Below are 72,089 nucleotides of genomic sequence, written 5' to 3'. Positions count from 1 at the left end.
GCAGTCATAACTTCTCTCGGTGAGTATCAGATAGTCATTTGCTATACCTGTCTGGGTCATCTTGCCAACACTTTATTTCCGGTGCTTTCATCAACCTGGTGGATTAGCCAGGGTGGGAGGAACACATCATTCATTCACTAAATGCATATTATGTGCCAAAAAATATGCTAGGAGCAAACATCCAACTAAAATAAAAACCAACATAGTCTTGGTCCCTATGTAGCTTTCACCTACTAGGAGTTTCACATTTACAAATGAACACATTAATCAATATGCAATTGCAAATCTAGGTAAATCCTATGAAGGAGGAGAAGATAGAATGTTATTTGTTTTTAAAAGTATTATAGTAGGATGGTTGAAAAAATGGCCCTAATTATTACACTCACTGTTACCACACAACTTGCAACACGACTTTGGAGCTCCTCCCAAAAAGAGGTGAAGTCCATTTTTTCATCTCTTGAATCTGAGCTGCTTTAGTCATTAAATTGTTGTAGAAGTGGCACTGTGTAAGTTCTGATGGCTAGGTTTCACTCCTGTAAATACCTGCTATTATCATGTGAACAAGGTCAAACTGTTGTGCTGGAGGACAAGTAACCATGTGAGCTGAGATGGTTTGTTTTAGGTGGAGGAGAGATATCATGGAGCAGAGATAAGCTGTCCCAAATAAAGCCATTCCAACCCAGAACCCTGAGCAGCAGATCACAAATGCATAAATGTGCCCAGCCAACAATGGGAGAATAACCCAATTGAGCTCTAATTGCCAATCTGCTGCATCATTAGCTTAAAAATGTGTTTGTTGCTTTTAAGCCATTAGGCTTTAAGGTGGTTTGTTATACACTTAAAGGAATTGATAAAAAGTAATCAATGTAGGGGAAAGTCTGTGCTTCAAAATTAAGCATTCTCCTGAATTAACTGATTCTGATTCTGAACTTTTTATGCTTTGAGCTATTTTATAACTCTGTATGCTGTACAGAACTGATGATGGTACAAATGATTCTTGTTTGTGGACTTGCAAATAAATTGTACAAGTGGGGGAACAACCATCTTCCGTTTAGAAATGCTAGTTTTGAGCCACTGTAACTTCATTTCCATATTCTTGATCTATAAATGAGCCTGTTGTTTTGATTTGCACCGTCTCTGTCCCTTTTTTCAGCTTTATTGAAATATAATTTACATAATATAAAGTTCACCCATTTTTAAGTATACACCTCAATTTTTTTACATGCTTACAGGATTATGAAATTATCAAGAAAATATAGTTTTAAAACATTTTATCACCTTAAAAAGAAGAGTTGTACCCATTAGTAGTCATTTACCAACTACCCACCCTCCCAGGCCTCGGCCAACATGAATCTATTTTCTGTCTCCACAAATGCACCTATTCTAGACAATTCACATGAAAGGAATTATTTATGTTCCTTTTTGATGATTTCCTGCATTTAGCATAATATTTTTGAGATTCCATCCATGTTGTAGCATGTATCAATACTTCATTACTTTTAATGGCTAAATAATATTCCACTGTATAGGTAGTACCACATTTTGTTTACCCATTTATCAATTAATGGACATGTGGGTTATTTCCATTTCTTGGCTATTATAAATAATGTTGCTATGAACATGATACACAAAATTTGCTGAGGACATATGTTCTCATTTCTCTTAGTTATATACTTAGGAGTGGAATTGCTAGACCAAATGGTAAATATGCATTTGTCATTTAAAGGAACTGCCAAACTCTTTTCCAATGTATCTGCACCATTTTATATTCCCACAGAAATGTGTGGTAGTTCCAATTTTCTATATCCATGTCAACATTTGCTGTTGTCTGTCTATTTTATTGTAGCCATTGGGTATGAGATAGTATCTTGCTGTGGTTGGTTTTAATTTGCATTTTATTAGTGACTAATGATATTAAATATCCTTTTTTTGTGTTTATTGGCCATTTGTATATCTTCTTAGGAGAACTGTATTAAAACCTTTGCCCATTTTATAGTTGAATTATTTATTGTTTTATTATTTAATTTAAAAGTTTTTTTTTATATATTCTGGATATAAGTTCCAAATCAGATACATGGTTTGCAATGATTTTCTGACAGAAAATAAACTGTCATTTCACTCTTTTACTTGTATAGTTTGAAGCACAAAAGTCTTTAATTTTAATGAAATCCAATTTATCTATGGTTTTTCTTTTGTCAATTATGTCTTTGGTGTCATATGTAAAAAGCAATTGCCTAACCTAAACTCACAAAGATGTGTCATTCTAATAGTTCCATAGTTTTAGCCCTTACATTTAAGTGTGTGATCCACTTGGATATTTTTGTGTATGATGTAAGATAGTCGTCAAATTTCTTCTTTTGTATGTAGATATCCAGCTGTTCCTGCACTATTTGTTGAGAAGACTATTCTTTCATCATTGAACTGTTTTCCCATTTTGTCAAAAATTAATTGACTATAAATGTTAGAGTTTATTTCTAGATTCTCAGTTATATTCATTGATCCATGTGTCTCTCCTCACGCTAGTACCACAATGCCTTGATCATTATAGATATGTAATAAGATTTGAAATTAGACAGTGTCTTTTAACTTTTTTCTTTTTCAAATTTTTTTGACTCATTGAATTTCCATATGAATTTTAAGATCAGCTTGTCAATTTTAACAAAAACGCCAGCTAAAATTTTGATAGAAATTGTGGAGAGTGATGTCATAAAAATGGAGGTGTGAGGTGAGCCTCTTGAAATCTCCCCGGGAATTTACAGCAAATTGAAAAACTATAACTTCACAAAGGACTTACTGCACAGCAGACAGGCAAGACTAAGAGGCACACTACAGAAATAACCTAAAGGTGGGCAAATTGCGTTAGCGGGGGAGGAGGGAAGGGAGACGTGCAAAGATGGAGTCACGAGGGCGCAGGATGCAGACCTAGCTCAGTGCTCCAAACTCCCTGTATCCCGGAACTACTGAAGCTGCGGGAGAGGGAAGAACTCAGACTGCTAGGGCTCCGCTTATGGCCCACAGGGTTGTGGGGACAGCATATAACACAACTGAACCCAACACTCATGGCAGAGACCTCCAAGCAAAGACTGAGGGAAGAAGGTTGAAAACTGTGGTTTAAACCCTCACTGCTGAACAGAGAACTGAAGACTTAGGCACTGAGCCTAGCCGCCCCCTCCTTGCCTGCCCAGAGCTCATCCCACGCCCACCTGCCCAGTGCTAGAAGCAGAACAGTAGCAGTGTCAGAATATTTGCAGTTCTGAGAACTGTGGTCCTCAGACACAGATTCACAGCCCAACTAGTTCCAGCAAAGGGAAGGGAGCTGTGGAAGCAGGACTGGCTATGGTGGTGGTCACCGCCATTGCTCTGGACCACCTCTCACAACCCACCCCACCCCTGTCTCCACCTGTCTGGGTGAATCCCTGAAGGAGTAAACAGAACTGCTGAAACACATGGGCTCTGAATCTGGTGCAGGAAGAGCTTTGGAAATTCAAAAGCTCTCCGCACCCCTACATGGACACAGTGCCCTATGACCCAGGAGAACAGTTCTCAGAGAAACCTGCCTTCCAGGGTATTCCCCGATTGTGTAAGAAGCTGGAATAGTGCAGAGAAAACATAACACTACTGTGTAAGACAGAAAAAAGGCCTCAGTCAGAGAGAAAATAAAACATTCTACCACCATATACTGGAAAACAAAAGAAAGACCTCTTCCTATCAACCTGTTGCAGAACCCATTCCTGTAGATGTCTAGGAAGAGAAATAATAAATCATTAATTGCCACAATTAACCAAGGCAACAAGACAGCTCAGAAAGAAAGTGAAAAGTCTCCAGAAAATGAACTTAGAGATATGGAAATATGTGACTTAAATGACAGAGAATTCAAGATTGCAGTTATTAAAAAAAACTCAATGAGATGCAAGAAAAAACAGACAGGCAATTTAATGAAATCAGAAACACAAAAAAAGAAAGAACAACATGAAATTTTACCAAAGTGATTAAAATTTTAAAAAAGAACCAGATAGAATTTCTGGAGATTAAGAACTCAATAGAAGAAATAAAGAATGAAATAGCCAGCTTAAGTAGTAGAGTTGACCAGATGGAGGAAAAAAATCAGTGACATCAAAGATAGAAACCTGGAAATGACATGGATGGAAAAAGAAACAGACTTGATACTTAAAAAAAAAAAAAAAAGAAAAAGAAAGAAAGAACTCTACAAGAACTTTCTGACTCTATCAGAAAGAGCAATATAAGAATAATGGGCATACCAGAAGGAGAAGAAACAGAGAAGAGAACAGAGAATATATGCAAAGAAATGGTTGATGAGAACTTCACAAACTTGTGGAAATAACTGGATCCTCAAATCCAAGAAGCAAATAGAACACCTAATTACCTCAACCCCAACAAGCCTTCTCCAAGACACATTGTATTGAAGCTGTCAAAAATCAATGACTAAGAAAGAATCCTCAAGGCAGCCAGGGAAAAGAAGATGGTAACCTACAAAGGAAAGCCCATTATATTATCATCAGATTTTTCAGCAGAAACTCTACAAGAAAGGAGGGAGTGGAACCAAATATTCAAACTACTGAAAGAGAAAAATTATGAGCCAAGAATAATATACCCAGCAAAGATATCCTTTAGATATGAAGGAGTAATAAAGACCTTTCCAGACATACAGAAGCTGAGGAAATTTTCTAATACACGACCTGCACTACAAGAAATACTAAAGGAGGTTATTTGACCACCATCAACAGGGACAATTTGTGGCAACCAAAACATAAAAACAGGGAGAGTAAAAGCCTGAACGAGAATATGGGAATGGAGAAAGTAAGCGTGCTGAAGAAAATGGAATACTCTAAATATCAAACTTTCTTTTACATAAACTTAATGATAAACAATCAAAAAAAAAAAAAATCCAGAACTGAAATATGTACTCTAATAAAAGAAGAAACAGAGGGAAAAGTTATGGAACACCACCACACAGAAATAATAGACAACAACAAAAAGACAAAGAAACAATGGAGACACAGTCTTACCAGAAAACTAAAGATAGAATGACAGGAAATCCTCACATATCAATAATCACCCTAAATGTAAATAGACTGAACTCACCGATAAAAAGGCACAGAGTAGCAGATTGGATCAAAAAACTAAATCCAACCATATGCTGTCTCCAAGAGACACATCTCAGCTATAAGGACAAACATAGACTCAAAGTGAAAGGGTGGAAATTGACACTCCAAGCAAATGGTACCCACAGAAAACAGGTGTAGTCATACTGATATCAGATGAAACAGACTTCAGGGAGAAAAAGGTAACAAGAGACAAAGATGGACATTTCATAATGGTAAAGGGGAGTACACAACAAGAAGACCTAACAGTCACCAATATTTATGCCCCCAATCAGGGAGCACCAAAATACACCAAGCAACTACTAACAGAACTAAAGGGAGAAACTGAACAAAACACAATTATACTAGGGGACCTAAATACATCATTGACAGCTATGGATAGATCATCCAAACAGAAAATAAATAATATAATAGCAGCCCTAAATGACACATTAGATGAAATGGACATGATTGACATTTACAGAGCACTTGATCCTAAAACATCAGACTATACATTCTTTTCTAGTGTACATGGAACATTCTCAAGGATAGGCCATATATTGGGACATAAAATCAGCCTCAGCAAATTTAAGAAGATTGGAATCATACCAAGCATATTCTCTGATCACAAGGCTTTGAAATTGGATATCAACTGCAAAAAGAAAGCAGGAAAAAACACAAATACATGGAGATTAAACAACATACTTTTAAAGAACGACTGGGTCAAAGAAGAAATTAGAGAAGAGATCAAAAGATACATAGAAACAAATGACAATGAAAATATATACCACCAAAATTTTGGGGATGCAGCAAAAGCAGTTTTAAAAGGCAAATTTATATCATTACAGGCCTATCTCAAGAAACAAGAAAAATACCAAATAAGTAACCTCATGTTAACCCTTAAAGAACTAAAAAAAGAAAAACAAGTGAAACAAAAGGTCAGCAGAAGAAAGGAAATAACAAAAATCAGAGCAGAACTAAATGAAATAGAGAGCAAAAAGACAATAGAAAAAAATAATGTGACAAAGAGCTGGTTGTTTGTAAAGATTAACAAAATTGACAAACCCTTGGCTAGACTCACTAAGATAAAAAGAGAGAAGACACTAATTAACAAAATCAGAAATGAAAAAGGGGAAGTTATCACGGACACCACAGAAATACAAAGGATCATCCAAGAATACTATGAAGGACTATATGCCACCAAATTCAATAACCTAGAAGAAATGGACAAGTTCTTAGAAACATATAGCCTTCCAAGGCTGAACCATGAAGAACTGGAAAATCTAAACAGACCGATCACCAGTAAGGAAATTGAATCAGTCATCCAAAACCTTCCCAAAAGCAAAAGTCCGGGACCAGATGGCTTCACTAGTGAATTCTACCAAACCTTCAAAGAGCATCTAATACCAATTCTGCTCAAACTCTTCCAAAAAATTGAAGAAGAGACAGTACTCCCTAACTCATTTTATGAAGCCAACATTACCCTGATACCAAAACCTGGTAAGGACAACACAAAAAAACAAAACTACAGACCAATATCTCTGATGAATACAGATGCAAAAATCCTAAACAAAATTCTAACAAATCGAATACAACAAAACATTAAAAAGATTATTCATCATGACCAAGTGAGGTTCATCCCCGAGGCACAAGGATGGTTCAACATCCCCAAATCCATCTATGTGGTACATCACATAAACAAAATAAAGGACAAAAATCATATGATTATATCAATTGATGCAGAAAAAGCATTTGACAAGATACAACATCCATTTATGATTAAAACACTTAATAAAATAGGTATAGAAGGAAAATACCTTAACATAATAAAGGCCATATGTGACAAACCCTCAGCTAATCTCATAATTAATGGTGAAAAACTGAAGCCCTTTGTTCAGGAATACGACAGGACTGTCCCCTATCACCTCTGCTTTTCGACATAGTGTTGGAAGTCCTTGACAGAGCAATCAGGCAAGAGAAAGAAATAAAAGGCATCCAAATTGGGAATGAAGAAGTTAAATTATCATTCTTTGCAGATGACATGATGCTATATATAGAAAACCCTAAAGACCAACAAAAAGCTATTAGAAACAATCAACTAATACAGTAAAGTTGCTGGCTACAAAATCAACGTACAAAAGTCCATTGCATTCCTATATACTAACAATGAAATCTCAGAAAAAGAAATACAAAAAAACAATTCCTTTTGCAATTGCAGCAAAAATAATAAAATACCTAGGAATAAACTTAACCAAGGATGTGAAGGACCTATATGCTGAAAACTATAAGACATTTTTAAAAGAAATTGAAGAAGACACAAAGAAATGGAAAGACATTCCGTGCTCATGGATTGGAAGAATCAACATAGTTAAAATAGCCATATTACCCAAAGCAATATACAGATTTAATGCAATCCCCATCAAAATTCCAACGTCATTTTTTAAAGAAATAGAACTAAAAATTATCAGATTTGTTTGGAACCAGAAAAGACCCCGAATAGCCAAAGCAATCTTAAGAAAAAAGAACAATACTGGAAGTATCACACGTCCTGACTTTAGCTTGTACTACAGGGCTACAATAATCAAAACAGCATGGTATTGGCAGAAAAACAGACACATAGACCAATGCAATAGAATTGAGAACCCAGAAATAAAACCACATAAATATGGACAGATAATTTTTGACAAAGAAGCTAAAAACATACAATGGAGCAAAGACAGCCTCTTCAATAAATGGTGCTGGGAGAATTGGAAAGCCACGTGCAAAAGAATGAAACTGGACTGCTATCTGTCACCATGTACCAAAATTATTTCAAAATGTATCAAAGACTTAAGCATAAGACCTGACACAATAAACTGCATAGAAGAAAACATAGGTACTAAACTTATAAACCTTAGGATCAAAGAGCATTTTATGAATTTGACTCCAAAGGCAAGGAAAGTAAAAGCTAAAATAAATTAATGGGACTATATGAAACTTAAAAGCTTCTGCACAGCAAAAGAAACCAACGAAAAAATAAAGAGGCAACCAACTGAATGGGAGAAGATTTTTTGCAAACAGTGCCTCCGATAAGGGGCTAATATCCAAAATATACAAGGAACTCATACATCTCAATAACAAAAAAACAAACAACCCAATTGAAAAATGGGCAGAAGAACTGAAGAGACATTTCTCCAAAGAGGACATACAAATGACAAATAGACATATGAAAAAATGGTCAAATCACTAATCATCAGGGAAATGCAAATAAAAACCACAATGAGATATCACCTCACCCTTGTTAGAATGGCTATCATCAACAAGACAAATAGTAACAAGTGTTGGAGAGGCTGTGGAGAAAAAGGAACCCTCACACACTGTTGGTGGGAATGCAGATTGGTGCAGCTGCTATGGAAGGCAGTGTGGAGGTTCCTCAAAAAATGAAAAATAGAATTACCATATGACCAAGTAATCCCTCTCCTGGGTATCTACCCAAAAAATCTGAAAACATTTATCCATAAATACAAGTGTCCTCCAATGTTCATTGCAGCTTTGTTTACGGTGGCCAAGACATGGAAACAACCAAAATGTCCTTTGATAGATGAATGGATAAAGAAGTTGTAGTATATATACACAATGGAATACTGTTTGGCTGTAAGAAAAGATGGTATAGGAACATTTGTGACAACATGGATGGATCTTGAGAGTATAATGCTAAGTGAAATAAGTCAGACAGAAAAAGCAGAGAACCATATGTTTTCACTGATATGTCGTATATAAAGCAAAAACAATAAAAGAACAAGACAAACAAATGAGAAACAAAAACTCATAGACACAGACAATAGTTTAGTGGTTATCAGAGGGTAATGGGGGAGGAGGGTGGTAGATGAGGGTAAAGGGGATCAACTATATGGTGATGGAAAGAGAACTGACTCTGGGTGTGAACACACAATGTGATTTATTGATGATGTAATACAGAATTGTACACCTGAAATCTATGTAACTTTATTAACAATTGTCATCCCAATAAACTTTAATTTAAAAAAAGTGTGATGAATCTGTAGATCAATATGATGATTGAACCAACTTCTGAGATCTGCCTGTTTTCATCATTAAAAGTGAATTGAGTATTTAACATGTTCATTTTTAATGTTTATGAAAGTTATGATATTATATATTTCTGAACATTATTTTTAACAGATCCTGAATTTTGAAGTATCACAGCTCTCAGCCTTAGCCTGTCAGCATTCCTTACTCTATGCTATTTTTCCTACACAATGTCATTCACACCCACAACTTCAATTAACCTCAATGTATATATCAGTGCCTCCCAGATTTTTTTTTTTCTCTATGTAGCACCTCATTGTCTAAGCTCCAGGCATAGACACCTAATCCTACCTGGCTACTCAACATCTCCACTTATAAATCTCAGAAGCATATCTAACTCAATAGGATTGAGCTTGAATTCATTCCTTCAGCTCCCTGTCCTAGGTTCCATTCTGTCATTGATTTCTATGTTATTAAAGGAGAACGTCTTCCATTAGGTTGCTCAAGCCAGATACCTAGGAATCACCAGTTACCTCCCTTTCCCTCTGCTTACTCTCCCATCAAAGTCACCTTAGAAATATTCCCCCAAACAGTCCAGCACTCTTCATAGGTATTGACACCACTTCCCAATACAAGCTACCATTATGTCTTCCTTAAGCTATTGTAATAGTCTTCTAACTGGTTTTCTTATACTCACTGTGGCCACCTTTGCTGTATTCTCTTCATCGTAGGCAGATTTCAAAAATCAAGTCTGATCATGTCAGCATGCTCAAAATCCTGTAATGACTTCTTGTATCTCTTGCATCTTGTATCCCTTGGAACAAGATCCAAGTCCTTCCTACAGCACAATGTCATGTATGGCTTGGCTCTTGCTTACCTTTCTATCTCTCTTATACCATTATCCCCTTCTACCAACTACCTTAAATTGTATTCATTTTATTTGATATATAATTATCCCTTTTGCATTTTCTGGTCCCTCTACCTGAACCATATACTACCAAAATTTCCATCTACTTAAATCCTATGTATTTTTTTGATATTTGGTAATTTCTACAGAAAAATATTTTCTGATTCCCTAGCCAGGCAAATTTTTGATATACTTTTTTAATAGAAAAGTGTCTCTTTTTATAGGGCATCTATCACTCTTTATAATTTTTCAGTGATTATTTGATTACTACCCATCTCCCTACTAGACAAAAAATTTTCATTAAATCATAGACCTGGTCTGTGTTGGTTAATCTTATGTAATGGCCAGGCACCTTTCTCTTGCAAATAAGACATGAAACCAACTTATGGAAAGAAAGAAAGAAAGAAAGAAAGAAAGAAAGAAAGAAAGAAAGAAAGAAAGAAAGAAAGAAAGAAAGAAAGAAAGAAGGAAGGAAGGAAGGAAGGAAGGAAGGAAGGAAGGAAGGAAGGAAGGAAGGAAGGAAGGAAGGAAGGAAGGAAGGAAGGAAGGAAGGAAGGAGAAGAAAGAAAGAAAGAAAAGAAAAGGAAGAAGGAAAGAAAGAGAAGAAAGAAAAGGAAGGACTAACTGAAAAGTTTAAGGGTTCAATTCCCAGTTTCAGGATAGTCAGGATTCAGGTACACAAATGGTATTTTCTCATCTTTTGGCTCAGCTTTCTTCACGTGCACTTCATTTTCAGAAAATCTCATGGCTAGCAACAATCCAGGCTTAAGTTCAACCACTTTAGCTATCCCAACAGAAAGTATTCTCTTTCCAAAAGTCCAGAGAAAGTTCTCATCTGGCTCTCGTGATGTGGACTGGATCACACCCACTCCACTGTGGTGGCCAGGGGTGCTTCCAGGTTCACAAAGTGGGATTGGGGTTGGATTAGGCTCGCTCACTCAGAACATATGAGCAAGAGTTTAGGAAACAGCACCCTCCAAGGAAGAAAATTAAGAAGAAAGGAAATAAATGCTAGATAGCAAAGCCATCAGTAACTCTTTATTACCTAGCACATAATGTCTGGCATATAACTTTTGTCCAATAAGTACTAGCCAAATGAAAAAAGTAAATCAGGTACAGTTGATGTCAGGAAAGCAGACGATAAGAAGAAAGAGGATGGTAGAGTACTCTGTTGAATGGATGAACTTGTCCTTGACTCCCATTTCTATCCTTTACTACCTGGGTAACCGTAGCCAAGTTACTTAAACACCTTGATCTTCACTTTTTCATCTGTTGAATTGTGATAAGAATCCTTAAAACCAGAGATTTTGTTAAGACAAACGTAATAATAAACATAAAGTGTCTATTTGGGAACTGGCAGAGAACAAGCCCACAAAACATTTTATTCCTTCTTCTCTTTCTGCTTCCAAACTTCAACACTACATCTATGTCAATTCTTACCTCCCCATTTTTTGAAGTGGGGGCTACAGTGGTCTGGATCGATCTGAAATATTATTTTTCTAATTTTTTCCTAATGAAATTTGAATATCTGCCAATTAGGCCAGGAAAAAAGAGAGAAAGAGGAGAGGACTGAATTTTTAAGAAAAAAATGGGAGAAATGACACATGAGTCAAATGAGGTTGACAGGTATGCCCTCCCTTCTGCACTACCCAGCAGAACCTTGAGCCGGTAATATCCTTTCTATTCAATTTACACCTGGTTCTCAGGGAGCTGTAGCTCAGTTAGCACAACGAATGTAGCAGTATTGTTCTGTGCTATTTCCTCCTGCCCCAGCCTGAAACCGCATTTCAATCAATTAATAATGTCAGCGTGGGAGTTAATCCTGGTTTAGCTGTGCTGCATGTTACCACATCTCCATGGGTCAGGGAAAGGAGTTTGACTGTCTAAGGGTGTACACCTGAAAACTAAACAAAGCTTTCTCTTTTCTCCCAGGCAGTGAGTGATAGCAAAATCCAATCCAATCAATCTCATAAAATGCCTACCTTCTTTCCAGGGAAGAAGTTAACTATGCAGTTAGAATTCCCGCCAGATTGAGAAGGTCTCTGAAAATTGATGTATCCTCAGTTCTATCTAACTTGTCTTACAGACCACAGAATCTAGCCTAACATCCACAGCCTATAACAGACTTACGCCTAAAACTTAAACAGCTTTTTTTGGGACTTTTGAGGCTGTGTGAAGCATAGAAGGTATATTTCTACACCATGTTATTAAACACGTCACCACGAAAATAGCAGTGTGATAAAAAGCTCAGAAGAGACCCATCAACCATGTTTGGAGACAGGCCAAGTGAAGTTCATCTGATTCCCAAGTGACATGGAATTACCATCTCTATGAGATGCATCAAAATGCATCAGCGTAGTCATTGTAGTAAAATGTGCTTGTCAATTAGTTTCAGCTTTGACTCCTATGATAGTCAATCACCTTCATCAAAAATGCATAATCCAGGGTGATCAGTTGGCATTAATAAGGGCAACTACCACAAGCTAATTTCTTATCCCTGTCTTGATCATGGCTTTTCTAGTTAGCATACTGAATGTGAGAAATGTTGGTGAAAATAGTGCTCTGTTGACAAGCATGATGAATAGCAAAAATGGGCAAAATTAAAGGCTACAAATATTTTAGAGACATTTATGTACAATAAATAAGGAATTAGAATCCAGTTAGTGTGAACACATTTTAACCAGTTCCTAAGTGATGTTATGTCTAATACTGATTTTAGAGGATAATTGGTTGCCTAAGGCCAACTCCAAAAGGAACAGAATCTCTAGAATGTGTGTCTATTTTAAGTGAACTATCATGCAAGGAATGGTCAAGATACCTACAGAGAGTTCTAATGTCTTCAAATTTTCAGACAGGTTATATGAAGTTTTTTGCTAAGTTAATGTCCAAATATGCCCTAGAATTTGGTTTGAAACTTGATTTCATTATAACCTGGCAGTGTGATTGTGGGAATGTAATTTACCTCACTCTTTTTAGTGGCTGCCATGATGTACCCAAAAGAACCTAAAGTAGGGCATAATTAATTTAGTTTGGTTAATAACATGGTTTTTAAAGAAATGCACATCATTTTTATTCTTTGTCAGTCTTTATCAAATTGCATCAGCCACTCCTGAGTCTTAGAATATTAATATAGTGGCATAGATGGCCTAGACATGATAACTATTAGCATAATTATAATCTGATAAGCAATTGACATATGAACAAAGCTGTATAGCTCACAAAGCACTTTGTTTACATGCAAATTATCACACACAAGAAAGAGAGCTAAAGCCAATTAATAATGGACATATCTATTCTCTCCATAACACACAAGTGTTCACGTATTTAAAAGGCAGGACATGGTTATCAGAGGGCAAAGGTACAAAGCTGAGTAAGGCCAAATATGCAGTGTTTTTCCAAACCTCTGTTGGTGCCACATTTGCTAACATCTCATTGGCCAAGACAAGTCATATAGTTGAGTTAAGAGTCAGAATGAGAGACATCTACGAAGTTCTATCTGCTGACTGGGGGATGCCAGGGTAACCTCGTGGCCATAAAAAGGTATGTCCCCAAGATGGGAACATCTTGCACCTTGAGTTACTAGGGGAAGAGAGACACCCTGGTGTGCCCTCAAAACTGCCTCAGATTGTGAAGTGAGCATGAGGTAACCTCTCACTGTGGTCTCTGAGATTTCATTTTTAAGTTACTGTGGTTGTTTGTTGTTTGTTTGTTTGTAACTTCAGCATAGCCAGGGCTACTTTAACATAAACAGAAATCATAGCATTTCTCTCTTAGGTTACTTCACAGCATATTTTCTGGTCTCTAATTATGTGCTTATTTAGAGTTATGTTTTTTTTTTCAATAAATATACATTTTGTACTAGAAAAATCTTGAGATTCACAATCAGAAAAATGTGTACTTGAGTCTTAGATCTTTTACTTAATAAGATCTATGTGATGTAAGTTATTTAGCCTTTCTAAGAAATTTCTTCTTCTGGAAAGTTGAGGCAATAACACCTACCTTGTGTGGTTACTATGAGGCCACGAATAGCATATGTGATAGTAACTATGAGTAAATGTTATTAGTATCAATTTGGAGCCTGCAAAATCAAATGAAAAATAAACACTGAGTTGTAATTCTGGAAACACATCCCTTATATTTTCCCAATTCAAGCTTACTGGACATGAACAAGAATTTTGTATTGAGGATTCTAGGTTCTTGGGGTTCACAGATAGATGAAAAATGATTGCATTAAAGTGCTCACTCTTTACAGATAAAGTCTAAAGTTCTCCTTCATGGAGTTTACAGGTTCTTTCATATGGAGGCTACCTTTCTACATTATCCCCAGCCACTCCATCACCAACTTCCTCTGTATTCCTGCCGTATTGAACCTCCCAGGGTTCACAGGCCTGTGTCGCTGCACAGTTTCCTCTAGACTGGAATCTTCCCAATTCCTTGCTAGGCCACCTGCACCTCCCAATGTCAGGGAGGCAAGCTGCTCCTCAACACCAATGTCTGGCTTCCAATCTTGCATTTTTGGGAAAGCCTCTGCTGCCTCTCCTCCCACCCTCCAGGCATGGTTAGTCATTCTCTTCCTGGGCTGGAACAAGGCCTTATACATTCTTCTTGTAATACTTCATTTATTTTGTTTACATGTCTGTCTCCCCAACATAATGCTAAGCCCCTGGGAACAAGTCTGTGTTATTCATCTCCACCCCTACCACCTAGCCCAGTGCCTGGAACATTAACAAAGGCATTTGGATCCCTAGAGAAATTCCTCTGAGTTTTGTATCCTGTATTCATAGAATCAGTAGGTTAGATTTACTGGGGAAAAAATGAAAATAAAAAAAATAAAAAACCTCTCTTCTTTGAGGGTTTTTGATGAATATTAGAAATTATAGGATAACTATAATATAATGAAAATATATATCCCTCCCCCCCACCATTGCTCCTCCCTCTGGATTTGTGGTGAGCCCTAAATGACAAACTTTACGTGCATCTAAACCAGCTCAGAGAGCTTGATAAAAATACAGAGCTGAGATGCCCAACTTAGACCTAAGTTATTACAATATTTGGGGCAGAAGCTCAGGTATCTGTATTTCCAGAAACTTCCCCAAGTGATTCTGATGCATATCAATTTTGAAAAACGTTGCATTTAGGTCAATCTGACCTATAAATTGCTGGTTCCAATTGCTTCAAATGTTTCCTGTTGTCAAAAGGAATAGAAACAAAAGTGCCCATTCAGAGAGCTGGGCGCCCTCTCCCCACCTGGCCACAGGTGCCTGGGCTCTCCCTGGAGAGTTACTGTCGCCTTTCTTATCGCTCGGCGGCCTTTGATCAGGAGCTTCTTCATTCTGGCTCATTCTTTACTTCAAAGCTGGGAAATCTGATCAGCTCCTCTCTCTTCCTTTCACCCAGAGACCAGCCGGCCCCACAGGTGGGCTGGTCACTTGGGAAGTCTGTGCAGACAGCCTTCAGCATTCTGCTTAGAGGCCAGAGGCCAATCTTTTGTGAGGCACTCCTCTCTGATTCTCCCCCTACACAATTGGTGCCAAAGAGAAACCAGGAGAGGAAATATGACCTAGTTCTAAGCCTGCGCTGTGGGTGTGGAATAACCACATTTAGGGCGCAGTTTTAGGAACAGTTTTGCAGCACCCATCTCCTAATCCCTGAGGCAAGTATTCCTGAGTGAAACAGCAAACGTTCTTTATAGAATCACTTGGAGCTTCCAGAATAAACTTCCTTTCATCAGAGCCGCTAAAATTAGCTCCCAAATGAAACTTTACGTAAGGGAAGATAATGACTTGGCTTTGTGAATACAGAAATGTAAGTTCAGTTTCCTTGGTAAATTACTTAATATCAGTAGACTGGCATGTGCTAGTGTAAGACACTGTTTTAAACCCAAATTATTAATCCATTACCCCAAAAATCTCACCTCCACAAAGTAGACAAAGGATGAACCAAACCTTACTTTTAAATGAATACAAATCAATTGGAAGTTCACTAAGAAAACGCACAACAGCTCGATTGAGATAAAATTCACATACCACAAAATTTATTCATTTAAAGCATACACCTCAGTGATTTTCAGTATAGTCACAGAGTTATGCAATGATCACCACAATCTAAGTTTAGAAGATTCTTGTCACCCAAAAAGAAATTTTATACTCCTTAGCAGTCACTCCTCATCTTCCTCCCCTGCACAGTCATAGGCAACTCTAATATATTTCCTGTCTCTATAGATTTGCCTATTTTGGTCATTTTGTATAAGTGGAATCATACAATATGTGTGTGTTTTTTTGTGTGTGTGTGAATAGCTTCTTTTACTTAGGATATGTTTTCAAGGTTCATCCATGTTGTGGCATAAATCAGTACTTTATTTCTTTTCATAGCTGAATAATATTTCATTGTATGGATATACCACATTTATTTATCTAGGCATTCATTGATGGACATTTGCACTGTTTCTATTTTTGGCTATTATGAATACTACTATGAACATTGATATACAAGTTTTTGTGTGTACAGTATGTTTTAATTTCATTCCTAGGAATGGAGTTTCTGGGTCATATAGTAACTCTGCATTTAATGTTTTAAGGAACAGATAAATTGTATTCCAAAGTGGATGCACCATTTTATATTTTCACCAGTAACACATGAGGGTTCCAATTCTCTATATCTACACTAAAACTTGTAATTATCTATCTTTTTAATTGTAGCCATTCTATTGAGTGTACACTGGTATTTTGTAGTGGTTTTCATTTGTATTTCACTAACAACTATTGACGTTCAACATCCTTTTATAGTCTTATTGTTCACTTATATATCTTTGAAAAAGTAGGTTCAAATCCTTTGTCTATTTTTAAGTTGGATTATTTGTCTTTCATTGAGTGGTAAGAGTTCTTTACATATTTTGTATCCAAGTCTCTTATCAAATATATCATTTGCAAATATTTTCTCCACGACTGTGGATTGTTCTCTCACTTTCTTGATGGTGTCATTTGAAGCAAACTTTTTAATTTTGATGAAGTCCAATTTATCTATTTTTTCTTTTGTGCTTTTGGTATTGTATTTAATAAACCATTGCCTAATTCAAGGCCCCAAAGATTTACTTCTATGTTTTCTTCTAAGAGTTTTAAAATGTTAAACTCTTAAATTTAAATTTTGTTTTCCATTTTAATTTATTTTTTTAGTATGGGGTCCAAATTAATTCTTTTGCTTGTTGTCTCGGCTGGATTTTGGTTGAAAAAACTGTTTTTGTTCATTTAATTTTCTTGACCCCCTTTTCAAAAATCAACTGACCAGAAGTTTTAGAGTTCATTTTTTGATTCTTAATTCCATTTATTTAACTATATGGCTATATTTATGCTACGACTATTTGGTCGTTATTACTGCAGCTGGATAATAAGATTTGAAATTGTGAAGTGTGAGTCTTTCAACCTTGTTCTTCTTCTTTCATGATTGTTTATGTTATTCAGGATACTTTACATTTCCATGAATTTTATGTTCAGCTTGTCAAAACCTTTTTCTTTAAAAAAGACAGCTAAGATTCTGATGAAGTTTGCATTGAATCCATAGATCAATTTGTGGAGCATTGCCATCTCAACAATATTAAGTATTCCAATCTTTAAACATGGAATATTTTTCCATTTATTTAGATATTCTTTCATTTCTTTTGACAATGTTTTGTAATTTTCATTGTACACATTTTGCACATCTTTTGTTAAATTAATTACTATTTTTATGCTATTTTAAATGGAATTGTTTTATTTCTGTAATTTAATTTTTGAATTTTTTATTTGCATTGCATGTTATAATTTATTTTTATATTAACATTATATCATGCAGCCTTGCTGAACTCATTTATTAGTCATATTTTTTTGGTGGATCACTTAGGATTTTCCATATACATTATCATGTTGTGAGGAAATAGAGATAATTTTACTTCCTTTCCAATCTAGATGTCTTTTATTTCTTTTTCTTGCCTAATTGCCGTAGCTACCTATCCAGTAAATTCCCTCCCTGGAATCACCATGTCAGACTTTAAATTATTCTTATTGTCTGGAAACTCTGTTGCCCTAACTCAATTTATTATAGATATAAATATAGATATAGATGATATAGCTATATTGTCTTAGATTTTGTCACTTATGAAAACCAATCTCCATTGCACCATGCCTCTTTTTTCACAGCCCTTCATACTCTTTCTCTAAGACTATGGTCTAGACTTAGCATATAGATACCTGCTTCTGTGTCCCCAGGCAGTGCCCCTATCTGATCTTGGGGCTCTCTTTCCTCACTATATTAACTCAACAAATGAGTTCAAGTTTCACTATAACATTTTATATTCAAACTGGATCTAGATTATTGGGTTCAATTATGAGTGCTACATTTTACAAGAGACATTCAGTGGTGTAAAGGTGAATCAGGCTGTCCTAGAACCAGAAACTATATAATTTGAGAAGTTGTTTTTACGGGCAAACATTATCCCTTTCAAGGGATTCATATAGTAAGGTGCTCTAGGTTTCCCACACCAATCCCTTTGCCAGGTGCAAACATTCATCTCCCTACTGCTGTATGTTGGTTGTGAATGGAGACTACTGCTTCCTCTCCAGAAAATTGCCATCTACTGAGAGGAGCCAGCCAATTCTCCCAGAAAGTTGTATCATTGTCACTGAGGACAGCCTACAGCAAATGACTGCCAGCTGCTTTGCCTCAAGATGAGACAAGTTTGGCTGCTCTCCATGCTACAGACCTCCTCCTGGAATCAGGCTGAAGCTAGACGGCAGCTGAGGCCACATTTCTTGCTCAGCTCCTTCCTCTGTCCCATCCTATTTCCTTCACTCTCTTTCTCCTGGGAGCCTTCCCTCAAGAAGTAACTTGTACCTGAATCTCTGTCTCAGATTCTGCTTCTAGAGAACCCAACCTTAGAAAACTTAAGACTCCTAATCCAAGGAAATCAGATGCAGTTATTTTTGATATTGTTTTTTAGAAAGCGATGCTAAAGTCTTTAGGCACCTTTATGTCAATAATCCACACATGTGAAATATCTACTAATTAGCTGCGAAAATTCCCTCTTTATTTAGAAAATTCCCTCTTGTTGGCTTTTAAATTTTCCCTAATAGAAGAAAAGAAAACCTATCCCTCAGTGCCCCAACTTAGGTAGTAAAGTTTTGACTGCATGTCTCCATGAGCCCACAAAGTAACAGAATTTCAATCAGATGTCACCATGAGCCTATAATTTTTTGCTGAGGAAAGTAATAAAGGGGATTAGAAGACCTCACCCACTTTCATTTTGTGCCCAGGAGCTCACAGTCGATGAGGCTTCTTCTGGACAATGTCTGTGTTGGGAAGCTCCATTGCTGTGTGAGCCGCATGAATTTGAATCCAGATGTGTTCAGGTAATTGTAAAATTCTTTCTTCAGACAGAATGTAGGGTCAGTGAGGGTAATACCTGAACACTGCCCAGTGTTGCATTTTATGTGGATGACTTCCATGCAGGGACTCAGCTCCCGTTCCCCGCACAAGAACACAGGATATGGTGAGGCCAAAAAGGAACACCAACAGAGCCGTGGATAGGGGGTTCATACGACTATATAGTCTCAATGGCAGCTAGTTGAGACACAAAAGCAAACATCTGCCAGTACTCCAGTGAGGGGTCTTCCTGCACCCCAGTTGTCATGCAGGGTCTCTGGTCCCTCCCCCACATAAGACTGCAGGACATGGTGAGGCCAAAAAGGAACACCAAGGGAGCCCATAGATAGGGGAGTCATACCACTATATTCTAGCTGGCGCCTGGGTTGGAGACACAGAAAGCAGGAGCCACATGATCCGCAATCTGCCATCTGCTTCTCTGCCAATCCACCAACCAGCATAGCCACAGCAGTTATATTAATGGCTAATGGCTAACAGCTGATGTCCACCCAGCCACAGCAGACGGCCATCTGATTACAGCTGATGGCCATCTAATAACCGAGCTGGCACCCTTCCACGTGAGGCCCAGAGCCTGGAAACTGCTCTCTGGGACTCTGTCCCCACAATGGCTCTGCCTTTTAAGTTTGTAAATTTCATCTTACTGATATAAGAAAGAATTAAAGTATGGTCTTGACCAGGAAGGAGAACCATTCCTAATTCTGTGAGTCTTTAGATAGCTGCGATACTGGAGAATAAACAATCAAGGACAGTTAGAGAACTATCTACAAATATCTGAAGGTTAGCCAGGTTATCCATATTAAAGAGGTATAATATTTTAGTGGTATTTTTAGGATGATAGAATTAAAAATAATGGTTGGAAGAAACAGAGTTATTCACTGATTACCATAGGAGAACTGCACAAAAGAATAGTATTTAAATCAACATGAGAATCAGAATTGGAGGAGTAAGCTAAGCTAGCAGGTGGCAGAGTGTGGATTGCGGATCCTGTGGCTCCTGCTTCCTGTGGCTCCAACCCAGCCACCCGTGAGACTATAGTGGTATGACTCCCCTATCTATGGCTCTGTGGGTGTTCCTTTGTGGCCTCACCATGTCCTGCATTCTTATGTGTGGAGCAGGACCAGAGACCCTGCCTGACACCCTGCATGTCACCAACCAACCCCTTGCTAACTGCAATCCGCGCTTGTCAGCCACCATCTTCTTGCTAGCTCCCAATTTTCTGCTAGCGTAGCCATGGCAGTTATATTAGTGGCCAACAGCTCACTGGTTACAGCTGACAGCTAGCCACAGCTGATGGCCATGCAATCACAGTTGATGGCCATTTACTACCTGAGCCAGCACCGTTCCCCATGAGGCCGAGAGCCTGGAAACTGCACTCCTGGCTCTGTCCCCATAGCCTTTATTTTGAACTAGAATTTGAATTTCATCCAGAAAGTGAATATAAATCCACGGAATGATATTAAATGGGGGGGCGGGGGTGATAAAATAGTTTTTTTTTTATTTTTAGTCACTTAAATACCAGTAAGAGGGTAGACAGGTGATGAGACAGATTGGGTGATGGGTTCAGCAGTGAGAAAGCAGCCCAATGAGGAAACTAATGAAGAAATACAGATGAGAGGAGATTAAAAACCTGAAAGCATGTACTAGAGTGTGAGTATGGGGCAAGACACATGAGGCGAAATCTCTAACACTTGAGCACTGATTGGGCAATAGTATGAGTAAGAAAAGGGAGCCTAGGATGATATCATCCTATCAGCCTAGGATGATACACAAGGAGAGAGGAGGAGGAGGGAGGAAGGGAGAGAGGGAGGGAGTTGAAGAGAGAAAGAAAGATAAATAAATAAATAAAACTATGGAAAAAGAGACAGAGATAGAGAGACAGAAAGAGAGGACAGAGAATAGAGGGGAAGATAAACAGAAAAAAAGAAAGAGGTGTGGTGAGAAAAGGAAAAGAGTAAAGGAACAAGAAAATAAGATACACGTATTAAGGGCTGTTTCTACAGTTTTTAGAGACTGATTCTATGGATAATCCATTTCTGGAGGAATTAAGGGCTCCAGTGCCACTGTCTAGACCTGTATTGTCCAACAGAAATATAATATGAGACATATATATGCATATATAAATTTTAAACTTTTAGTAGCTAAATTTAAAAAAAATATGAAACAGATAAAATGAATTTTAACAATATATTAACTCAGTATATTAAAATTATTACTTTAATAAATAATTGATATAAAATATTAGTGACATCGCATTCTGTTTTTGCACTAATTCTTCCAAATATGGTATGCATTTTACAATAACAGCATATCTTAATTTGGACATTAAATTTTTATCAGAACTACATGATCTGTATTTAGATTTCATAAAATGTATGGCCAAAATGATAGAGTCACATATCCATATTTTTTTAAACATAAAAGTTTTCTAATAACTGAATCAAGTATTATTTTTTAATTAATATAAAACAAAATTAAAAATTCAATCCCACCATCTCACTGACCACATTTTAAGCACTCAGTAACCACATGTGGAACGTTGGCTACCATATTGGACAGCGTACTCTAAGATCAAGTTACTTAAACATGTGACCTGAGCACCACAGGATTAACATCTCCTGGAAGCTTGTTATAAGCTCAGAATCTCAGACCCACCACAAACTTACTGAATCAGAATCTACATTTTAACAAGACCCCCAAGTGATACATGTGTACATTAAAGTTCAAGAAGCACTACCTCAGAAGATCATACAGATCATATGGAGACTTCAGGAACACTGAGGTACGGTTCAATCAGGTGACTTACTCAATACCCCACAGCAAAGGGACTGAAAATGCATATATAGAATCTGAAAATTTAGAGTTTGCTTCTTGTCTGACCACCCATATAGTGTTGGTTCACCTAGACCAATTTATTTTTCATCATGGCCTTAACACTCATAAATCCACCATCACATAGGAGAATCCATTCGCTTAAGAATATACAACATTCAAATAGGCATTCTGAGGGATAAATATGGGAAAGGGTCCCATACTTCAGAACTCCATTTAATGAAAACCACAGTCAGTTCTGTGGGACAAGACCAGAGTTTACAATGGGACCTCTAACACACAGAAGATTTTATTACTGCCATGATGACCCTGGTTTAATTTACCCTGTTCTCTAAATCCTTTGTCTTCTAATTGTTGGTCAGGACAAAGAGGCATCTTTTCCACCATAAGGAGAGATAAAACAGAATGGACAATAATGCGTAGTGGCTTTTGTGTTGAGCTAGCTTGTGCCTGTGAACCGTGATGAATGACAGATGCAATTTCACGCTGAAAACTGGCTTGAATGCTCTAAGCTCAGTTATCTGCCTGAATGCCTGTAATTATAGAACTTTAGGTACTTAATTTTATTATGGGAGATGGTAGATTTATAAAACTCAATATGGGCACATTTAAAAACAGTTCAATAGTTACAAGAAATGATTTCAAATTATTCAAAATAATTCACAATTTCATATTTCATGTTGGCACAATAGATTCCTAATTTTTCTATGTAAACAACAAAATATCTTAAAATTTGAACTCCCAAAGATCCAAGAAGGCTGGGAGATAGCACTCTTCCCATTAGACTAGGCCTTTACCACCTACACTATCCAATTATAGCTGCTTATTAAATCCAAACATTAAAAAAAAAAATTTAATACAGCAGTTTTACTTTCTAATTACCAGAAACTTCCAAAGTTTAATTAAGTTTGTTTCTAAGACTGTTTTCTGGCATTTTTGCAATTATAATTAAAACCTTTATTGGAATAACCATTACAGAGAGTCATAAAACTGCAGCAATACAGTGAGATTGAAAGATGTGATTTAGGTGATATTAAAACCTAGGGAGTTGTTGAGATGGAATTATGGAATGAATCATTGGAAAGTTAAACTAGGTATTATCCTGTGTAACTTCTGACATTATATAACCTGATTCCAACTTCTGAGCCAAGAAACTTCCAGCATCATCTGATGAAGGTTAACTAAGATAAATTCCAGCTAAAAATGTTTTGGTGAAGGCAATTCTGCTCTCTTCTTTCTGAAATCAACATCAAAATAATAATAATAATAATAATAATAATAATAATAATAATAATAATAGATAAGTACATCTGCAAAGAAAGTAGAAGGCAGTAAAATCCCAGACCATAATCTATGTCAGAAGGTTTGAAAATGTTATGAAAAGAAAACCTTGTTTAGGGAGAAAGCCAAGGAGTTCACAAATAGCTCTTTCAAATATGGCTACTACCCAAAAGTAGTACCTATAAACAGGAAGTCCATACCGGAGACCCCTATACCAAAAGGAGCAGTAAGGTTTCGGTACCTTCAAGCCACATCTGTTAATGTGAAGTGACAGAGAAGATGTGTAGGCAGGAAGAGACACATGACACATATAGAAAACAACCAATGACCACCAACAATAGTAAACAGGCAATTGTATGGAAAGGGTAAGGAAAAAAATTAGCTGACTAAGAGCTCTTCAAAATGATACTACAAAGAACATTCTTTAAGGCACAGAGAGAAGTTGAGATAGAGCGAGAGAGAGAAAGAGAGAGAGAGAGAGATAATTGCAATTTAAAGTGTTTATAACTGCTCAATATTCCTCAGGCATTGGATCAGTAAATATATTTTTTTCAAAGAATTTTTGCAGGGAGATTTCCAATACTTACTAGTGCACACTTTCCCTCATCATCGTGAAGCCACCCAAAGAAATAAGACCTATGAGAAAGAGATACCAAAAACAAATGAAGAAGCAGACCCACACACACACAGAAAAAACAAATATTGGATTTACCACGTGCAAAATATAGAACACAAAATATTTGTTCTTAAATAAATAAAAAAACAAATTTAAAACATGAGTAAACAATAAAAGCTTTTAAAATATAATCTGATAAACTTGAAAATTAAGCAAATAGAACTTCAAGAACTATCTAGAGTCTTCGAAGCACATCTGTAGAATACAAAGGAAAGAGATATTTTAGAAGTTCACTTAAATTGTAAGCTACAGAGAATATCTTTATTTATTTATAGCCTGGCTCCATTTCTCTCATGGACTTTTCATAGTTACATAATTACTAAGGTAACTACATGGAGAATAAAAACTAAATTAATAAACCAAAACAAGGAGATAGAGGAGGGAGACAAATTGGGAGGAAGCATAAACATAAAAATTTTCCATCTCGATCCCCCTTACCCTCATCTCCCACCCCTCACCCCCCACCCCCCTTACCCTCTGGCAACCACTAAACTATTATCTGTGTCTATGAGTTTCTGTTTCTCATTTGTTTGTCTTGTTCTTTTGTTGTTTTTGGTTTATATACCACATATCAGTGAAATCACATGGTTCTCTGCTTTTTCTGTCTGATTTATTTCGCTCAGCATTACTCTCTCAAGATCCATCCATGTTGTCACAAATGTTCCTATATCATCTTTTCTTACCGCCGAATAGTATTCCATTGTGTATATATACCACAACTTCTTTATTAATTCATCTATCGAAGTACATTTTGGTTGTTTCCATGTCTTGGCCACTGTGGAGAACTGACTCTGGGTGATGAACACACAATGGGATTTATAGATGATGTAATACAGAATTGTACACCTGAAATCTATGTAATTTTACTAACAATTGTCACCCCAATAAATTTAATAAAATAAAATTTAAAAAAGAAAATTTCCATCCCTCATAGTAGGAATCTATACAAGAGTGTATCAACAAATACAAAAATATTAAAAATACATATTCACAAATTTAATCCAGTAGGATATGATAATAATTTATAGGAACAGTAGGAATGCAAAGAAGTTTTAGTATTAATAATCAATTTGTGTAATTTAACATGGTATTAATAATTGGAGAAAAGAAGTCTTCTCAGTAACTGCTAAAAACAGATTTAATAAGTTTTAATATCCTTATTTAATAAAAACAATAAACTAGGAACTAGAATCGTTCTTTTTCAACATTATTAGAAATATAAATCTAAATTACATAGCCAGTTAAAATCAGGAACAACAGCAAAGTGTGGCTGCTCTTGCCATTATTGTTAAATATTTTTGTAACTGTTAGTGTTCTAGGAATCTCTTGGTCAAATTCTCCTGCAAAAGCCTGAAACTCTTTTAAGCTAAGCATATATTTACTAATCTTTTAACCGTCCATTTTACATACTTGTGAGAATAGAGCATGTATTCTGTTAAATGCTATTTGCAAATAAGCTTCTGCATCTTTCTCAGAAAGATAAACTTCATATTATGAATGGAATGTATAATGTTTAAAGGCTCTCATGAGAAATTTTGGTCCTGTGCCATGTTACATTTAATGTTGTTATTAAGGAGGACATAGGGGATGGAGAGAGAGAAAGAGAGAGAGAGCTAGAAAGAGAAAGACAAAGAGAGACTCCAAGAGCCCTCGTCCCATTAATTAATTTATTGGGTTGTTGGCCAGATGGTGGCTAGGGTGACCACTGTCCTACTTTGGCTGGAACTGAAGGGTTTCTAGGGACACAAGATTTTCAGTGCTAAAATTTGGACAGTCCAGAGAAAAACAAGACAGTTGATCATCCCAATGGGACTCTAGTTTTCAAGATGCAATCCACTAAGCAAGAGCTTCCAGATGGATTACTGTGGTCACCAGTTAGTTCACTAGGATTCATCTAATTTGCCAATATCATGGGTTTTTTTTTAATTCCCCAAGACACTACTAATTACTTTCAGAATTCAGATCCCTGCTTTTCTGTGGTTTCCAAAGCTGGGCTTCTCAAACTTTAGTTTGTATCAGAATCCTCTGGAAGACTTGTTAAAACAAAGACTCTAGTGACTCACCCCAGAGATTTTGAATCATTACATCTGGGCCCAAGACTCTGCATTTTCAATGAGTTCTGGTGATGCTGATGCTGGTGATTCCAGAAGCTATAATTTTGGAGTATTTATTGATGATCACACAAGCCAGTACATTAACAGGAAGGGAAAAAAGACAGGGCCATCTATCAGTGCAGGTCTATTTCATTCACTATGACTTGCACCCCTGATTCATCCCTAGTGATTTTTTTTTTTTTTTTAAATCACACTTGGAAATTGGCGGCCACCATACCTGAGTCTCAATCAACCTGGCTAACAATCTTCTCCCTGCCCTGGTGAATCCCTGAGACCCTACCCACCCAAATTTTGAGCATACACAAGCCACTTCCAGTGGCTCTTCTATACAAATGGCCTGTCTTGGCTCATGTTATGCAATTTCTTAAAATATCTCAAAGGTTCACAAAACCCAAACAAAGAGCATAGATGCTGTCCCAGCTTCTGTGTGTCCCAGACCTCTTGATGAGCGTCTGAAACCTGGCACTAGAAACAGCCAGATTTTGTTCTTAGCTAGACCTCTCAAGGCACCTCCAAGTCACAAAGCCCAATTGGTAGCCATTTGCAGATTAATTTGTGTCTCATGCCAGGCAGCTCCAGGAACAACATAGGCTGCAGCTGAACTTGTCCTGTGGTGGATTTCCTCCCGGGAGGCTCCAGGGCTAGCACACTCAGTGGCCACCTTTGGACTGAGCAGGAGCATTACCTGGCTGCCTCCAAGAACAGCACACCCAAGGAACAGACTTGGCAGGCATCAGAGACCTGATGAAATGAAACCTGCTCCATCATTTCAGCCCCTGGATACCAGCTCCTCCACTGCAGTCACAGCCAGTCCTCACAACAAATCAGCCTGAAGCTCAAGCCCTTTCATTGATGTATAAACAACAACCAAAGTTCAACTACAACAGGAGGTACACACAACCCACACAAGGGACTGAGGTGACCAGGGATGTTGTTCCACTGAGCCCTGTAGGACACGTACTGCATAAGCCCATTCTATTAAGACAGGGAGACATAGCAGCCCTACCTAACACATAGAAACAAACACAGGGAGGCAGCCAAAAGGAGGAGACAAAGAAATATGTCCCAAACAAAAGAACAGAACAAAGCTCCAGAAAAAGAATTAAACAACACGGAGACAAGCAATATACCATACACAGAGTTGAAAACACTGGTTATAAGAATGCTTAATGATTTCAGGGAGAACTTCAACAAAGAGATAAGAAAATTAAAAATGGTGTCAGAAAACATAAAGAACCAGTCAAGTGAAGAACACAGTAGAGGGAATCAACAGTAGTAAGTGAAGCAAAGGATCAAATCAGCGATTTAGAAGATAAGGTAGCTGAAAACACCCAGTCAGATCATCAAAAAGAAAAAAGAATCTAAAAACATGAGATTAATTTCTGAGGCCTCTGAGATAACATCAAATGTACCAACATTCTCATCATAGGGGTTCCAGAAGGAGAAGAGAGAGCAAGGAATTAAAAGCCTACTTGAAGAAATAATTACTACAAATTCCCAAACCTGGTGAAAAAAGTACACATACAAGCACAGGAAGCAAAGAGAGTGCCAAACAAGATGAACCCAAGGAGGCCTACATCAATACATATCATAACTAAAATGCCAAAGGTTAAAGACAATGAGAAAATCTTAAAATCAGCCAGAAAAAAACAGTTAGTTACCTATAAGGAAGCATCCATAAACTGTGAGGTGATTTCGCAACAGAAATTTTATAAGTCAGAAGAGACTGGTATGAAATTTTCAAAGTGCTGAAAAGTGTGGATCTACAACCAAGATTACTCTACCCAGCAAAGCTATCATTTAGAATCAAAGGACAGATAAAGAGCCTACCAGACAAGAAAAATCTAAAAGAATTCAGCACCACCAAATCAGTATCACAAGGAATATTAGAGGGACTTCTTTAAAACAAATTTAAAAAATCAGAAACATGAATATAAAATGGCAATAACTACATACCTATCAATAATTACTTTCAATGTAAATGGATTAAATGCTCTTTTGATTAGTGAAGGGAGCTGAATGGATAAGAAGACAAGACCCTTACATATGCTGTCTACAAGAGACTTACTTTGGATGGAAAGACAAACAGAGACTGAAAGTAAAGGAATGGAGAAAGATATTTCATGAAAATGGAAACAAACAAACAAAGCTGGGGTAGAAATACTTATACCAGACAAAATAGTCTTTAAAACAAAAACTATAACAGAGTTCAAGAAGGACTCAGTAATCCCACTTCTGGGTATTTATTCAAAGAAACTCAAAGCACTACTTTTAGGGGACATGTGCATCTATACATTCATTGCAGCATTGTTTACAATGGCCAAGATGTGGAGGTAGCCTGGGTGACCATCGATTGATGAATGGATAAAGAGGAGGTGATGTATATGAGATCTGACAATTAAGTTCGCAAAATCATCCTAGAAAAAGTGCTATATACCTCATTGCTGAATATCACTATGGTCACCTTCAAAGTACTCCCCTTGGGAAGCTATGCACTAATGCCAGTGCCTAGACCATGCTTCAAAGCACATTTTGGAACTCTTTTTCTGGAATGGCCATCAGAGCTGTCGTCGTATTACCCATGATGTCCTGAATGTCATCAAAACATCTTCCTTTCAATATTTCCTTTATCTTCAGGTAAAAGAAGTCACTGGGGGCCAGATCAGGTGAATAGGGAGGGTGTTCCAGTACAGTTATTTGTTTACTGGCTAAAAATTCCCTCACAGACAGTGCTGTGTGAGCTGGTGCATTGTTGTGATACTAGAGCCATGAATTGTTGGTGAAAAGTTCAGGTTATCTAACTTTTTCACACAGCCTTTTCAGCACTTCCAAACAGTAAACTTGATTAACTGTTTGTCCAGTTGGTATAAATTCATAATGAATAAGCCCTCTGTTATTAAAAATTTAGCAACATCGTTGCAACAAAGTTCATGAACTTAATTGTCCAACTTCGTATATACACTGGAATATTGTTTGGCCATGGAAGGGAATGGGTTCTTGCCATCTGCAGCAGCACTGCTGGGCCTGGAGGATATTGTGCTGTATGGAGTATGTCAGACAGATGCAATGTGATTTCACTTATACGTGAAATCTAAAGAACAAAATAAATAGACGAATCACAAACAAATTTATACATACAGAAAACATTTTGATGGTTGCAAGATAGGAGGAAGGTTAGGGGTACGTGAAAAAGGGGAAGGGATTAAGAAGTACAAATTGGTTGTTACAAAATAGTCGTGGGTATGTAAGGTATAGCATAAGGAATATAGTTAATATAGTAATAGCTAGTCATGGGGATCACTTTGTAAATTATATAAATGTCGAAGCATTATTCTCTACACCTGAAATATACATAAAATAATATTGAATGTCATTTGTAATTGAAAAATTTTAAAAGGCGGGGGGAGGTGAAGGGCAATAAAAGGTGCAAATTTCCAGGAATAAAAAAGTAAGTCATGGGGATGTAATGAACATCATAGGGAATATAATCAATAATATTGTGATAACATAGTACCATGTCACATGGTTGCTGTATCTAGTATGCTGATTACTCCTTTAGGTATATAAATGTTGAATAACTATGGTGTACACCTGAAACTAATCTAATATTGTATGTTAGCTATATTTTAATAAATATCTTAAAACAAAAAACAAAAATAAAATCTTGGTTTCTCAGCTCTGAAAGAAAAACAACTCTATCAACAACAAATTTTGCCCTTATATGCTAGAAACAGTGAGTGTGACTATTTCATTGATGATAAACGTTCATTCAACCTGTTCCATCCTAGTCTTAAGCCCACAACAATGTTTTTCCTGATGAATGTAAAAAACACATTTTCCTTTTCTCATCTAAGTGAAAAGAGATTGAAACTCATAACTCAGAGATAATTCAATGCAATCTTGCTATTTTACAAACTTCCAACTATGCTGAGCAGAATTACTCACTGAGTGCAGCTGCTGTCACAGTTTCAACAGGTATACAGAGTATTATTTGCATTCCCTCATAGTATTGGGCTGACTTTAGCAGTGCAATGGATTCTCAGCTATGTTCTGTAACATATGATGCACATAACAGGATAGCTGGTGCTTGTAAAATAAGATTGTCACTGTTTAGCCAGGGACCTTTAGCCTACTGGGTGCTACCTCGTTTTCTTGAATACCAAACAGCTATATGTGGAAGGGACATACTGTCCTGAAAATGAATCTATCAACTTCTGTGGCAATAGCATAAATATGAACATTTAATAATAATTGTCATCATATTCTGGTTTTTACACTTAGCTTTGCATAAAGTCTTTACAGTCAGCAGTTTGACAAATTCTCCTTTCCCTGTGATTTTGTGATTTGCATAATGCCCTCTCCATGTCCCTGAACCAGTTGGGGTCCACCTGCAATGCCATTGACTAGAGTTAGTCACCCCCAAGCCTCTCAGCTGCAGACAATCTCTCTCTCCTCTCAACTTCCACATTCTGCCTTATCACAATAAATTAATAAATAAAACCAAGTAAATAGCAATAATGATAACTAAACAATTACCAAATGCTTAACATATGCCAAGCACTGCAGGTACCATGTCTTTGTGTTTTAGTACTTTGGATGCAGTAGACACACATGATTCTATTTTGAATGAAAGCATTAATGAAATTCAAGAAAATCAATGGACAAATATCAGGATGTATATTAACAAACAAAAATCAGTAGCTTGCATATAAACACATCAGAACCTGAAGAAAATGACATAGAAGACCTCATTTACAATAGCAACCAAAAAGTTAAAATATATAGGCATAAATGAACAAAAGTGTGGAAAATTTATGTGAGAAAGTGAAAAGATATATCTTATTCTTTGATAGGAACACTCAACATTATATATGAGTAGCTGTCACTTAAATGAATTTATAAAACTAACATAATAAAAAAAACAACGAGGGGTATATTTTTGGAGGGGTAGACAAAATAAAGATAAAGCTTATACTGAAAAATAAACAATATTGACCAGATATATGCTAAAACAAATGTGCAATGTAGGGGGTTTAGACAGAAATTACAGCACATTATAAATCCTTTATAATTAGCAGTATGATAGAAAGATATGGGTAGAAAGACTAAGGGAACAGAATAGAACATTTAGAAATAGATCTAAGTATATGTGAAATTGAAAATATGATAAAGATTGTAATTCAAATCAGTGGGGAAAAGATTAACTTCTTTAAAAAATGTTACTGAGAAAACTGGCCAGCCATTACAAAAAGATAAAATTCAACTGACATGCCATACCATAAGCCAAAGTAAATTCCATGTGATTCACCAATCTAAACATAAAAAAAGAAATCCTTTATAACCCAACATGGGAAAATCTTTCTAACTATGAAAAAATCCAGAAGTAATATAGAAAATATGAAAATTGAAGTATATATTTTAATTGAAGTATAGTTTTAAATATATTTACAATATTGCCTATATTACAAGAAAAAGATAACTTATAGAAAGTAAAATAAAAATGACACATTAGAAAAAACATAATTTATATCATGACAAAGATCTAACATCTTCAACCTATAAATCACTGTCTATTGAAAAGATCTAGAAGAGAAGACAAATAACAGTGTGCAAATCTAGTGCCCAGATCAGGGTTTCTAAATATCCAAAGCAATTGGTGCTTCTTGGAGGAATGGCTGATTCCAGGATTAGGGCAGGAAAGACAAAATAATATGTGGTCATTTTGTTGTGTCAGAAATCAGGGAAAAGATAAGAAACTAATTATGGTATATCAAAAGGATATAGATGCCAATAAGATGACCAGAAACGGGACAATTAGAACAACAGAATGAATATTGAATGCAATTTACTGAAACATTGAACAAATACACACATGTATTTACTTTTGAAATACTCAAAGAATAGAAAGAAAAAGACATTATTTCCACATCCACATTTCTCCTCTCCTCCTGTCCTCCTACAAAAGCAAGCAACTTTTTATACTGTAGGTCATTAGATCACTAATTTTTTACTTAGAAAACAGCAATCAGAAAAGAATTTACCCTGATTTTCCTGTTTAACCTGTACTTCATGGTAACATTCCCCATTGATAAGGAAATATTATTTATATAAGGATTCTAGCTATTGAAATATGGAAAGAAAGATGGGATTAGAAAAACACCATTTCCAATCCCTATTGAAATAACTGATCAGGTATGACCATCATTGTTGGAGGAAAGGTTGATGGAAATTTTTACAATTGAAGGGTCAGATGGTTAATTAACCACCTGAATCAAATGCTAATGATCTCATTTAGCATCACTAAATGTAGGACAACTGATGAATATCTTCTGATATGCTTCATATTGACGAAGAACACTACACCAGCAAAGAATGATATTTTTTGGGGAAAAATATAAGTCTAAATCTAATCAAACCTCTAGAGCTAATAGGAAATACAAGAGACAGAGAAACAAGATAAATAATCCATAAGGAAGCAGAAAGCAGGCAATTTCAAAATGTGGTAAAATCTATAAAGCAATGAGCTAGTGTCTATAAGCCAATGGTATAAAAATATTAAAAACAAAATAGAAGGATAGAAAGTACTGCTTTAGATTAATAGCAACCAAATGTAACACATGGACCTTGCTTGGATCCTGATTTATTCATATAGACTGCAAAATGACATTTTTGAGACTGATGAAAATGTATTATGGCCTCAGTATTAGATAATACTCATAAGTCACTGTTAATTGTGTTAGGTGTGGTCATATTTAAAGAAAAAGTCCATAATTTTTAGGGGAATGGTAAAATATGTAGGAGAAGAATACAAGATGAATGAAAATTGATTTAAAATATTTTTCATTATAAAACAAATACTAAATGTATCAAATTCTTAATATGTTTTTAATTTGGACAATGGATATATAAAACTCCATTGTACTACCGTGTTTTCCCGAAAATAAGACCTAGCATGGAAATCAGCTCTAATGCATCTTTTGGAGCAAAAATTAATATAAATACCAGTATGATATGATATGATATGATATGATATGATATGATATGATATGATATGATATTATTAAAGCCAGTCTTATATTATAGTAAAATAAGACCGGGTCTTATGCTAATTTTTGCTTCAAAAGATGCATTAGAGCTGATTGTCCATCTAGGTCTTATTTTAAGGGAAACATGGTATGCTTTGTAATTTCACGAATGTTTAAAATGATTGTAAATAAGTACGTATTTTTTAAAACTTCAAAGGAAATTAAGATCATTGATAAAATTAAAGGCTGTGCTAATGTAATGGCCAATGGTACAGACCTTCAGAATGGCTTGCAACATTACTTTCCAGGAGGATTTTTGTGAAAATTATTCCCAGACAGCTGTTCATCTCCTCACTGTTCCCACACTTCAGAGAGCATGTGTGATCTCTTGCCTTAGCAGACCCTCTCATTCGACTATTTGTGTTGGATTTGGGAGCAAAGGCTTATCAAATACAAAGTATGTGACAGTTGAAGGAAGGTGACATTCTGTCACGCTAGAGAAAGAGAAGTGTTTATCTGAGTCAAAGGCTGGTGAGGTGAGGGGAGTCTGAGAAAAAAAGCACAGCATGAAACCTTCAGTGCATGTCCAGATTTACTGAGTGAGACGTAGAATGGGGATAATCAATAAACAAAACAAAACAAAACAAAACTGAGATTTGTCTGTGTGATAGGTCAAGGCCACAAGTGAAAAGTAATTAACTACAGTCTGATAGAAATGTATCCTCAGGATAGCACCAGTATCTTCATATGTAACAGCATATGGTATTTTTGGATCAGGATAGGGAGATTGAAAAGAAATCACAAGGGCAGTTACTAGTCCAGAAAGAGAAGAGAGAAATTGCATAAACTGATATGCTGGTAAATACAACTGACATACATATATGCCATATATATGTCATATATATATGTCATATATATATATATATATCAACATGTGGGAAGAGCACATGGGATGTAACTACAAGGCGACACGAATTACTTTTTATAATCAAATACAACAGAGTTGATACAGACTTATGTAGGCTCTCCTTCACACAGGTTTCCTTGGAGCCTCTGCTTCCATTATAAATAAGTTATTGCTGCTTAAGACATTTTTGGAATTCATGACTCCTTTATCAGACATAAAGGAAAACTGGGAATACTTTAAGGTTAGTATTATTTTTATTATCATGTTTTGTTTGTTTGAAATAGGTTTATTGAGGATAATCTACATATAAGAAAAGGTACAGATTTTAAGTTTGATGACAAATGTAAACACGACCTCAGTAAAGACATGAAACACTTTCATTACCCCAGAAGATTTCCTCATGGCCTTTCCCAGTCACTTCTTCCCCCAGTAACCACTGATCTATTTTTCTATCACTGTAGATCACAGGCAAATAACCACTTCCCTATTCTAGAACTTCATATAAATGAAATCATTGGGCATATACTCTTATGTTTGACTTCTGTCATTCATCATATGTTTTAGATTCATCCATGTTGTGGCATGTAATAGTAGTTGGTTCATTTTTATTCCAGTGTTCAATACTTTTTGAATCACTCTATATAGCATTATTTTATGTTTCTTAAATTTTATATAAATGCTATAACACTGACTTTTACAACTTTTTGAGATATCTCATTTGTTCATTTGTGTTGCTATATATAACATTACATTTTAAGAATATGCCACAATTCTTTATCTTTATAATTTGTGATACCATTATTATTATGTTAAAATCTAGGACATCACTTTAAGGCTACCATTTAGCAACACCATCATCATCAACATTATTATGCCTGTGTATGTGTGCAATATCCAACTTTTAAATAAGTGACCAATTATTTCTCTTTACATTGGCATATAATCTACAAAGTATCATTAATTGAACAAATTTGTTCCCCAAAGTTATAAGTATTGATTGATATGCACTCTTCATAAGTTTAACATATTAAATTCAGTTTCAAACATCTTACTCAGACAAAACATTCTGAACACTTATGCTAAAACCAGTGAGCAAATTCTAAAAACGTGGATTTTAAATTGTTTACCATCTCTGTTTGTAATTTCATCTCATTTTATTTTCACACAAAATTTTGCACCGAACTAAAAATCAAGGCACTTTCTCTAACTAGCTTATGCTTATTCTTTCCGAAGTAATTTTTCCTGAGTTGAATTTTTCTTGTTTAATTTTTCCTGTAATGGCTATAAAGATAGATAGATATAGACAAATAGATAAACAAACAGAGAGATTGACATTACAGAATCAATTTACTCCCACTTTTTGAGCAAATTTGACCTTGGGATAACTTTTCATCTTGGAAATCTGATAAAGATGAAATGTCAGCCCTGGTACCAAGCAACCTTGTTTATGGTAAAAAATGAATCCTGCTTGGTACATTGCACTTAGAATGGAAAACTGTAAATAAACTATAAATAGCTGGTGGAAAGCTGTAGCTTGAGTTAAACCTCACCGGTTTGAGCTGATGACCTCCAGAAGGATCACTGAGTAAAATCAGATCACTCTTCTGCAATCCCAAAATGCTACTCATTTTGTCAGCTGTTCCTGATAGAACCCCAGTCCTAGAACCCTTTCTTTTATTCCTACTCATCTTTTGTTGGAGTGGAAGAATTGGGGTGGGATCTAGTAAAATGCTTTAAAGAGCATTCATGCCATCCTTCTGTTTTGCCAACATTTCCTTCACCCCAGGCCCAGAGGTAGCTAATGTCTCAGGTTCTTAAACATTTTTATGGCCTTACAGACTATGGCAGATTTGTTCTCTGTTTTACCCCACAATAAGGAATTCTGCAGTCAGTTATTTCTCAAAATTGCATAGCTCCTGTCTCTTTCACTGTTTTCTCCATTCTTGTGAGCATATCTTTTATGTTAAATACATTTTCTTTTTGTAGAGGTTTTGAAGAGAGCAAAATTAGATGATTATATTAAGTCCTTCATTGTGTCCTAGGAACCAAGTCACTTTTATTTATAACTTCAATTATATAATACATGGTGGTCTTTCATTTTATTCATTAGATTTGTCTCTGAATAGATTTTGACTGTTAGCAAAATATCAAATCTAATATCAAATCAAATATCAAATTCAGTTTTACCATTAAAGATATTCAAATACATGAGTCAAATGTACTACTAGAACCCCCCAAAGTCTTTGATGAACATTTCAGTTCATGGTAAGACCCCTGGGAAAACCTCTTAAAGTGCCAGATATGAAGGGGGAAATTTTCACATAGCTGTCTGTTGGTGTACTTAATCTTGTTACTGTATAATTATAATTGCATTATATTAGACATTAGAAATACAAGTAAGGATAACTTGAATTAATTTAGTTCAGCAAGGCTTATTCAAGGAAGTTAGTATTAAAATTTTTTAAAAATTGATAGAAATTATTTAAAATGCTATCAGAAATAACAATTTGAATAAAATAATAGTTTATTTAAGATCATATTTAATAGAAATGTCTATGTAATCTTTCCCTCATTTTTTTCACTTCCTTACTGTATACCAGAAATGTAGGTACAAGTATCCTATATTTTCTCTCCCTGCGTAATACTTCAGCTCTGTCTTCATATGTGGCAACATTAAAGTAGTGAAAAGTCTTTACTTCACTGCTTTCTATTGGTTCAGTTTTATTCTCCATCAGTAAGATTTACAAATACAAAATACCTTACAGGTGTAGTGATAAGGAATGTAGTAGCATGAATGTTTCTCTGTATACATATAAAATTCTGTTAAAAATAGATATGCTCCAAGATTTTTTCCAGGTAATATTCAAGTGTATGATTAAAATTGCAAAAGTCATTATTAAAAATTTTGGCTGTGGGGAGAAATTCAAGATGATGAAATAGATGGATACTGTACTTGCCTCTTCATGTGACCACATTAATATTACAATTAAATTATAAATCAATCTGGAGAACCATCTGAAGTCTAGATGAACATAAGTTTTATAACTAAGGATATAAAGAAAAAGCCACATTGAGACTGATAAGATGTGTGGAGATGCAGAATGGGCTGGCACCATATCTGCATTGAGACTCACGAGGGATATCTGTGAGGGCCACTCCCCAAGGAGCAAGGAACCCCAGCCCCACACTGGGCTCCCCAGTCCAGAGTACCAGTTCAGGAAAGAGAAACCCCCCATAACATATGGCTATGAAAAACTGCGGAGATTCTGAGTTTCCAGGTGGGATGGAAGGGTATGTGAAACCCAGAGGTCTTAAAGGGCCCATGCACAGACTCACTTGCTCACGGACATTCACCCTGGGCTCAGGCAGAGAGATAGTGACTTGGGAGCCATCAGATAAATAAAGGGAGAGAGTGAGTGGTGTAATTTCAGGGTGAGGACTAGAGAGATGGTCACCATTTTTTCCTGAGTAAAATCCTCCTCTCCTACAGTCAGCAGGCAGGTGCAATCTTTCCTTTGTTAAGCGCTTCCCCACATGGCCAAATCTGAATCTGCATTAGCCTGGTGAACTATGCTTGCTCCACCCTGGTAACTCACTGAGACCCCACCTCACCTCTTTCTCCACAAGCAGGCAGTTCTGCCGTCCTTGCACTCTTTCTTGGACAACTTTCAGGGGTATGGGGGCCCCAGGCAGTCAGCATCTGGCCTTGGTGTGCTCTGAGACATCTGCTGAGTAGCTCCAAAATCAGCACTGGCAAAAAACTGGAATCTGCATCAACCTAATAAACACCACTCATCCCACCTGGTGAATTATTGAGACCCCACCACACCCAAGTTGTGTGCCAAATGAAATTCTATCAGCAGCTGAGCCTTATAGGAGCCAGCAGGTGGCAGCCGGCCTCAGAGTTCCCTGGGCTTTTTGCAGAGCTACCTCAGGGCCAGAACTGGTGGCAGTCTTCCTCCGTTTGTGGCATGGCTTCCCCCACATGCCTCCAGGAGAAGGACAGAGCGTAACCAAATGCAGATCACTCTGTAGCTCCTACCAAGTAGTCCCTGGTGAGTCACAGGCAGTGGCTGACCTGGGCCTTCACTGAGCCCCTCCCAAGAGACTCCAGAACCAATATACGTGGAGATTGGCTTCAGACCACAGCATTGTACCACCCAATTAGCCCCTCAAAGTGCAGTCTCAGCAGGCACAAGATCCCACAGGGGCAAATCCAGCTCTGCAGGAGCCTCCCGCACAGCAGTCCATATGCTGAGGATGAGGCCAAACCCCATAGCAAGTCAGCCTGAGGGCCAATCCCACCCACTTATGTGCCAACAGCAATGAAGCCTCAACTATAACAGGAGGGTACATACAACCACAAAATGGACACTCCTGGAGCACCCAGCTTAGGTGACCAGGGTGACTGTGACCCATAGGGCACCTGAAAATCAGGCTAAGGCTGGGAGATGTTTATTCAACCTAATCATTGAATAAACACAAAGAGACAGTCAAAATAAGGAAATAAAGAAATATGTCCCAAATGAAAGAACAGGAAAAAAATCCTGAAAAATAAACAAAATAGAGGCAAGCAACCTACCAGATACAGAGTACAAAACAATAGTTATAAGGATGCTCAAGGAACTTAGTGAGCACTTCAACAAAGAGCTAGCAAGCATAAAAAAGACATAGGAAAGCAAAAAAGATCCAATCAGAAGTGAAGAATACAATAATTGCAATAAAGAACACATTAGAAGGAATCACTAGCAAACTAGATAAAACAGAGGATTGAATCAGCAATTTAGAGGACAAGGTATCATAAAACACTCAATTGGGACAGAACAAAGACTTTTAAAAATAAGGATAGTTTAAGAGACTTCTGGGACAACATCAAACATAACAACATTTGCATCGTAGAAGTACCAAAAGGAGAAGAGAACAAGGAATTGAAAACGTATTTAAAGAAATAATGACTGAAAACTTCCCTAACCTGGTGAAGGAAATAAACATACAAGCTGACAAAACACACAGTCCCAAACAAGATGAATCCAAAGAGGTCTACACCAAGATATATTATAATTAAAATGGTAAAGGTTAAAGACAAGAAGACAATCCTAAATGCAGAAAAAGAAAGGCAACTGTTTGCTTCTAAGGGAGCTCCCAAAGATTGTCAGTTGATTTTTCAATAGAAACTTTGCAGGCAAGAAGAGATTGGCAGAAAATATTCAAAGTGATGAGAAGCAAGGACCTACAACTGAGGCTACTCTACCCAGCAAGGTGATCATTTAAAGTTGAAGGAGAGATAAAGAGCTTCCCAGACAAGAAGAAGCTAACAGAGTTCATCACCACCAAAAGAATAATATAAGACATTTTAAAGGGACATTATTAAGAAGAATGGGGGGGGGGGAAGATGAATAATAAAATGGCAATAACTACATATTTATCAACAATTTCTTTCAATGTAAATGGAGCAAATGTTCCAATCAAAAGCCATAGGGTGATTGATGGATGAGAAAACAAGAACCATACTTATGCTGTTTACAAGAGATCCACATCAGATTGAAAGAAACATATAGACTGAAAGCAAAAGGATGGAAGAAGCTATGTCAAGTGAATGAAAAAAAAAAAAAAAAGCTGGGATAGAAATACTTAGACAATATTAACTTTAAAACAAAGGTTTTATAATATAAATATATAATAAGAGATATAGAGGGACATTACATAATAATAAAGGGATCAATTCAACAAGATAATATAACCATTTAAACATTTATGCACACAACATAGGAGGACCTAAGTATATAAAGCAAATACTGACTGACATAAAGGTAGAGATCAACAATAATGCAATCATAGTTAACACCCCATTGACACAAATGGAAAGATCCTCCAGGCAGAAAACCAACAAGGAAATAGTGCCCTTAAATGGTACAGTAAGCCAGCCTCTTGTCTAATCACAATGATAAGACAATAGAAATCAATTACAAGAAAGAAAAAAAAAAAAAACTGAAAAAACACACAAACACGTGGAGGCTAAATAACATGCTACTACATAATAAATGGGTCAACTATGGGATCAAGGAAGAAATCAAAAGATACTTTGAGACAAATGAAAATGAAAATACAATGACCGGAAATCTATGGGACACAATGAAAGCAGTCCTAAGAGGCAAATTCATAGCAATACAGGACTACCTCAAGAAACAAGAAAAATCTCAAATAAACAATTTAATCTTACAATTACAGGATCTAGAAAAAGAACAGCAAACAAAGCCCAAAGTGAATAGAAGAAAGAAAATAATAAAGATCAGGGTGGAAATAAAGGAATAGTGTGTGTGTATATATGTATATGTATATATGTATATACATATATACTCAATGAAACCAAGACTTAATTCTTTGAAAATACAAACAAAATTGATAAACATTAAACCCATTTCATCAAGAAAAACAGAGCAAGAACCCAAATAAATAAAATCGGAACTGAAAGAGAAGTGACAACTGACACCACAGAAATACAAGATTATGAGAAAACGTTAGAGAATGACGTCATAGAAATGGCAACATGAGGTGAACCTCTTGAAATCTTCCCTGGGATTTACAACAAATTGAACAACTATAATTCCACAAAAGACTCCCTGTGCAACAGACAGGCAAGACTAAGAGATGAGCAACTAAAATCATCTAAAAGTGGGCAAATTGGGTGAGCGGGGGAGAAGGGAAGGGGAAAGTGCTGAGTCACGGTCCACTCCAGTGCAGGATGCAGATCAGAGCTCAGAGCTCCAAGCTCCCTGCATTCTGGAGCTACCCCACTTGCAGGAGAGGAAGAATTTGGACTGCTAGCGCTCCCATTATGGTCCACAATCCCGCCTGAGGGATCAACATACAACACGGCTGAACCCAATGCTCCCGGCAGAGACCTTGGAGCAAAGACTGAGGGAAGGAGGGTGAAAATGGTGGTTTAAGCCCTCACTGCCAAGCAGAAGATGGAATGCATAGGCACGGAGCCTAGGCAACTCCTCCCTACCCTCCCAGAGCTCACTCCACCCCCACCTGACCAGTGCTAGAAGTGGAATAGTAGAAATGTCATATCAAAAGAAAAAAATATTTGCAGTTCTAAGAAATGCTGCCCAACTAATTCCTGTGAAAGGGTGCAGGACTGGCTGTGCTGGTGGTTGCCGCCATTGCTCAGATCCACTTCTCACAACCCACTCCACCTGTGCCCCCACCTATCTGGGCAGATCCCTGCAGGGGTAAACAAAGCCGCTGAAATACACAGGCCCTGAATCTGGTGTAGGAAGAGCTTCAGAACTTTAGGAGCTCTTCACACCCCCCCATGGAAGTGGTGCCCTGAGACACAGGTGACCTGCTCACAGAGGAGAAGCCCACCTTCCAGGGAATCCCCCCATTGTGTGAGAAGCCAGAACAGTGCAGAGAAAATATAACACTACAGCGTGAGAGAGAATAAAACGCTGCAGTTGGAGAGAAAATAAAATATTCTACTAACTCCTACTGGAAAACAGAAGAAAAACCTCTTCCTACCAACCTGTTGCAGAACCAACTCCTGTAGATGTCTAAGAAGAGAAATAACAACTCATTAATTGCCATGAATAACCAAGATAACAAGGCAGCTCAGAAATAAAATGAAAAATCTCCAGAAAATTAACTTAAAAGACATGGAAATATGTTACTTAAATCACAGAAAATTCAAGATTGCTGTGGAGCAGAGCCAGGAGTGCAGTTTCCAGGTTCTCGACCTTACATTGAAAGGTGCTAGCTCCGGCAGTAAATGGCCAGCAACTGTGATTGGATGGCCATCAGCTGTGGCCAGTTGGCCATCAGCTGTAACCAGTGAGCCATTGGCCACTAATATAACTGCTGTGGCTACACTAGCAGAAAAATGGGGGCTAGCAAGAAGAAGGTGGCTGAGCTAGCAAGAGCAGATTACAGTTAGCAAGTGAGACTGGTTGGCAGAGAAGTGGACGGCAGGTTGCAGATAGTGTGGCTCCTGCTTCCTGTGTCTCCAACCCAGCTATCTATGGCTCCATGGGTGTTCCTTTTTGGCCTCACCATATCCTGCGTTCTTATGTGGGGAGCGGGACTAGAGACCCCAGATGGGACCCCACATGACCCCCTGCATGACATTGTAGTTCTTCAAAAACTCAAAGAGATACAAGAAAACACAGAAAGGCAGTTTAATGAACTCAGAAATACAATCAAAGAACAAAATGAACATTTTACCAAAGAGATTAATTTTTTTAAAAAGAACCAAGTAGAATTTCTGGAGATTAAGAACACAGTAACAGAAATGAAGAATGAAATAGCCAGCTTAGGCAATAGAGCTGACCAGATGGAGGAAAGAATCAGTGACATTCAAGATAGTAAATCTGGAAATGACACAGATCGAAGAGACAGACTTGAGAGTTAAATGAAATGAAAGAACTCTACAAGAACTTTCTGACTCCATCAGAAAGAGCAATATAAGAATAATGGGCATACCAAGAGAAGAAAGGGAGAAGGGAACAGAGAGTATATTTAAACAAACGGTCAATGAGAAATTCCCAAACTTGTGGAAAGAACTGGATCCTCAAATCCAAGAAGCAAATCAAACACATAATTACCTCAATCCCAAGAGGCCTTCTCCAAGGCACATTGTATTGAAGCTGTCAAAAATTAACAACAAAGAAAGAATCCTCAAGGCAGACAGGGAAGAGAAGACAGTAACCTACGAAGGAAAGTCCATTAAACTATCATCAGATTTTTCAGCAGAAACTCTATAAGCCAGGTGGGAGTGGACTCAAGTTTGCAAACTATTAAAAGAGAGAAATTATGAGCCAAGAATAATATACTCAGAAAAGATATCCTTTAGATATGAAGGAGGAATAAAGACCTTGCAAAACATACAGAAGCTGAGGAAATTTTCAAAAACATGACCTGCACTACAAGAAATACTGAAGGAGACTATTTGACCTGAAACAAAAATGCAAAATAATATAAACCTAATAGTATTATGAATAGACAGAAGCAGGAAATGGCAACCCCTACACCAAATAGGACACTATACACTTAAACATAACATATAGGATAAAGAAGAAAAAAAGAGGAAAAAGACAACTTGCTACTGCAGTGCAGAAACCAATTCATAGCATAAATAAGGATAATTTGTGACAAAAAGAACACAAAAGGAAAGAGAGTAAATGTCTTACTCTCCAAGGGAATGGAGAAAGTAGGCATGCTGAAGAAAATGGGACACTAAATGTGAATCTTTCTTTTACATAAACTTAATGGTAACCATTAAAAAAAAAAAAAAAAAATCCAGAACTGAAGTCTGTAACATGAAAGAAACAGGGAATTTCATAAAATACCACCACACTGAAATAATAGCACCAAAAGGAACAATGGATGCACAGCCTTACCAGAAAACCAAAGGTAGAATGACAGGAAAACTTCACATATCAATAATCACCCTAAATATAAATGGACTGAACTCACCAATAAAAAGACACAGAGTTGCAGATTGGATCGAAAAACTAAACCCAAACGTATGATGCCTCCAAGAGACACATCTCAGCTACAAGGACAAATATAGACTCAAAGTAAAAGGATGCAAATTGACACTCCAAGCAAATGGTATTAGAGAAAAGCTGGTGTAGCTATACTGGTATCAGATGAAACAGACTTCAGGATAAAAAAGGTAACAAGAGACAAAGATGGATATTTTATAATGATAAAGAGGACTATACAAGAAGCAGACATGACAGTCATCAATGTTTATGCCCCCAATCAGGGAGCACCGAAATATACCAAGCAACTACTAACAGAACTAAAAGGAGAAATTGACCAAAATACAATTACAGTAGAGGACCTAAATACATCTTTGATGACTATGGATAGATCATCCAAACAGAAAATAAATAAAGAAATATTAGCCCTAAATGGCACATTAGATGAAATGGACATAATTGACATTTATGGAGCACTTCATCCTAGAACATCAGACTATGCATTCTTTTCTAGTGTACATGGAATATTCTCAAGGATAAACCATATATTGGGACATAAAACTAGCCTCAGCAAATTTAAGAAGACTGAAATTATCCCAAGCATATTCTCTGATGACAAGGCTTTGAAATTGGATATCAACTACAAAAAGACAGCAGGGAAAAACACAAATATATGCAGATTAAACAACATACTTTTCAAAAATGCCTGGGTCAAAGACGAACTAAGAGGAGAGATCAAAAAATACCTAGAAACAAATGATAATGAAAATACATCCTACCAAAATTTTTGAGATGCAGCGAAAATAGTTTTAAGGGGGCAATTTATATCATTACAGACCTGTCTAAGAAAGAAGAAAAATCCCAGATAAATAATTTCATGGTATACCTTAAAGAACTAGTAAAAGAAGAACAAATGAAACCCAAAGTCAGGAAAAGGAAGGAAATAACAAAAATCAGAGCAGAGCTAAATGAAATAGAGAACAAAAAGACAATAGAAAACATTAATGCAACAAAAAGCTGGTTCTTTGAAAAGATTAATAAAATGGACAAACCCGGAAAATATTTATCCACAAAGATATATGTGCTCCGATGTTCATTGCAGCTTTATTTACAATGGCCAAGATATGGAAACAACAAAAGTATCCTTCTATTGATGATTAAATAAAGAAGATGTGGAATACTATTCTGCCATAAGAAAAGATGAAATAGTGCCATTTGCGACCGCATGGATAGATCTTGAGATTATAATGTTAAGCGAAATAAGTCAAACAGAAAAGGTAGAAAACCATATAATTTCACTGATATGTGGTATATAAAACTGAAAACAATAAAAGAGCAAGAAAAACAAATGAAGAAACAAAACTCATAGACACAGACAATAGTTTAGTGGTTACCAGAGGGTAAGGTGGGAGGGAGATAGTAGATGAGGGTAAAGGTGATCAAATATATAGTGATGAAAAGGGAACTGACTCTGGGTGGTGAACACACAATGTGGTATATAGATGATGTATTACAGAACTGTACATCTGAAATCTATGTAACTTTGCTAACAATTATCACCCTTATCACACTTTATCACACTTTAATTTAAAAAAAGAAAATATCGTGAACAATTATATGTCAACAAATTGGACAATCTGGAATAAATAGTTAAATTCCTAGAAACATACAATCTTCTAAGACTGAATCAAGAAGAAACAGAAAATCTGAACCGACCAATTATTACTAATGAAATTGAATCAATAATCAAAACACTCCCAACAAACAACAGTCTTGGGCTGGATGACTTCACAAGTGAATTTTACCAAATGTTCAAAGAATAATTAACACTGATCCTTCTCAAACTATTCCAAGAAATTCAATAGAAGGGAAAGCTCCTAAGCTCATTTCATGAGGCCACCATTACCCTGATTCCAAAACCAGACAAGACATGAAAGAAAGAAAGGAAGGAAGGAAGGAAGGAAGGAAGGAAGGAAGGAAGGAAGGAAGGAAGGAAGGAAGGATGAAAGGAAGGAAGGAAGGAAAGAAAATTATAGGCTGATATTCCTGATGGACATAGTTTCAAATATTCTCAACAAAATATTAGTATATTGAATTCAGCCATACATTAAAAAGATCATACACCACGATCAAGTGGGACTTATTCTTGGGATGCATGATTCGTTCAAAATCTGAAATCAATTAATGTGATAAACCACATAAACAAAATGAAAGCTAGAAATCATATGATCATTTCAATAGATGCAGAAAAAGCATTTGACAAAATCCAACATCCATTTATGATAAAAATTCTCAGCAAAGTTGGAATAAAGGCCATATACGACAAACCCTCAGCTAATATCATACTCAGTGGTGGAAAGCTAACAGAGTTCTCCTTAAGATCAGAACAGGACAAGAATGCTCACTTTCACCACTTTTATTCAATGTAGTATTGGAAGTCTGAGCCACAATAATCAGACAAGTAAAAGAAAAAAAAAAAGCATGCAAATTGGAAAGGAAGAAATAAAACTGTCATTATTTGCAGATGATATGATAATATATATAGAGAGAACCCCCAAAATTCCGCCAAACTGATAAATGAATTCAGTAAAGTAGCAGAATATAAAATTAATATTCATAAATCAGTTGGATTTTTATACACTGATAATGAACATCTGAAAGAAAAATTAAGAAAACAATCCCATTTATAGTTGCATCAAAAAATAATGAAATGCATATGAATACATTTATCCAAGGAGATATAAGACCTGTGCTCAGAAAACTATAAGATACTGAAGAAAGAAATTAAAGAAGATGAAAATAAATGGAAGCATATACCATGCTCACGGATAGGAGGAATTACCATTGTTAAAATGTGTATACCACCCAAAGCAATCTATAGATTCAGTGCAATCCCTATCAAAATACCAAAGGCATTTTTCACAAAACTAGAACAAATAGCCTTAAAATTTATACAGAACCAGAAAAGACCCCAAATAGCCACAGCAATCTTGAGAAAGAGCAAAATTTGAGGTGTCACGCTACTTGATATCAAACTATACTATAAGGCTATTGTAACCAAAACACCATGTTATTGATATAAAAACAGATACATAGATCAATTGAAGAGAATAGAGAGCCCAGAAATAAACCCATGTCTATGTTGTCATTTAATCTATGACAAAGGAGGCAAGAACATACAGTGGGGTTAAGACAGTCTGTTCAATAAATGGTTTTGGGAAAACTAGACAGATACATGCAAAAAGTGAAACTGGACCACTTTCTTACACCATCTACAAGAATAGACTCAAAATGGATTAAAGACCAAAACCATAAAATTCCTAGAGGAAAACATAGGCAGCAAACTCTCTGACATTGCTCTTAGTGATATTTTTTATGATATATCACCTCAGGCAAGGAAATAAAAGAAAAAATAAACAAGTGGGACTATATCAAACTAAAAATTTTTCCACAGCAATGGAAACCATCAACAAAACGAAAAGACAACTTATTGAATGGGAGAAGATATTCGTCGTGATACATCTGATAGAGGCTTAATATCCAAAATTTATAAATTCATAAACTCATACAACTCAACACCAAAAAAACAAAAAAATTAAATTAAAAAAATGGGCAGAGGACCTGAATAAACATTTCTCCAAAGAGGACATACAGATAGCCAATGACATATGAAAAAATTCTCAACATCACTGTCACTAATCATCAGAGAAATGCAAATTGAAACCACAATGAGATATCACCTCACGCCTGTCAAAATGGCCATCATCAATAAATCAACAAACAAGTGTTGGTGAGGATGCAAAGAAAAGGGAACCCTCATGCACTGTTGGTAGCATTGCAAATTGGTGCAGCCACTAAGGAAAATGGTTTGGAAGTTCTTCAAAACAATAAAAATAGAACCACCTTATGACCCAGTAATTCCACTACTGGGTATTTACCCAAAAAAATCCAAAGCACTAATTTGAAAAGATATATGTATCCTTATGTTCATTGCAGCACTACTTGCAATATCCAAGATATGGGAGCAACCCAAGCATCTATTAACAGATGATTGGATAAAGAAAAAGTGGTACATATATCTGATGGAATATTACTCTGCCATAAAAAAGAATGAACTCTTACCATCTGCAACAACATGGATGGACCTAGAGGGTATTTTACTAAGTGAAATAAGTGAAACTGAGAAAGACAAACACCATATCATCTCACTTACATGTGAAATCTAAAGCACAAAATAAACAAGCGAACAAAACAGAAACAGACTCATAGATACAGAGAACAAACTAATGGTTGCCAAATGGGAGAGGGCTTGGGGAGCTGGATGAAAATGGTGAAAGGATTAAGAAATACAAATTGGTAGTTACAAAATAGTCACAGGGATGTAAAGTAAAGCATAGAGAATATAGTCAATAATGTTGCAACAACTACTTGTAGTGCCAGGTAGGTACTAGACTAAATGGTGGGATCATTGCATAAATTATATAAATGTCTAACTACTATGTTGTACAACTGAAACTAACATAAAATAATATTGAATGTCAGCTTTAACTAAAAAAAATAAACAATTTAAAATAAAGTCACAATGAAAATCAGAGAAACCCCTCTGAGGGGCTATAAAGAGATGACATCTCTGAACTAGTTTGAACACCACCCAGCTATCTGCTGAGAAGAATACTTGCTGCTCTACCATCATTGCCTGTTCCATGAACCCCTTTCATAGGTAGCCAGCCATCACCTTCCCCTACCCTTCAAGACGGCTCTTACTATTCATTCTTATCTATTTCTACTTGAATAATGGGACAAAAGGCAAGGATCAATGTTATCCATCTCCTGCCTTAATCTATTTCCAAGAAAGCTCCAGAAACAGAACAATATAAGTGTATTTTAAACCAATCATTTCATACCGAGTTTTAAAATCTTTAAAGGGAGCTACCCAAGTGTCGTGCGAGGCGGCCTGAGGGGCCTCTGGTCTCGCTCCCCACATAAGAACGCAGGATATGGTGAGGCCAAAAAGGAACACCCACGGAGCCATAGGTAGGGGAGTCATACCACTATAGTCTCACTGGAGGCCTGGCAAGACACTCCCAGTGGTAACCACATGAGCCATAGTCTGCCATTCACTTCTCTGCCTGCCAACCAACCAACCAATCAACGCAGCCCAGCAGTTACATCAGTAGCCAATTGGCCAACTGGTCCCAGCTGACGCCCAACCAATCACAGTTGATGGTCATTCACAACCGGATCCAGCACCTCCCCACACGAGGCCCAGAGCCTGGCAACTGCTCTCTGGGACTCTGTCCCCACACCAAGTAGACCTAGCAATGTGATGGTGGCTTTTAGGTAATATCTACTCCCAGAAGCTCAGGTCAGTAGCCATCTACCTTATAAACATGACAATACTTTTTTCAGAGATTCAGTCGGTATCACTATCATTTTTTGATAACTTTCATAGTCCTCAAATTCACTTTTTCTCTTTACAGATGCTTTTTCTTTATTATGAGAAGGATAATTATATTCCTCTCATTTCACTTGGTGGGTGATAGAGCACCACACAAATTTATTCAAACTATAAACACTGTCAGTGTTATAAAATTACAATCACATTTGTCATTCTTCTAAGGGATTAAATTGAAAAATGTTCACTGGAAACAAATATTCCAGCAATTCCATCAAATGCTTTGTTTCAAAACTCCAGAATACTTCCCATTCAGTAGGCTGGTTTAGAGAGGTATAATAGTTGTGTGAGCAGTGCACAGGAAATGTATCAGTAAGTCATGTTACCTCAGCAAGAATGTGTGTTTTTAAAGGATAAAGTAGATCAGAGTAACTCCAGTATATCATATGTCATGTGCACAATATAAAAGACTTTAAACCCCTAGAATAGTTTGAAATTTGGGATATTCATTTGGTCTATGACTGACTGACTTGTGTATTGTGGTATCTTAGCAGTTTTCTAATTTCAAAGTTAATCTACACATTTATTTACTTTCCAAAATAATGGTCATATCAGATGATGAGAAAGCAAAGAGAAAACACTAATAAACAATTCATTGTATACCTAAATAATTTTAAATATATTTATATTAATTACAAAAAATATTTTAGAATTTTCCAAATAAAGTATTTGTTTTTCTATTGCTTAAAAATGCTCTTAAATAGTTAAAGTTAAGTAGAAATAAAAATGTATATGTCTCTATCGACAGAGATGTATATTCTGAAAAATTCTAGAAATATGTTTGTATAATTAAAATAATAAAGTATATTTAAAATAATTTAGCTATATGATGATTGCTTTATTAGTGATTTATCTTTGGTTTCTAATATATATATATATATATATATATATATATATATATATATATATATTTCTAATATATATATAACATTAGATTTAAATAATACTTAGTTCCCCCAAATCCCAATTAACTAGAAATTATATCATAATCTAGCTTTAGTTTTTCACCTTTGCAAGAAGTTCTTAGAATTGCAGACTCCTTTCCCCATAAATACAATCCCAATGGGAAAAGGGCCATGGTGAGCAGGAAATGATGTCTCCCTGTTTTCCTTATGTTTCTGTAATAGAGATCTCGCTTTTGAAATATTACCTAATTTATTAATGTATTTCATGAATTGGAAGACATATGTATATTCCTTTATTATTTCACTCCATTTTCTTTCTTGGTTCTGTACAATACAATTGATCCCAGTGAGTCAGATGGTTTCAACCTAAAACCTCCCTTGGCTGTTCCTAAAAGTCACTAACAGATAAAACAATCAACAGAAAGTGAAATATCAGTTGCTTTGTTCCTTTTTTTCAAATGGAATATCATGAAATGCATACCTCAGTCTACATAAACCTCAAATGCAAATGGAAGCATGCATTCCAAAGTATGTGCTTGTTGCACAACAAAGGCCCAACTGATTGCAATCTTACCTTCCCCTGACCTCCTAACAGGAAAGGATATTATCAAGTATTTGAATAAAGGTTTCAACTTCTCTCCTGACTGATCATGCATCCCATTCAGTTTATAGTTTAAGTGAGACACTATGTCCCATTCTGAAGAGTATACCTTATTGTAAGAGTATTAAAAGTGTACAGGTAATTTGAAGTTTATAATCTCCATTGAATAAAGATACTTAAGAAATGTTATCGTGCTCTCATCATTTTTTTTTTTTTTGTATGCAACAGCTTTGGCTGTCATATCCCGGATACAAAAGATATTAAAGAAAAATGTTCACACTTTGAAAAATAATCACCCAGGGGGAGGACAGTTAGCTCAGTTGGTTAGAGTGCAGTGCCCTTAACAACAAAAGTTGCCGATTCAATCTCCACATGGGCCACTGTAGGCTGTGCCCTCCACAACTAGATTGAAACAACTACTTGACTTACAGCTGATGGGTCCTGGAAACACACACTTAAATAAATAAAAGTTTAAAAGAAAAAGAAAGAGAGAGAGAGAGGGAGGGAGGGAGGGAGGGAGGGAGGAAGGGGGGAAAGAAAGAAAGAAAGAAAAAAAGAAAGAAAGAAAGAAAGAAAGAAAGAAAGAAAGAAAGAAAGAAAGAAAGAAGAAAGAAAGAAAGAAAGAAAGAAAGAAAGAAAGAAAGAAAGAAAGAAAGAAAGAAAGAAAGAAAGAAAGAAAGAAAGAAAGAAAGAAAGAAAGAAAAACAATCAACCAGAAGGCCAAAGATGCCAATTCAAGATGGAACACTTGTTGCTTGTCGTTGGCCTAGTGTGACTCTCCACCAAGTTCAGGATCAGTTGTGCCTATTGGCAATTTTAGCATAGTTTAGTGCCTCAACCTATGTGGTTTTGAGAGAGCACTTTTGAGCTTCTCAAAGTACCCTCTGTGGCACTCTGTAGTTATTAATATATCAATTTTAAGTACATTTGTTGTCAGAGAGGTGTCCTTACTATACAGCCAAGCAGCAAGAGGAACTCTGAAATTATCATGTCCAGATTTAATGATGGACTCTCACCCAAACCTTTTTCCCATCTTCCTACTATACAAAGTTTATAACTCTGTAGTATAATTAGTTGTTTAATCATCTGTTTCTTGAGTAGACAACACGCTTTTGAGAGCAAGAATTCAATCATATTCTACCTATTGTATTGAAAATGTTCAAGTAATATCCTTGAATGAACAAATGGAATAAATAGCGTGATGCATTAAACCTAGAGTTATATATTATTTTGAAGTGTGCAAAACATTTTCCAATATATATCCTCCTTTAAAACTTGAAACGACCTATGGAAGTCATCATTATATAATTTGGCTGATGAAGAAACTGAATTTTAGGGAATTTGTTACACATTAAAAGGAAAACTCAAGATACCAAAATGGTTAAGAGCACGGACTACGGAATCACCCAGTCTGGGTCTGAATCCTAGTACTGCTACTACTAGTTATACAACCATAGGCAAGTTACCTGACGTCTCTATGCTTTAGTTTCTTCATCTATAAAATGGTTATATTAATAGTAACATCCTCATAGTACTGCTATGAAGATGAAGTAATATATGAAAACCTTAAAACAGTCTCTGGCACATATCAGGTTTGACAATTAAGTTCGCGAACTTGTTGCAATGATGTTGCTAACTTTTTTTGATGTCAGAGGGATCAGTCATTATGGATTTATACCAACTGTACAAACTGTTAACCAAGTTTACTATTTGGAAGTGCTGAAAAGACTACATGAAAAAGTTAGACGACCCGAAGTTTTCGCCAACAATTCATGGCTCTTGCATCACAACAATGCACCAGCTCACATGACACTGTCTGTGAGGGAGTTTTTAACCAGTAAACAAATGACTGTATTGGAACACCCTCCCTTCTCATCTGATCTGGCCCCCAGTGACTTCCTTCTTTACCTGAAGATAAAGGAAATATTGAAAGGAAGATATTTTGATGACATTCAGGACATAAGGATAATATGACCAGAGCTCTGACGGCCATTCCAGAAAAAGAGTTCCAAAATTGCTTTGAAGGGTGGACTAAGCACTGGCATTGGAGCATAGCTTCCAAAGGGGAGCACTTTGAAGGTGACCATAGTGATATTCAGCAATGAGGTATGTAGCACTTTTTCTAGGATGAGTTTGTGAACTTAATTTGTCCGACCTTGTTGGAATTACTATAAAGTTTTATGGGTGGCACTTCTCTGACTACAAAACTAGTGCTGTCTATGCTGAATGAACTCCAACTGTATCTTAACCACTACTTCTAAAAGTACTCCGAGAGAAAAGCATATTCTGAGTTTCAAAGAACCAATTAGAAAGATCTTTTGAAACAGATCTCCCTACAGACATTGATTTAAAATGACTAACTCAATTATTTGGAAACCCTAACATCTACAAAGTACACATTAATTTTGTGGACAATAATAATATGATATCCTGTGTTCCCATGTTTTGTAATATGAGAGAAGCTGATGGGGCAATGGCCCTGGCATGATGAGCTAAAGCAGAGACACAGAATGCATCCATTCTTCAAACAGGCAGAACTCCCTGCTCTGATGGACTTACATCTAAGAGTAGGTATGGCAGCTGGTCTCCAAAGATGACCTCCAAAAGAACCCTACCTCCCGGTATTCATACCCTGTGTAATCCTCTTTCCTTTTAGTCTGGGATAACTTGTGACAGACTTTGTTTTTTCTTTCTATTGTGGTGAAACTCACATAACATTAATTAACCATTTAAAGGTGAACAATTTTATGTCATTTAGTACGTTCAGAATGTTGTGCAACTATCACCTCTATTTAGTTCCCAAAATTTCATCATCTCAAAAGGAAAGCCTCTATCCATTGAGCAATTACTCCTATTTCCTCTTCTCCCCAGCCCCTGATAATCACCAGTCTACTTTCCCAAAAGCTGGAAACCAGGTAAGAAGGATGACTACCCTGAAAGTGCCTCACCATTAGGAGACCTAACTAGCCACAAGGAGAAGTAGCATACAGAGATACCCAGCTAGCACCTGGTAGTTCAGCCATGCCAACTGAGGTGTCAGAGGTGAGCAAAGCAGCCTTCTAGGACATCCCTGTCCCAGAAGACACCTTGTGGAGACGAAAGGAGGAAACTGGTTGACTATCAGAACTAAAGTTCAAGACGTTGTCTAGGGGGAGCCATCCCAGCATCTGCAGTTGTTCAAGACACCACAACTTAGGTTCCAGCAATAATAAATAAATAGAAGGATGGATAGACAAACAAATGGAGTATATTAGGAAGTCACATAGTGGTCTGAAAGCATACAAGAGCAGAGTAAGAAGTATCCGGAGGGCTGTGTGGTGGGGTGGGGCAAGTTGCAGTAGCACTACCTAAGATGATCTGAGCAAGCCTCACATTCTTGATTGAGAAATCAACAAGAGTTTTTGAGGAGCGAAATTGCATGATCTAGGTCATCTTTAAAAAGCACTCCCCTGTTGCAGGGATAAATACAAGAAGCCCAGTGAATGGCTTGCTATGTAGCATCTAAATATTTGTCTTTAAAATGAAGAAAAAAGAAAGGGTACGGGTAGTACACAAAAACTCACAGATTAGGAACAAGAGCAGGCATTTAAGTTGAGTACAGGATAGTACTGGGCTCAGTTGTTCCAATCTCTACACACAGTGTCTGGATTTTCACATTGCATGGATCTGTGAAGTCTTAACCATTAATTGGTTCTGGGTCAAAATTAAGTTAATGAAGGACAAAACTGTGGAGGGAAGAGGGAAGAAATTTTCCAAGGATGTCTGTAAATCAATGTTTTTCAAACTTGCTTAACGTGGAAGAAACTATTTTTCCCCCATAAAAATCATAAAGAAACCCCAAGACTCTGCTTGAGGGGACTCTTTGGCAATCCCCACCTCCTCCCCCACTCCCCATTTCCTGCAGTCCCTGAAGCAGGTCCCAGATGCCTGAGGCCCTGCAGACCCAAGACCAAATCAACAGCCAGGAGAAAATCAACTTCAAAAGGCTTTTCTAGGTCCTTCAGATAGTAGAATTATATGTGACAAAAATCACCCGGTAAAGTTAGTGCACATTCAGAACTTCAAAGGAAAGATATTTGAAAACCAATACAATGAGGAAAAAAATATATATAAATCTGAAAAATAACAGTAAGTGCTAGAAGCTACATTCTAATGTATAAATGAATGTCTAAAACCAAAAAATAAATGTTCACATCATATGCCAACTTTAAATAAACCTAATTTATGTGCATATGTATATTAATATCCCACTTTATGACAAAATACTTAGTTGATTATTCTCTTCATAAAAGTTGACTGCACAGTGAACTATGGGTATCTGTCAAATTGCGTGCTCCCTCCCTGTATCAATGATTATTCAATTTGCAAGCGTTTAGTTCATAATCAACAATTTAGGGGAACTCAGAATGCCTTTATCAGGCCCCAGCCATGCTGTATAACAAATATTTTAAAATATATAACTGTAAACCTAATTTCCTTAAAGAGTTTAATTGCTTATAGAGCTTATTTTTCATAGGGGAAAGGAAAAAGAGCCCCAAAATTAGAAATGATGATTACAACAAAAATAAACAAAGAAAAAAAAAAAAACAATTATGTCTTTCAGCCATCTTGCAACTCACTTCAGAATATTCTGGCAATTACACAATTAATTTTTTAAAAATGTTGTTGCAAAGAGTGGACAATCTGGTTTATGAGGCTACACATTTATGGATCCAGTCCCAGGCAACCTGTATGAGGGTGAATTATATAAAACTCTGTGTAAACAGAGTTTGAACCCTGTCCATTTTTCCAGTGGTATTCTCCCGTTTTCACTGGGGGCATATAAGGCAAGTGCAGACTAGGGCATAATTGCTTAAGAGTCTCCTGTGTGTTTGTTGAAAATTCAGACTCCAGGACCCCACTGCAGGTTCCAGAAACCTGTAAGGCACCAAGGTTTCTGAGTGAATGATATAGTGGGATGTACCATCATTGCCTCCTGGAAGGTAGGATGCCTGGGGCTTAGACAAGACAGTGGTAACCACCTGAGTGGCTGAGGGAAGCCAGTAGACATCTCTGGAGTTCGTTTTCTTATAGATCTACCAAGACAAGACCTTAAGTACTTGTTGAACAGAGAAAGTTGTATATATATGCATCTACAGAGGGTGCCAAAAAAATGTATACACATTTCAAGAAAAGAAAAAACTGTATTAAAATTGTAATACTCAATATATACCAATAACAAAAGATTAATACAAGCCATGTGTATACACTGAAGTGTAATCAGACGATAGAGTGAATGTTTTAAAAAAATGTATTAAAGTAAAACACACATTGCCATTAATCCCCTTCAAAATACTCCCCCTTGCTATGAACGCAATTATCCCATCGTTCTTGACACTTTCTGAAGCAGTTCTGGAAGTCCTCTTTTATTCCAACGGAAGGCTTTTTTGTTGTGATCAAAAAATATGGTGAATACTGCTGCCGAGTGCCATCCAATGGAAAGGCAGGGATCTTCAATATGGGAAGCAGCACCTTGAACCTTAGTGACAGTGTGTGACAAGTTTCAACTTGTTCGGTGCACTCAGTTAGGTGTGAGCTATGGTTGAGAGAAGGTGTGTTTTAAAGTGTGCCCTAAATCATCCTCCATCATGAAAATGCTCTATGTCACACATGGCTTCTGGACAGCAATTTATGTCCAACAAAAACATTACAGTGTGTCCTCATCTACCTTATTCACTGGATCTGGCACCATGCAACTTCTGGCTCTTCCCCAAAGTCAAAATGACCATGAAAGAAAAACATTTTGAATAGATTCAGGACATCGAGGCAGTCAGGGCAGCACAGCTAAAGACAGTTATGAAAGAGGACTTCCAGAACTGCTTTAGAAAGTGTCAAGAATGATGGGATAAGTGTATTCAAAGCGGTGGTGGGGTGGGAGGAAGGGGACATTTTGAGGGGGTTAGTGACAATGTGTCTTTTGCTGTAATAATTTTTTTATTTAAACATTCACTGTAGTTTTTTATCACACCTCATATATTCTATTAATATTCATGATATATAGTCCATTAATTTTGCTTAAAATCTGAAAATCAGATTAAAAAAGGAGAAATATTTTATTACGGTCTACTCTAAATAATCTAGAATGGATTTCAGATAGATCCAGGTCAATTTGAGTTTCGTTAAATTTTTGTCTTGCCTGCATAGCATGTAAGTGTGTGTGTGTGTGTGTGTGTGTGTGTGTGTGTGTATTTTTTTTCTAATTTTTGAATGTGAATATCTGACAACATGTTCTATACATGTTGTTAATCAGAAAGTATTCTTTCCTTGGAAGATGCCAATAAACCTTCAGAACATTCTGCACTAACTGTGTGTCAGCAGTGTGAACACCAGTGGACAGTGAAAGACATGTATTTTAAATGTCTGTTTAAATTTTGATGCCAGGGCACTTAACCAAACTTTGTTGCTACTTCTTCTTATGATCCTCTAGGAATACGTTTGGTATAGAAACTGGTACGTCTCTTTTGTAATAGAGACCACTGTGCGCAAATCTGTGGTGACTAGGATTTGTATGGAGACTCAGTGAAGAAAGTGTCCCTGAAGTTGGTTTTATTTTCTTTGTCACTAGATGTCACTGCATACACAAGTGTGCTACTGTGACTAAGGGTAATGGGAATTCTGAGAGCCGGGAAAGAGGCTAAATAGATTCTGGAAGCCTTCCCTGTGATCCTACTTGAAAGATATCTGCACTTTGGATCTCTTTGAGGCATTCTCACAATCTTGTTTAATTAGGCTAATCCTCCTTAATACTCTGTCATTTTACACATTGTGTGAAATCCAATTTTAATGTGTGCAAATCTTTTGCCATTCAACAGAAAATTTTGGAGGGTCATATGTGGTAAATGTATCTTATTCAAAGTTTCTTTTTGACTTGGAATTATGGACAGGATGCAAATTGGCTACTTATATGCTACTTCTAATTCAGGGTTATATCCTGTTGAAACACCAATTTGTTCTTAGTCCGAATGAAACATTGAATAGATACTCAAAATTGGCTCCAAACCTAGCGTATTTGTTAGCTAATAGCATTAATATTTGCTTCAAGCCAAGAAACTTTAATTAAAATTTACAATCCCTCTATCCAATCTCTTTCCAAATTACAGGTTTATAGATCTTTGGAGCTATAGGTATGATAGACCCTTGCTCATGATATCCCCTCACCATGTTTGCTGTATTCGCAATATGTGGTTTAGAGATTAATTCAAGTTGATACTACAGCTTTCTAGGGAGACAGTAATTTACATTTCCCCTTCTTATTCCCAGCCCCCAAAGGAATTTGTGACAATCCTATCAGGAAGATCCTGCTGGGTCATTAGTGAATTACACCTTCATATTTTTATTTGCCAAGATCCCATTGCCAGCAGGAATTTTACCCAAGGCAACTAGTGTTTAGTTTTTTTCCTGTCTTCTCCTTAGCTGCTGAACCAGATTTGAACAGATATCTTACTAGAATTTGGACAAGTGCATCCTTAGTTAAGGTCAGGGGTAATGAAATAAGCACAGATAAGATATTAAAGACCCAGGTTGCGATCCTGAATATTTTGTGTGGCTATGGAAAATCTAGACCTCAGTTTCCCCATCTGTAAGAGGAAACTAAGAAAATCTACTTTTATCTACCTCACAATGTTGTTATGAGAATCAAACAAGATAGTAGATTTGAAAAAAGTCACAAATATCACATAGATTCACAACATTATCTCTGTCTCACTAAGCGTTTAATTACACAGGTGTATTTAAAATTAGATTAGAACAGCGATGGATTCATATCACTTTCAAACGTTATTTATAGTTTTCTTCCTTTTTTTAAAGTTGATGTACTATTTTAGCCTGTGTGACTAGATATTCATTTTCCTGCATTCATCCAAAGGCAGTGTGTGACAAATTAAATTAGAAGTTGACATCGCAGAACATGGTGACATGTTCCTAGGCACACACAAGGGTTAAATTCAGGCGACAGGGCACAGATCACCTTTATTACAGTGAAGACCTTGACATGCCTGGGATGGGGTCAGGGAGTGTGGAAAGGAGAAGCTAGAACATCCACACAGCGAGAGCCATGTCAAATCTCAGAAGAGGCACACCTGTTAATTTAGGACCCAAACATCAGTTGTTATTTCTTAGAACCCAAGAGAAAGTTATATAAAGCTTAATCGTTCTTACAAAACAGCATTTTGCTGAGTCTAAGTTAAACAAATCAGATCGATGCAGATTAAATTTCCATTAAAGTGCACTACATTTTAAGAATAGGTTAGGGACAAAAAAAGCTGAGATAACTAAGGTGAGTTTAATTAAATCTTAAATGTGGTCAGTTTTTGTCCCAAATCTACTCTTCAGATACTGACTTTCTTTTCAAAGAACATTTTTAAAACTTCGTGCCCCATAAAATGAGTGAATTATGCTGATGACAGCACATTTGGTAAATGGTGGGCTACAGACCTTGGACGGCTCCTCTCTGCCTTAGTTCAGATTTCTACCAGCACCACAGGCCTGAAAGGGATCCTCTAATTATGGGCGGGATTAGTGCTCAACAGCCATGTGTGTTGTTCTTCGTGGCTTTCAGCCCTCGTGGTTTCTCGGTTCCTTATGGTCACTGTGGCCACCTAGAAATTCTTTTCAGGAGCATAATAACCAGATCAGCTGCTGCAGGCTGGAGCCGGGCAGAACAAAGGGAGGTGGAGGGCGCTCCCGCAGACCCGTGTCTGTTCACAGATCCTGGCAGACACCCCGGGGTCACATCAGACAAAACCACTTTCCAGCCCCAATTGATAAGGCTCCATCCCGCACAACCCATTGCCCCGACTTAAGGCCTGGGGGTTATGCTCCAATAGTGTGCACTCTGCCAACAGAAACACTAGCAGTGGAAAAAAGCATACATCCAGGCCCTGCAACAAGGAGGAAGTCTCCTCTTGTTCATTTTTCCCCTTCAGATATTGCTCCATGCAAATCCTTCAGGTAGATATGGGGGGGTTATTTCTCAGAGTCTGGTTTTTATTTAAATTTTTTTGATAGGTGTCATTTTACCCTTGGAAAACTACGAGTGGGGAAAAACACTGTGGTAGGCAGTTCTTTAATTCTAAAATGGGGCAGGGCAGCTCTTCGTGCCTTGCTTTGTTTTTCTGTTGTCTGATGCTGCAGTGTAGACAGGTTTTCCCTAAGCAGCATCTGTTCCCTTTTGGAAGATTCCACAGGCGTTTTGTCTGTTTCGGGTTTTCAATAGTGGCCTCTGTGGTGGGTAACCATCTGGTGAGGCATCACCTGGCCAGTTGGGTTTGCCTGACAGCCATATTGCTCAGCATTCCCCTGCATGGAATGCACCCCAGTGCCCACCCTGGATCTCGCTGAGTCCTGGCCAAGGGGGCACAGTGATTAGCGTTGAGCAAGAAACCCAGTATTTATGAAAATACTTTTTATTAACAATAAGGTGGGATTCCATAGTTTTAGAATGTGTGTTTGTAGTCAGAAAAGTTGGATTTCAATTTTGATTCATTTATATCCAGCCTGCATAGCCATGGGCAACTTAACCTGTCAGGTTTTTACACCTGCAAAAGAAGAAAACTAATAGCAATTGGGTTGTTTGAGGTATTAATGAGACGACCCCAGATACAATGGTATATCTTATATCAGATAACAAAGGGTGCATTTTAATGGGCTAGTAGAGGATTGTTTAATAAGTAGACTTTTTACAAAGTTACAAGCACGGTTTAGGAAAAGCAAGACAGGACCTGTGCAGTACCTCAAGTTTTGTGACATCCAGAGCTGTTACTGTGTTGGAGCTGTTATCTTGTTAGAGCTGCAGGGGCAAAGTCAGGGAGCAGTTACTGGACACCAGAGACAAAGTTGTATGAAAAGGGCCATCAAAGCCTACATAGCTGTAGACTTTGTCAGAGTGGTAGGTGCAGCCAAAACATGACAAGGGGAGGGGTGGGGCAGTGGGGGTGGCGATAAATACGCAGAGAACAATCTTTGGACTTCACTCTCCTCCCACTCTCTGAATCTCCTGCTAGTGCCACCCATTACCCAAACTAAGTAGCAGCCGGGGGCACATTCCCTTGGCACTCAAGTATGTGTAGAAGGCTTTTTACTCTTAAGACATTCAGCCTGAGAGGTTTTTTTTCTAGCAAGGAGCATGTGTGGCACATGCATGTGCACAGCAAACATACTGGACAACCTGTGTACCCAAAAGCAGCCCTAAACCAATGACTGATGGTAGTTAGTGAATAAATACCCAGTGTCCTCACTTTTTACTGTCTCCCAGAATCCCCCAGGATTCAGCAGCAGTAACCAACAATGAAAACTTGCTTGATGTCATATCCATTATTGGATTCATTCCCTTCCCTGTCTCACTTCCCTGCATCCTGGGACCACTACCCAAATCAATTATTTCCACTATAATCTTTATTGCAGGATCTGCTTCTGGGGGAACCCAAATTAAGACAAAACACGATGGCATAATCCACGTGGGTCAGTGTACTGGGGCACAGAGCAGGATGAAGAAAGGTGGAGAGTGAATTTGGGAGGGAAATGGAAGGCACCCACACAGTTAGCCTGGGACCTGGTCTACCCCAAAGCACCTTAGCTTGGCAATGACAACAATTATACAGTTGTTTCCTCGTTCTGCTTTTCTTCCAACACACTCCTAAATCAGCTACCCTATTCCCTGGATTCTTTTCCAATATTTACATTTGACTTGGTAGCAGTTTTGCTGGGACCTAGCTCAGCATTAAGATTGTGTGTGTGTGTGTGTGTGTGTGTGTGTGTATGACATGTGTACACACGAGGTCGGACAATTAAGTCCGCAAATTCATCCTACCAAAAGTGCTCTATACCTCATTCCTGAATATCACTACAGTCACTTTCAAAGTACTCCCCCTGGGAAGCTATGCACCAATGCCAGTGCCTAGTTCACCCTTCAAAGCAATTTTGGAACTCTTTTTCTGGAATGGCCATCAGAGTTGTTGTATTACCCTTGATGTCCTGAGTGTCATCAAAATATCTTCCTTTCAATATTTCCTTTACCTTCAGGTAAAGAAGGAAGTCATTGGGGGCCAGATCAGATGAGGAGGAAGGGTGTTCCAATGTAATTATTTGTTTACTGGTTAAAAATCCCCTCACAGACAGTGTCACAGGAGCTGGTGCATTGTTGTGATGCAAGCGCCATGAATTGTTGGTGAAAAGTTCAGGTCGTCTAACTTTTTCATGCAGCCTTTTCAGCACTTCCAAATAGTAAGCTTGGTTAACTATTTGTGCAGTTGGTACAAATTCATAATGAATAATCCCTCTGATATCAAAAAAGATTTGCAACATCATTGAAGGAAGTTGGCAAACTTAATTGTCGGACCTTGTGTGTGTGTGTGTGTGTGTGTAATCTTGTATAAGCAATAGACAAGACCCGTTTTGGGATAAAGGGTATGGGGGGTAATAGATAGTGATAAGGTTATTAAAAAATAAAGTATTATTAGGTTGGTGCAAAAGTAATAGCGGTTTAAAAGGTTAAAAATAATTGCAAAAACCGCCATTACGTCTACACCAACTTCATAATAAAAACTGGATGGTATGTCTAATAAAGAACAAAGCCTTCAAACTTGAATCAACATATTTGCACTTCATGACATCAGTTAGTAATTGAAAGAGGGCTGGGAAGATGGGCACAGAAGATATAGGAGGCCTAGCAAGAACAATTTCAATTGAAGTATTTAGGCACTAAATCTTGCAACTGGTACAAGAGTCCCAGTAAAAAATACAACTAAGTATCCAGTACGAAGTGCAGTAAAACCCTATTTATTATAATATGTCTGACTATTTCAGGTCCCAACAAAATCTCAACATATGTATTAGACTTAAACTGATTAGGTAACGGGTAGAAGGGCTTCAACCAAATCATTTATTGGAGCATATTTCACTCTAGGGCCTATAATAGAGACTGGCATGTAGTTGGTACTTAGTAAATATATGATGGATATATGGATGGATGAATGATTGCATGGGTTAGCCTCATAGTATAAAACTAAAGGAACTCAACAGTAATCAAAATACTAATATTTATCTACAGTTTTTCTTGTCCAAAATAATCTCAACACTTTTCTCATGGTGTGTGTGTGTGTGTGTGTGTGTGTGTGTGTGTGTGTGTGTATGTGCGTGCATACCAGTGTCAATACAAGAGGGTGCTGCAAAAGGCCCTGATACAAGGAAGCATGAACAAATTGGGGCCATCACTGTAATCAATCCTCCCCATCATTTCTCCCTCCAATTACAGTGGAGAAGGCGTCCCTCCTCCCTCTTGTGTTCTGAATGCTTCTGAGTTCTAACTTACCATCTCAGGGCTCTTCATCTCTTGAGAGGCAGGATGGATTTCATCCTAATGGAGATTTGAATCCCTGCCAGAATCCCTTGGAGTGTTTGAATGATAAGTGAGTTTCTGGGAACCACCCCAAATACCCTAAAGCAGAATTTTTTGTGGGAAGAGCCTCGAAATCTATATTTTAATTAAACATATGCAAGTTAGGGAGTATATATGTGTGTTTCAGAGATTTCCATTTCAACACAGCAATAAGGCTTAAAGGTTGGAGGTTGACACCAAGGGCTCCGATCTATCTCATCACTTAGTTATGTTAACAGATGTATGTGGCCATTAGTGGAGAGTATATTTGGCAAACCATTATAATCCCCATAGTTCTTCCTTTTGGAGGAAACCATGGTTTTATTTATTGGGGGTTGGTGGTGTGAAGGAAGTTGCTGTTTCGTGTGAACAGAGAAAAAGATCACATTTCAGTCATATGTGTGACCTCTGCAGCACATTGCATATTTCTTGGGGTGAAAATGTTTGTTGTTTTGAATTAAATTTAATTTTTTTACTGAATTAAAAATATTTGAGTCCCTCAAATATTTGGGGGTTTAGGATACCTCAGTTAAACCCCTAATACGTTATTTAATTGAAGACTCTGAGCATGTGCCTCCTACGAAATGGACTGATGTCACTTTTCAATAAGGCCCAGAGTCCCTGGAATTCCTTGTGGCAATTTCAAGGGCTGCCCTGGCTGTGGAGAAGTGAGTTGGCAGTTTTATTCCACATATGACCTATGATGAATTGTTCAAGACATGTAGGATATTAAGGTCTGTAACATAAACAAAAACAGCAACAAAGACGTTTGCAGCCTCCACTGAGGAAGACTATGTATCTTTAGTGTTTCTTTGAAGACAAAAACTACAAAGAACCTCACTTCTGATATTAAGTATTCCTTTCTTCCTTGTGAGATATAATTGATCTTTACACAAAAATTTAAGGATAGCATATTTTGTGAGAAGACCCTAATGTATATAACATCCAAGTTGGAAAATAAATACATATTTTTAATGCAGATGTGAGTTTCAATTAGAAAATTATTTTTAAACCACCAATAAAATAGATTCTACTTTATTATTGAAATATATGGGATAAAATGTAGTGAAGGTTTAGCATGAAACATAAAGTGAATCATATTACATAAATGTCACAAAGCTTGAAAAATCACAGTGGGTGATTTATTTATTTTTAAATACACTTTGTCTAATGTTGTTAATATATGGAGGCTTTGTCCAAAGAACCAAACAGGTCACCTGTACATATAGATCACATATAATTTATTATCCAAACTCGGGCCACTTTTGACAGACATGTGGGATGCTATTTCTAATTAAGCTAGAATTGTAAGTATGAATTGGGACTCTCTTTGGAAAATTGGATGCAAATTCACCTGACCTGTATACTTTATTCCTAGGAGTGTAAATTCCCCATATAGTTTTGTGTAGTTTTTACTACACAAGCTGTTTTGTGGTGTAAATTAGGCCCCTCTCAAAAGAAAAAAAATATATATATATATATGAACTCTCAGGAGATAAAATAAGTGAAAATAAATTTCAAAAAGAAAGTAACTGCACTGCCCAACAAATGCTTACTGGATGGATGGATGGATGGATGGATGGATGGATGGATGGATGGATGGATGAAGTAAACATTTATTGAGTGCTTCCTATATACTCAGCATTGCATTGAGCGTTTTCCTCATTTCATTTCCTTTACACAGGTGAAAAACTGAGTTCTAGAAAAAGGTATATCCATGAAACATAATAAATGAGTGCTGACGTCAAGATTTGGACACACATTAATTTGACTCAATGTCTAAGTTCTTAACTCCTGGACTGCCACCGTGAAGAGGAAGAGGGAGGAAGAGTAATTGATTCATAACTGACTTCTAGAGTATTGAGCCTTACTGACATAATATTGGCAGATATAGGGAAACTGGGAGTAAAACTAGTTGCCAAGTGGGAAGTGGAGAGGATGAATTAAGTTGTGATGTAAAATCAAAGCAATAGAATTAGAAGGACTATTAGAAACCATCTGTCCCAAAGCCCTGTCTTAAAGGAGCATCTAAGTCCTCCAAAGCATAAAACAACATTAAATGCATCAAAGGTGGGTTGGAGACTTGACCTTTTATTTCCCACCTGACACTTCTTCCATGAACAGTACCTGGGTAGCCAATAAAAAGGGCCCAGGAGGCAATTAGAGAAATGAGATGGGAACTTGAGAGAGAAATTACAGATAGAGATGCACATGGTAGTGCCCCCCTTGAAGAAAGGTCAGTGTTGAAGCCATGAAGGTGAGGGAGCGCTCTCAAAATGGAATGGCAAAAAGAGACACAGTGAAAGAAATCATACGAGGATTCCACCAGTAAGGGCTGAAGGGAGCACACAGAGGCAGCAAAGCACCCAGAGAGGTAGGAAGGTGGCCAACACCAGGTAGAGTTTCAGAAACTGGAGGAGGAGATGGTACAAGAAGGATACATGCCTACGTGATGCTGGAGAGACTCTGGATTTGGTTTCCTTCATGTGCAAGGACCTCAGTTATGAATTCTGCATATATTAGCTTACTTACTTTCATAATAGCCCTGTGAGGTCAACATTATTATTTCTGTTCTACAGAGGCCAAACAAGGGACAGAGAGGCCACCAAACACAGCAACATCGGGAAGCTACTTTCACGCCAGGGCTGATGGGACAATAGGAGGTACAGTATTTTTACCAGAGTCCAGGAACCTAGAATATCCAACAAGAGCAAGATCCATAGTAAGATCTTGTCCAGTGGACATGGAATCATGGGAACAAAGTGGCTGCTAATAGAGATGACATAAGAGAGAGAGAGAGAGAGAGAGAGAGAGAGAGAGAGAATATCCTGGCTTCCCTTTCCTCCCATACTCCAATTTTCAGCCTGTTTCTCCCATTGGCTGAACCTATTCAGAATCCAGAAGGAAAAGGAACTTGGGAAAATGAGTAATATATAGAAAAGAAGAGCGGTAGATCCATCTAAGAGTAAACAGGAAGTTGACCAGAATATCCACACAAGGAGATTTGTCATACATTACTTCTGCACATGTCTAACTGGCACAAATTCAGTCACATATCACTACTCAACTGCAAGGGAGGTTGTGTGCCCAAAAAGAAGAGGGTAATATGGAAAATGGTGACCATGGTAGTTTCTACCACAGATACCTACAATATGAAAAGCACTGTAGTGGCCACTGTAGAAAACAAAAAAGTCAATAAGCTATGACTCCAGCTCACATGGCAACCAATATGTCATAATATAGAAAGACTATTTTAAAAAGTACAATAATAAAGGTGTCATATGATGCCATAATACTTGTAAGAGATCCAATCTGATTGGAGTATTAAACTGAAAGAATTTTTGGAGGTTATAGGATTTGAAAGGATTTTAACAAGCAATGGGAAAAGCCATTCCAGACTTACAGAAGAGCTGGCTGAGAGGCACAGAAATGGGAGAACTGAGTATGTGTTTCTGGAACTGAAAGTAGAGTAGAATGGCAAATATGTCTCAGTCATGGTGGTATGAATAATTGAATGATAGAAAAGAATCAAGTTTGGCATAGCTTTGAATATTGGGAACTGGAGGGGTCAATGGAGGGAAAATGAATCTTAATCTATTCTTATAAATAATTAAGAACCATAGAAAGATTTTGAGCAGCGTAGAAATATAATCAGAGCTGTGTTTTAGGAGTATAATAATAGGTAAGCACATAAATGGGCCTTATGGGCTGAATTGTTTCCCTCCAAACTCACATGTTGAAATCCTAACTTTCAGTATCACAAAATGTGACTGTATTTGGAGACAGTCTTTAATGGGTCATTAAGTTAAAAACAAGGTCTTTAGGGTGGGCCCTGATCCAATGTGACTGGCGTATTTATTAGAAGAGGAAATTAGGACACAGGCATGCACAGAAGGAAGACCATATGAAGATACAGGGGGAAGACAGCCCTCTATAAGCAAGGATCAAGGCCTCAGAAGAAACCAACTCTGCTGACATCTTCATCTTGGATTTCTAGCCTCCAGAATTATGAGAAATTGAATTTCTGCTATTTGAGTCTGTGACACTTTGTACTTTACAGCTATAGCTAATGGGCCTAGCACTGAGTTCACCTAGGTTTGATCACCTGTGTACAGCAGAATAGGGGTAAAATTTCCTCTTAATGAATTCATATGACATACTATAAGAGCTTAACTTTCTCCCACTTTGGAGGGTCTTTGAGCAATAATGTTTTGAGAACTGAAAGGAGGGCTCGGGATTAAGAAATATGGTCTCCAGAAGCACATGTGGCATGAGTTCTCTTAATCTAAAAATGTCAGTCCATATAGTTGAGTTAAAATGCACAAGGGTATTACACATATGTCAGTTTTCTACTGCCAAAATTACAAACTACCACAAATCTTAGTAACTTAATACAGCAATTTTGTTTCTGTTTTTCTCATGAAGCTAACAATCAGCTGAGCAGTTCTATTAACTTGGACCAGGGTTGGCTGATTTCAGCTGGACTTACTCATTTGTTTTTAGTCAAATGTCAGGTGAGCTGGAGTCTGATTAGTCCTCGATGGCCTCAGCCTGTAGGACTTGGCTCTGCTGCTCATGGTGGTCTTCCTTCAGTAGGTTAGTTTGGGTTTATTATCACAGAAAAGCAGAAGAGTTGAAGCGAGAGCCAGAGAATGTACCGTCCCTTGAGGCCTGGACCCTGAACTGGCACAAAATCAGTTCTGCCAACATTCTATTGGCTAACGCAAATCACATGTCCAAACCCAGATTTGCGAAGTGGGAAAAAAGACTTCACCTTTTCATGTAAGTAGTTGTAAAATCATATTGCAAAAGGCAAGGATACAGGGAACAGTGAAAACCTGGGGCCATTTTTGTAATCAATCACAGATTATTCCCAATGGTAGAAGCCTGAACCACAGCACCACTGAGTTACCTTAAAAGGGAGCACCACACTGAATCCCTCATCCAAAGCAGGAATTCCCCCCAATTAAACACAATAACGACCAAAAAAGAAAAAGAAAAAGAAACAGAAACAAATCAAAACAAAAAAGAAACACTGAAAGAAGATTCCCAGCACCTGACCATTTGACCTAACTTTTCTCACTAGGCAAAAAAGGAAAAACACTGTAGCTCTCCCACTGCTGCGATTCAGTTTGGTTTATCTGGCTTCTGCTATGAGTCACAGCTGACCGATGGTTGGGGGTGGGTCATGAGTCATGGCCTAAAACAAAGATAGAATTTGATGGGGGTGGACTGGAAGGCGGGGCAGAAGACATTGCAAGTTCAGGCATTATCTCAGCATTTTGGGTGATTTCTTCTTTCCTGCAGCTGGAAAAGTTGGGCAGCGTGCCCCCTTCTGAAATCCAAAGGAGGAGGTTCCATACAGTCCCTGTGCAGCTGGGTTTTTAGGGGACCTGTGCCTTTGCGTCTCTGACAGAGTTGAGTTGCTGATTTCAGAAGTGATTTTGTCACTGCCCTGAATGTGCTACAAATCCCCTCTGTCCCCCCGTGCCCGTTTAACAGAGCGTTTCACCTTGCCATTCCCCAGGAGTAAGTTACCTGGTCAGTTTGAAAAGTTAATATTTAGAGAGACTAATGGTTGCAGTGGGTTTCCTTCAAGAAAGAAATAATAAGCCAGTGTTATCTATTGACCTACTCATACATATATTTGCATTTGACAACTTTTTAAAATATCCTTTAGCTCAGTGACAGTTTAGCTTAAATCACTACAGTAAGGATTTTTTTTTCCAGCTATTACTCTCTATTTTAATTTTGGCTGTGCAGTCACCTGCCTAGAGTACACAAATATGTATGCATTGAGTCTTCAGCAATTAACACATCTTCTAACCTAAGGTAAAGATTAGATGAAAATTCTGTCACCCCAAAGTAAATCTGGAAACAGAGCTTCCGTTTGCCAAATAAGGTGATTAGCAGCCTTAAAATGCTGAACTTTGAAATGACTGTCATAGAAACAAAGGCAAGCCATGGCTGGCTCCCGTTCAACCTGGTCACCAACATCCTTCATGACAGGACGTGGCATCATTTTGATTTCACAGCAGAATAAAAGGAATCTATTTGTATATTTGGAAGTTTGAGTGAGGATTTCCTGAGTTCCTGATGAAGTCATTCCTGCCTTACAACAGCCTTGCTTGTACCACTTGAGTTAAAACAGGGTCACCATTTCCAGGCAAGTGTGCCTGTGCGCACACACAGACACACATACACCCTTCATTTCAGAGTCTAATTAAAACTCCATTATACATTATTTTATCCCAGATGAATGCTGGCATCAAATCAAAATTTCAGCTCAGAAGAAAAATGCTTTAAACCCATCATATTGTTTGCATTGCCTGCCAATGAGATAGTGCCTTTTAAATCATTTAGAACACATGTGCCCTGGACATACTATTTGATGGGGACAGAAAGAGAAAAACATTGGCTGCTGGTATCCAGGAAAGATTCTTTGGCCTCATAAGTTTCTTCCCACAGAAATAGTCACAAACAGAAGATAACCTAACTTTGAGTTTTAAAACTCTTGCTTTTCTATGATTGAGTGCCTCAAAGAATCCCTTAGGGTGTTATCACTGATCCGTGAAAATCTCACCATAGTTCTCACTGCTATTAATACCATCTGCCCTACAGAGACTATAAATTTCTCCAAAGGGTGGTCTGCAGGCCTAGACACAGGAGCATGTACTCTTCCAGTGCTGCCCATGTCACAGACACTAGGCTTAGGGAACAAGAGGCTGGTCGCAAACCTCAGGGAGCACCACTTATATATAAATGGCAATAGCCCTGAAAGGTGGTTGCAGCAGATACTGTGGGAAGCTTATCCTTACTTCTTGCCCTCAGGACACAGTAGCCCTACTTCCTCTTTGCCTAATGGCTTTCTCTGGCCCCTACTGCCCGCAGCTTTGCCCCGCAAGTGGTGGGCAAGAAGTGAAGGGGAATTAACAGCCCATGGGAGCAGCCCTTGATGAATGACAAATAGGAGTTGGTGTATACGTACCCCAGTTCTCTTGCCACTAGGGAGGGATAAATCTGAGCCATATACTTCACACCTTTTCCAGTAGCCCCCAGCAGGACTAAGTTCCAGTTGCTCATAGAGCAGCTGATTCACTGAAACACCCTATATGGTCTACCCCCCTTTCCCTGTCTCGCTTTCCCTCTCCTTCCTCTATATTTCTTTTACTGGAATATAGCAAATGATGAAATGGCAGACTGTTCTATCAGTTCCCAAAAAAACTATTTGCCATTGAAATGTTGTCTCGAGGACTGCTTTTGGGGAATCCAATTTAAGAGAGGAGCAAACTCACTTTAGACCCAATATTTTATGTCTTTGGAGAACTGATAGCCTGACATTGCATCTGAATGGGAGTATATCCCATGATATTTCTGGATCTTGCTTTTGAGAGATGGAACTTATCCCAACACAGTTGGCCATTCCTCACCCCATGAGGTTCATCCTCCTCACTGTCCTGTTTCCTCCTCTAGACACATGCCAGCGTGCCTGTCATACAGAACAGCTCCCAGAATGAAGGCAAAGTTCTGGGAGATCTTATTTTTTTCCAAGGTAGAGGAGTCTCACCTTAGCTCTTTGTTTCCTCGAGGCTTATTGCTACTTTCAGATAGAGTGTAGCCCCAGATTTCCCTCTGGTGTTTATATACCATGCATCCTATTGCTTTCCTTATATTCTCATCACCAAAGTCAAAACATCTCTTTGGAAATGTAGCTCAGATCATGTCATTCAATGGAGAAGTGATCGTGTCAGCTGAACCTGGCAGAGGATCTCATGACTCTAAGAATAGAGCCATTAAGTACTGACCATGGTCTGCAAAGCTCTCTGACAACCTGATTCCTAGAGATCACTCCATCATCATTTCCTATGACTCTCCTCTTTACTCCTTGCTTTTCTGTGAACATGTCTACATGTTCTTGTTGCAGAATTTTGCGTGAGCTGTTCCTTCTACCTGGGACACTCTTCTAGCAGATATATGTGAGTTTCTCCCTCACTTTACTCAAGTCTTTGAGCAAATGTTACCAACTCAGACAGGTTTTTGTTCACCATCCCAGCACTCTAACTTTTTTTTATCCCTTATGCCTTTTTATCCCTTATTCCTTTCTCTTTATAGCTGTCAGCACCAATCGACATCATATGAACTTGTTCAGCTGTTTTGTGCTCGTCTTTCCACTACAATGTAAGCGTCATCATTATAGCACTGCCACCATGTTCCTAGCACACAGAAGGTGCTCAATTAATATTTGTTTGGCTGTCTGAGTTAAAACATACTGTAAACTTTAAGGAGAGCTTAAAGTGATCTATCAAATATTTTTACCAGAGTAATAATTTACATATAGTCCAGATTTGTTTTATATTGTGTATTTCCTCTTATAGATCAATTTCTTTTTAAAGGACTGACTCCTTCCTTGCTCTCCAAAGATGATACATTTTCCCTGTTTTCCAATTTGCTTTTTTTTTTTACTATCCAGTTCCAAGTTACAGGATGTATAAAACTGGAGATGGACTGATTGATAAAGTAACTAACAAAGATTAGAATGTGTACTTCAAACTGGACTACTAGCGTCTATGTCCATTCCTCCATTCAACAGATATTAATTGAACATCTACTGTATGCCAGGCACTATAGTACATGTCAGGGATGTATCAAGGAATACAACAGCCAAGTATCTCTAACCTCAAAGAGCTTATATTCTTAAAGAGGAGACCCATAAGAAAATGTAAATATAATAAATAAGTAAATTATTTAGTATGTTTGAGGGATACCCTATGTGGCTAGGGGAGGCCTCACTGAGAATTTGACTTCTGGGAAAAAGTTGACTGAATGAATGTAAAGCCATGCTCTTGTGTATGGGAGAGGCATTCCAGGAAGAGGCTGAGGTGGGAGCAACATGCCAAGCAGGTAAGGAGAGAGAAAGCCAGAGGCCACTGAGCCAGAAAGAGTGGTCGGC

This window comes from Rhinolophus sinicus, linkage group LG13, assembly GCF_036562045.2.
Source record: "Rhinolophus sinicus isolate RSC01 linkage group LG13, ASM3656204v1, whole genome shotgun sequence".
Taxonomy (NCBI): domain Eukaryota; kingdom Metazoa; phylum Chordata; class Mammalia; order Chiroptera; family Rhinolophidae; genus Rhinolophus; species Rhinolophus sinicus.
The sequence above is the reverse complement of the archived record's forward strand: the minus strand, read 5'-3'. Positions refer to the sequence as shown.